The sequence below is a fragment of the Chiloscyllium punctatum genome, chromosome 18 (genome assembly GCF_047496795.1).
Source record: "Chiloscyllium punctatum isolate Juve2018m chromosome 18, sChiPun1.3, whole genome shotgun sequence".
Lineage (NCBI taxonomy): Eukaryota > Metazoa > Chordata > Chondrichthyes > Orectolobiformes > Hemiscylliidae > Chiloscyllium > Chiloscyllium punctatum.
Genome location: NC_092756.1, coordinates 37,122,189 through 37,193,774, shown reverse-complemented (window position 1 = coordinate 37,193,774; position 71,586 = coordinate 37,122,189). Strand labels below are relative to the sequence as shown.

General features: G+C 44.5%; 12 non-coding genes across 12 annotated transcripts; all 12 read left to right on the top strand.

Annotated features, from left to right (window-relative positions):
- The first annotated feature begins 1,890 nt into the window (after positions 1–1,890).
- Positions 1,891–1,972, top strand: trnas-gcu (transfer RNA serine (anticodon GCU)). The gene has a single exon. It is a non-coding gene; the product is annotated as a tRNA-Ser (tRNA).
- A 38,473-nt stretch (positions 1,973–40,445) lies between these two features.
- trnav-cac (transfer RNA valine (anticodon CAC)) lies at positions 40,446–40,518 on the top strand. The gene has a single exon. It is a non-coding gene; the product is annotated as a tRNA-Val (tRNA).
- Positions 40,519–43,379: 2,861 nt separating this feature from the next.
- trnav-cac (transfer RNA valine (anticodon CAC)) lies at positions 43,380–43,452 on the top strand. The gene has a single exon. It is a non-coding gene; the product is annotated as a tRNA-Val (tRNA).
- Positions 43,453–46,313: 2,861 nt separating this feature from the next.
- On the top strand, positions 46,314–46,386 carry trnav-cac (transfer RNA valine (anticodon CAC)). The gene has a single exon. It is a non-coding gene; the product is annotated as a tRNA-Val (tRNA).
- A 2,861-nt stretch (positions 46,387–49,247) lies between these two features.
- trnav-cac (transfer RNA valine (anticodon CAC)) lies at positions 49,248–49,320 on the top strand. Its single transcript has one exon. It is a non-coding gene; the product is annotated as a tRNA-Val (tRNA).
- A 2,861-nt stretch (positions 49,321–52,181) lies between these two features.
- Positions 52,182–52,254, top strand: trnav-cac (transfer RNA valine (anticodon CAC)). Its single transcript has one exon. It is a non-coding gene; the product is annotated as a tRNA-Val (tRNA).
- Positions 52,255–55,115: 2,861 nt separating this feature from the next.
- Positions 55,116–55,188, top strand: trnav-cac (transfer RNA valine (anticodon CAC)). Its single transcript has one exon. It is a non-coding gene; the product is annotated as a tRNA-Val (tRNA).
- Positions 55,189–58,049: 2,861 nt separating this feature from the next.
- trnav-cac (transfer RNA valine (anticodon CAC)) lies at positions 58,050–58,122 on the top strand. The gene has a single exon. It is a non-coding gene; the product is annotated as a tRNA-Val (tRNA).
- A 2,861-nt stretch (positions 58,123–60,983) lies between these two features.
- Positions 60,984–61,056, top strand: trnav-cac (transfer RNA valine (anticodon CAC)). Its single transcript has one exon. It is a non-coding gene; the product is annotated as a tRNA-Val (tRNA).
- A 2,861-nt stretch (positions 61,057–63,917) lies between these two features.
- On the top strand, positions 63,918–63,990 carry trnav-cac (transfer RNA valine (anticodon CAC)). Its single transcript has one exon. It is a non-coding gene; the product is annotated as a tRNA-Val (tRNA).
- Positions 63,991–66,851: 2,861 nt separating this feature from the next.
- trnav-cac (transfer RNA valine (anticodon CAC)) lies at positions 66,852–66,924 on the top strand. The gene has a single exon. It is a non-coding gene; the product is annotated as a tRNA-Val (tRNA).
- A 2,861-nt stretch (positions 66,925–69,785) lies between these two features.
- Positions 69,786–69,858, top strand: trnav-cac (transfer RNA valine (anticodon CAC)). The gene has a single exon. It is a non-coding gene; the product is annotated as a tRNA-Val (tRNA).
- The last annotated feature ends 1,728 nt before the right edge of the window (positions 69,859–71,586 follow it).

Here is a 71,586-nt window from a genome sequence, read left to right as displayed (position 1 = left end):
ATGGATTGGTAAGGTGTGGCGTATTATTCAAGGTGAAACTCTGTAAATGGAGCTGATGTCGTAAAATAACTGCAGACGGAAGTGATATCCTAATGAGTAGGAATTGAATCGTCACTTGGAGAGGCAACACTTACTTTAAAGATTTGACCACATTCACATGATGCTATGTATATTTCGTACATTCTTAACTCCACCCAATAAATCCACCAAGAAGACTCTGTCCTTTTGTATTGTTAACCCTCTGTACTTCTCTGCAGCACACCATTTCAGATAAAATATGCTCAGACCAAAATTCAGTTCAATACAATATTCAAACGGTCCTATGTGATTTCTTTTTTTTATTATTGCAATAACGTTTGTGAATTTGCAACAAACTCTGTAATATGAAACCAGTTCAATATCTATTTTCCCAGAATTTAACGCAGTGCACATGGGAAACGTTATTCATCTGCTGAAAAATCACCTTCGGCTCTCTCTACACACATGTCTCTTCACGTTTTAGACACTTGCAGTATGTTTGTTGATCAAGGAGTCATTATCCAGAAAAGGTTGTTTCTCAATCCAAAAACACGAGTATTTTCCCATAAACTTGGCTTTGCTCAATATCACCTTCTGTCCGGATCCCTCAACACGACGACTAATTGAAGCTGCTCCATGTGAGGCTCAAAATTAAACCTTCGGCACTGCACAGCCCACTGTACTGGAACAGAGATACCGTGCACTGGTCACCTTCAGCACAGGAGCAACACATTAATGCTTACCTCCACATTCCTTGTTTTACCTGAACGTTTGGGAAACCGACTTTCTCTGATTCCATGGCTAGTAACGGGGATTATATGATCATCTTCACCAGTGGTTCTGTCCCCGAGTGAGGAAAGTGGTGAGGTATTATTTTAAAGATGGGTAGATTGATGAAATGTACAATTTCATCTTTTGCCTTCACTAACCCATGAGCTTTTTATTTTGTTTTACAACTGTAGCAATCTTAAAATCTTCATCTTGAATAGGCTCAATGGCAGATCTCCATTGTGTCTCTGGCATCAAATTCCAAAATATAAACCCCCCTCTGAATTCTTCCACCGCAGGCCGCTGTTTGGTCGGTGTTCCTGTTGTGGGAAATCCACTTCCCCTTGCGTCACCTGCTGCTCCCAGCATGCGCACTGGCACTGCACTCATATTCCTTCTGACACTTGCTCACTGTGTTGCTGTGATCAGACAGTGACTTGGTGTCGCACGGCCCAGGAACATGATACAGATCAAGGTTTTTGCATTGTTGAGTTCAATTGTCAGTTTAGCCTTATTTTGGATTTTGAAATTGTCTGTTCTGTACACAAGTGCGTGTCAAAAACGTCTGAGCGGAAGTTAGGTGTTCCGAATAATGACATTGAGCACTATGCACTCTCCTCCAGTCTGGAAAACAATTCCTCACAGGCAATTTAATAGACAATAGATAACAGATGCAGGTGTCGGCCATTCTGTCCTTCGAGCCAGCACCACCATTGATTATGATCATGGCTGAACATCCTCAATCTGTATCCTGTTCCTGCCTTATCCCCATAACCCTTGATTCCACTATCCTTAAGAGCTCTATCCAACTCTTTATTGAAAGAACACCTCCTGCTGTCTCGGGTTCTTCATTCCGAAAGCTTCAAATCTTCACAGAATTCAACAGACCTTGTTACATATTCATTTCCTCATTTTTGTTCAGATCACTGTGTGCATAGTGTGACAGTGGGAGTGCATTTGCCCCACAACCCAGGGGTCAGACCATAGTCTTGGAACCGTACTGTGTTATTTATCATTTTACCAACACCAGGGAGAAATATCTGCTGCTCTGCATAATTTACCCAATTCAATTATTCATAAGGTCATAGCCATTACTGGCTCTGTGACGAGATGGCCGAGAGGTTAAGGCGATGGGCTGCTAATCCATTGTGCTCTGCACGCGTGGGTTCGAATCCCACTCTCGTCGCTGTCATCAACGGCATTTTCGTGGTGCTGTTTTCAGATGATCACAGCTGTCATATTGAGACTGGAACGCTAATGGTCAGTTTATACGCATTTACACTATTACAAAATTTCAAAGAATGGTCTGAGCCTGTTGACTAAACTGTATTGAAATGTAGGTTGCATTGGGATAATGAAAGGGAGCGCGGTTTCCTTTTGCAAATCAAGTTGCTGTGAACGTTTTTTCGTATGAAAGACATCCAGGAAAATCAAATAACGAGAGCTGCGAAGTGCATGTTTATGCAAAGGAATTCTTAATTAACGTTATGTCAGATGAAATCTGAAGGAGATTGAATAGAAGTAATTCATCATGGTGAGAAGAGCACAGCGAGACAGCACAAAATGATAGCGATATTTCAAAGGGGCAGGGCGTGGGTGTAGGGGCACTGAGAACTGGCTGTAAATGCACAGTTGTGAATTGCCAATGTGGGTGCCGTGCATGGGCACGGAAAGACTTACATATTGGTCTCGCCCTCGCCCCTTGCTCTCGCCATTGATGAATGCTGGACATAAGGCACAGATAAACACAAGACGTGGGAAGCAAGCTCCCTCTCGTTATGCACACACTGGATGCATCACATTGAACTATGAACAACTGGAGAAATCAGCATGTTACCTTTAGGGAGGAAAACTAAACTGTGGATCAATAACTTCAGATTCATGCAATATAAACATGAAAAATAATTTAAAATGTAGGGTGTAGGTTTGCTTGCTCAGCTGTAGCTTTGATATCCAGACATTTCATTACTTGGCTAGGTAACATCATCATCAGTGGCAACCTCCAAGTGAAGCGAATCTGTTGTCTCCTGCTTTCTATTTATATCTTTCTCCTCGATGGGGTTCCTGGGGTTTGTGGTGATGTCATTTCCTGTTCGTTTTCTGAGGGGTTGATAGATGGCATCGAGATCTATGTGTTTGTTTATGGCGTTGTGGTTGGAGTGCCAGGCCTCTATGAATTCTCGGGCGTGTCTTTGATTAGCCTGTCCCAGGATAGATGTGTTGTCCCAGTCGAAATGGTGGTATTTTTAATCCGTGTGTAGGGCTACGAGGGAGAGAAGGTCGTGTCTTTTTTTGGCTAGCATGGAATTTTGTAGATGACGTTGGTTTTGTCTGTGGATTGTTCTGGTTCTTTTAAGTTTGTTAGTTTTTGTTTGAGAGTGTTGGTGGGTTTGTGTGCTACTAGGATTCCGAGGGGTCTTAGTAGTCTGGCTGTCATGTCTGAAACTTCTTTGATGTATGGTAAGGTGCTTATGGTTTCTGGCTGTGTTTGGTCTGCTTGTCGTGGTTTGTCCTTGAGGAATGTGTGGACTGTATTTTTTTAGGTATCTGTTCTTCTCGAATACATTGTAAAGGTGGTTTTCCTCTGTTTTCCGAAGTTCGTCCGTGCTGCAGTGTGCGGTGGCTCGTTGGAATACTGTTCTGACGCAGCTTCGTTTGTGTATGATGTGATGGTTACTGGTGTAGTTAAGTATTTGGTCAGTGTTTGTCGCTTTTCTGTATGCAAAGGTTTGTAGTTCTCTGTTGTCCTTTCTTTCTACTGTGTCTTTCAGGAATGCGAGTTCGTTGTCAGTTTCTTCCTCCTTGTTGAACTTTATGCCTGTGAGAGTGTTGTTGATGATGTTAAATGTCTTTACTATCTTGTTTCGTTTTGTGATGACAAAGGTGTCATCTGCGTAGCGGACCCAGATTTTGGTTTGATTGTTGCTAGGGCTGTTTGTTCTAGTCTTTGCATTACCGCTTCTGCTATGAATCCTGATAGCGGAGATCCCATGGATGGGCCATTGGGGGTTTGTTTGTCGACTATGTTGTTGAAAGTGAAGTGGGTGGTGAGGCACAGGTCCACAAGCTTCATGATGTTTTCGTTGGTAATGTGATTGATGGTGGTTGGTGTGTGTGATGGTCTCTTGTAAAAGTGTGTTTCCTTTGCCAGGTCGATGTTGATGAAGGTGAACAGTGCCATTATGTCGAATGAGACTATTGCTTCCCCTTCCTCTACTTTGGTGTTTTTGATGATTTTTAGGAATTCCTGGGTGGAGTGGATGGAGTGCTGTGACTCTTCTATGAGGTATTTCAGTCTTGCGTGTAGTTCTTTGTCAAGTCTGTAAGTTGGTGTTCCGGGTAATGAGACTATGGGTCTGAGGGGGCTCCTGGTTTATGGATTTTTGGTAGTCCAGTTCGACTTGGCCAACACATTGATACTGGGACAGTCTAAACAAAGACATTCTCGAGAATTCCCGAGGCCTGGCACTCCAACAACAATGCCATAAACAAACACATCTATCTACCCCGCAGAAAACAAACCGGAAATGACATCACCACAAACCCAGGAACCCCATCCAGGAGAAAGGTATAATTAGAAAGCAAGAGACAACAGCTTCGCTTCACTTGGAGATCGCCACTGATGATGTTACCTAGCCAGGTAATGAAACGTCTGGATATCAAACCTACAGCTCAGCGAGCAAACCTACACCTTAAACCTCAACCTGAGCTACAAACCTTCACAAACCTTGCGATTTAAAGTGTCTTTATACGCATATCATTCATAGGCTATTCGTTATAATACCTGTCTGGTTGAAAGAAGAAGACATCACATTTCAAGATAGATGACAACGTTACCAATTTTGTTTTGAAATTGAGATTTATTTGATCATTTTACACAGTGAACAAGTTCATTTTAAAAAATGCAAACCACAATCTCTCACCTGGAATAAAAGTATGATTTCAATATAAACATTGTCCTTGCTAACTCGCAGTTACTCAACATGAAAAATAGGATGTAATGTTTATTAAGCATAGATCAATTAGCACCATTATCTTACTTCGGATTGACTGCAGTATGCACATGCTAAATAAGGTTTAAGAAAGAATAACTTTTGGAAATAATGATTCGGTGGTGACTAAAAATAATATTAGCTTCTCATGATGTGGATATTCCACCAATGGCTCCAGTGGTGGAAATGTTCAGTGGGCAGTATTTCTATGATGGTATAGACGTATGTGAGCTGCCAGGGATGGGAGCTCCCACTTCATCTGGAGCAGCGTCTTTTGACGTGGACCAGGGAGCATTGTAGCATTATTCTAGGAGTTCCAACCACACCTGGAGCAGCTTCCATTGACATGGAGCAGTAGGGAGCATTGACACATCCGAATGCAAGATCTAACCTTATTTGGAGCAGCTTCAGTTGGCCTGGAGCAGGGAGCTTTGGGAGATCATTCTGGGAGCTCCACTCTCACCTGGAGCAGCCTTTAATGACATGTAGCAGCAGGTAGCATTGGGACATCAGAGTGATAGATCCAACCTCAACTGGACCACTTCTATTGACATGGAGGAGGGAACATTGGGACATCAGACTGGGAGCTCCAACCTCACAAGGATCAGCGTTTAATGACATTTAGCAGCTGGGCGCATTGGGACATCAGAGTGGTAGGTCTAACCTGAACTGCTCCACTTCTACTGACATGGAGCAGGGAGCATTATGACATCAGACTGGGCGCTCCAACTTCAAGTAGAACCGCTTCTATTGACATGGAGCAGCAAGGAGCATTGGAACGTCAGGTTGGGAGCTCCAACATCACCTGGATCAGCTTGCATTTACATGGAAGAGGAGGGAGGATTGGGACGTTAGGCTGGGGGAAAGGATATTCAACTATTTTAATCTAAAGTAAAATATGTTTCAACACCTCAGATGTTAATTGATTTACGAAGAATCTTTCCCGGGAAAATAATTAATTCTTTAGATAGTAAAGACAAGTCCTGAAAATATACAACTCAGGAAAACGCATTGGTACAGAGAGAAATGGGAGTGATGTTTCATGTCTTTGTCCTTTCATTTCTGGCAGTCTCTGCACTGGATTACATCACCGGAAGGACGTTTTTACTCATTTCCAGCAAATACGGACAGGTCATTAACGTAATCTAATGCTGAAAATTAACGGGAATATGCGATGTTATGATTAGGCTGGAGTTTACTTCAAATTTTGGTGAAAACGTAGCAAAGTCAGTTGCAATTTCCAAGATCAGCAGTGACCTCATTGATTGGCTGATCAGATTGTGAATGGTCGTTTTTCTGAGGACAATTTGAAGTGAATCAATGATGTTGATTATCTTTGTTCTTTGTTCGCCTTGTGACTGTTACTGCTATTGCTCATGTCCTTGTTAAAACCACAGCTCTGCAGTGTGTAAAACCTCAGCTGTGCATCTGGCCAGTGGCACAACCATTCGTATAGCTGGCAACGCATTCGGCGGTTGTAAGTTCAACTTTTACTTTGCGCAAGCGCATTATGGCGATTCATCACATATCCAACCTACTCATTTTTGTTATGCTGAGGTGGGTAATATTTGAAATTTTCATCTCCACGAACGAAAATTCTTTCACTGTCTTCGATCAGTTAAACATTGCCAAGAGCTATCAGAGTAAAAATCACACAGCACCAGATTGTATTGAACAGACATATTTGGAAGCACCAGTGTTCCATGCACTGCTTCTTCATCAGGTGTTTTTCACCTCTTGGAATCTAAAATTTCTTTGTGTGATTATTAAATGTATCCACCCCAGTCCAACACCAACACCTCCAAGTCATGGGGACCGTCGACACCACGAACGGTCGGTTAAAGTCCAGATGATCTTCCAAAAGATCGCGCATATTGACGTACACACCAGGTTTCTGCAGAAAAACACCCACCTGATGAAGGAGCGACTCTCCAAAAGCTAGTGCTTCCAAATAAACCTGCTGGGCTCTGCCCTGATATTGTGTAATTTTTAACTTTGTCTACTCAACTCAAACACTGGCACTTCCATATCATAGACAACGTCAGTCACGTCCCACCGTTGTCAGAGAAGGCAATCTTGGAATAGCCCAATACATTGCTCATGGGAACATTTCGTTTTCAAAACCAACGCAATCAATCGCTGCAGCTTCTATGGATAAAAAGCACAGAAAAGAAATAGCTGAGACTCAGTTTTGACAATATTTTGAAACTCTTTGGGAAGTGGAATCAGAGGAGAATGAAGGATTAACTGTCCGACTGTGCAGAGAGAGGGAAGGCACTTTTCCCTTCTTTGAAGAGCTGGGGTATTGACTGATCAAAGGCATGAAACAGATTCCTGGTAAAGCTGCGCTCTCTGCATCAGGATCAAGAAGTCCTGATTTCCTGAACGGTAATGAAACCCAGGCCACTCAGATAAAGCGCTGAATACTAAACACTAGACCCCCAGGGATGAGGGCAGAAGCATTTGCACCGTTTCTTCATAACACCGTTTTTGGAATTATGTCACTGCAGATATGTTTCCCCTCAAAAATGATTGAATTATCGAGTGTTTACAGCACAGAAATGGGTCCCTTCATCTCATTTCCCAGCACTTGGTCTGTAACCTTGTAAACTCTGACGTTTCACCTGAATGCTAATTTCTCTGTAACGTTTTAATCTCGTAAAACACAATAAATGGGATTAAAATTTGAGATGGGAACTGAACCCCATTTTTACCCATAGACCGAAGCACGCAGGCACATTTCCCCAAGTGTGACACAGGCCTCGGGAGAAAACAAGCAGAAAGTAAGATTTCACCGACTTGTCTGATGTTGTCCCATTTCAGAGTTCAACACCAATGTCTGGTTACAGCAAAGAAAGGAAGTATTCAGCCCCTCCCGTCCCAGTGTTCTTTGCCCATTTGAGTGGAAGCAGCGGCTGAGTAAAAACGAACCCGGAAGACTACAGCTAAGGTATGACAGTTTGTTTTAAAATTACTTACCTTCACAGAAAGAGCGGGAGCAGCAGAGGAAATGATAGCTACCAGAGGGGCAGCCGGAAAGGAAAGCAGTGAGTATACAAATCAGGAAGGCGGCTAAACCTGAGATTCTACACCGGTATATCCCCCACCCACCCTCCTTTCTAACCTCCTTAACGACACTGTTCTTTTTTAAGGTAAGGATTTTCTATTTCTTTACCAGTGACTGGTTAAAAATTTACTTTGTTTGTATATATATATATTAATTCGTTATTAGGGAAAGACTATAGCAGAGAGGTATCAGAAAGTATTCTATCTCAAACTTGTACAAAGTAAATAAGCAATTAATTAACTCAGCAGAGATGGCTGGGCAGGTGATGTGCTGTAGCTGTATGATGTGGGAGCTGGCTGATCCCATTGTGAATGGCAGTGACCACATCTGCAGCAAGTGTTGGTTGCTGGAAGAACTCCGGATCAGAGTTGCTGATCTGGAATCTGAGTTTCAAACACTGTGGCACATCCGGAAGGGGGAGAGTTACCTGGACGCTTTGTTTCAGGAGGCAGTCACACCTGGGAGATTAAGTAATTCACATTCAGCTAGTGATCAGGCTCATCTGAGAGTGACTGTATGTGAGGCAGGTAGGGGGAACCTGAGTTCAGGAGTGGAGGAGCCACAGCCCTTGGCCTTTTCCAACAGGTAAGAGATTCTTGCTCCCTGTTTGGATGAGGAAAAGGGCTCTGGACAGGATGAACCAACTGACTAAGGCACCATGGTGCAGAAGGCCATTCAAGAGGGGGGAGTTAATAGGCAAGTAGTTGTTATAGGGGATTCTATAATTAGGGGGAACAGATAGTATCCTTTGCAAGCCGGATCGGGAGTCTCGCAAGGTGTGTTGCCTGCCCGGTGCCAGGGTGCAGGACATCACCAATCGGCTTAAAAGGATATTGGAGCGGGAGGGGGAGGATCCAGTTGTTGTGGTCCACGTTGGTACTAACAACATAGTCAAGACTAGGGTGGAGGACCTGTTTGGGGATTACGAAGCACTGGGCAGGAAATTGAAGCACAGGTCCTCAAGGTTCATAATCTCCGGTTTATTGCCGGAGCCACGTGCCAATTGGCATTGGGACAAGAAAATTAGGCAAGTAAACACGTGGCTAAGGGATTTGTGTGGGAAATAGGGATTCCACTTCATGGGGCATTGGGATCAGTTTTGGAACGGGGGGGGGATCTGTACCGTTGGGACGGTCTCCACCTGAACCGATCAGGTACCAATGTTCTAGCGAAGAGGATAAATAGCGTGGTCAGTAGGACTTTAAACTTCTGAGTTGGGGGGAAGGGAAAATGAAAGCGACAGGGAGTATGGCATCAAATGGAAAGATCAGCAGCAGGACAGCATGTGTCCAGGTGGATTTAAAATTGAGGCAGACTGGGAATGCAGAAAAGAGCAAGGATAACTTAGGACATCATATGACTTCCAATATCTCTAATGATAAGAAAGTTAGCATTAAGGCACTTTACCTGAATGCTCGTAGCATTCATAACAAAGCAGATGAACTAATGGCACACATCATAGTGAATGATTATGATTTGGTAGCCATCAGACAGACTTGGTTACAGTGGGGTCAGGACTGGCAGTTAAACCTCCAAGGATTTTCAACTTATCGAAAAGAGAGGGAGGTCGGCAGAGGGGGTGGGGTTTCCTTGTTAATTAAGAACAAAATTAAATCTATGGCACTGAATGACATAGCGTCAGATGATGTGGAGTCTGTGTGGGTGGGATTGAGGAACACAAAGGCAAAAAGACAGAATTGGAGTTGTGTACAGACCTCCGAACAGTGGTCAGGACCAGGGACGCAAGATGTACAGGGAAATAGAGAAGGCATGTCAGAAAGGCAAGGTCACGGTGATCATGGAAGATTTCAATATGGAGGTGGACTGAGTAAATAATGTTGCCAGTGGATCCAAAAAAAAGGGGAATTCATGGAATGCTTACAGGATGGCTTTTTGGAACACTTGTCATGGAGACCACAAGGGAACAGGCTATTCTGGACCTAGTGCTTTGCAATGAACCAGACTTTATAACAGATCTTAAAGTAAGGGAACCCTTAGGAAGCAGCAATCATAATATGTTGGAGTTCAGTCTGGAGTTTGAAAGAGAGAAGGCAAAATGGGATGTAATGGTGTTATAGTTAAATAAATGCAATTATGAGGGCATGAGAGAGGAACTGACAAAAATAGCCTGGAAGTAGAGGCTAGCGGGGAAGACAGTAGAGCACAAATGACAGGAGTTTGTGGGTATAATTGAGGACACTCTACAGACGTTCATCCCCAAGAAAAGAAAGATTATCCGGGGAGGGATTAGACAGCCATGGCTGACAAAGGAAGTCAGGAAATGTACAAACGAAAAGGAGATCCTATAAAGAGGCCAAGAGCACTGGGAAATCAAAAGATTGGGAAGGCTACAAAAACAAACAGGATAACAAAGAGAGAAATAAGGAAGGAGAGGATCAAATATGAAGGTAGGCTAGCCAGTAATATTAGAAATGATAGTAAATGTTTCTTTCAATACATAAGAAACAAACGACAGGCACAAGTAGACTTTGGGTCACTTCAAACTGATGCTGGAAGCCTAGTGATGGGAGAAAAGGAAATAGCAGGAGAACATAACAAATACTTTGCGTCAGTTTTCACAGTGAAAGACATGAGTAATATCCCAATAATTCAAGGGAGTCACGGGGCTGAGTTGAGTATGGTTGCCGTTACAAAAGAGAGAGTGCTAGAAAAGCTAAAAAGTCTTAAAATTGATAAATCTCTTGGCCCCAATGGGATACATCCGAGAGTTCTGAGATTGGTGGCTGAGGAAATAGCGGAGGCATTGGTTGAGACCTTTCAAGAGTCACTGGAGTCAGGGAAAGTCCCGGATGATTGGAAGATCGCTGTTGTCACCCCCTTGTTCAAGAATGGATCAAGACAAAAGATGGAAAATTATAGGCCAATTAGCCTAACCTTGGTTGTTGGTAAAATTCTAGAATACATCATTAAGGATGAGGTTTCTAAATTCTTAGAGCAGAGTCTGATTAGAATAAGTCAACATGGGTTTAGTAAGGGGACGTCATGCCTGACAAACCTGTTGAAATTCTTTGAAGAGGTGACAATTGGGTTAGATCCGGGAAAACCAGTGGATGTGGTCTATCTAGACTTCCAAAAGGCCTTTGATAAGGTGCCAAACGGGAACCTGCTGAGCAAGGTGAGGACTCATGGTGTTGAGGGGAGCTACTGGGATAGATTGAGGATTGGCTGTCTGACAGAAGGCAGAGAGTTGGGATAAAAGATTCTTTTTTGGAATGGCAGCTGGTGACGAGCGGTGTCCCGCAGGGTTCAGTGTTGGGGCCACAGCTGTTCGCATTATATATTAATGATCTGGATGAAGGGACTGGGGGCATTCTAGCGAAGTTTACAACGAATCGAAGTTAGGTGGACAGGCAGGTTTTACTGAGGAGAAGTGGGGAGGCTACAGAATGATCTAGGCAGTTTGGGAGAGTGGTCCAGGAAATGGCTGATGGAATTCCACGTGAACAAATGCGAGGTCTTGCACTTTGGCAAAAAGAATAAAAACATAGATTACTTTCTAAACGGTGAGAAAATTCGTAAAGCCAAAGAACAAAGGGATCCGGGAGCGCAAGTCGAGGATTCACTAAAGGTCAACATGCAGGTTGAGTCCGTGATTAAGAAAGCGAATGCAATGTTGTCACTTATCTCAAGAGGGTTGGAATATAAAAGCACCGTTGTGCTACTGAGACTTTATAAAGCTCTGGTTAGGCCTCATTTGGAGTACTGTGTCCAGTTTTGACCCCACACCTCAGGAAGGACATAATGGCACTGGAACGTGTCCAGCGGAGATTCACACGGATGATCCCTGGAATGGTTGGTCTAAAATGAGGAATGGCTGAGGATCCTGGGATTGTATTTCTTGGAGTTTAGAAGATTAAGGGGAGACTTAATAGAGACGTACAAGATAATGCAGGGTTGGAAAGGGTGGACGCTTGGAAGTGTTTCCTTAGGCGAGGAGACTAGGACCCGTGGACACAGCCTTAAAATTCGAGGGGCTAAATTCAGAACAGATATGCGGAGACATTTCTTCAGCCAGAGAGTGGTGGGCCTGTGGAATTCATTGCCGCAGAGTGCAGTGGAGGCCAGGACGCTAAATGTCTTCAAGCCAAATATTTATAGATTCTTGTTGTCTCGAGGAATTTAGGGTTACGGGGAGAATGCTAGGAAGTGGATTTGAAATGCCCATCAGCCATGATTGAATGGCAGAGTGGAATCGATGGGCCGAATGGCCTTACTTCCACTCCTATGTCTTATGGGCTTATGGTCTTATGGCCTATTGTTTCCCCATTGCTCTGTAGTTTATACTGCCTTCCCTCTTTCTTGCTGCCAAACTTGATCACTGCTCACGCCCGCTATTTCCTGTCCTGCCAAACGGTTTGTCTCAAGTTCTTGGAATGAAAAACAGGAATGGCCTATTTCAAGCCCTTTTCTAGTTTACAAGGACAGTGTTATCACCACTGAGCAAGCACAGTGCCAGCTCAGAGAGAAGGTCTCATTCTTTAGAAACTGAAATGCAAAGATGATTGGATAGCCTCAGTATTGTAAACCAACCAACAAGACCGGAATAGGGCCGAGGGGATCCGCACAGAAGGATGGGAGAATAGAATGGCGAATCTCATGATGTCCAGGGTGATGTTAACAGAAATCTTCCCTGGTAGGATAGTGATGAGGATTCAGTGATTTCACTGTCATGTCTTGTTAAAGGTTAACGTTTACAGTAATCAATATGAAATACTGTCTAATATTTCGAAGCAGAATGATGTGCAGCAGACAGAATAGTTTCCCTGCATGACCTAATAAGAGAGCTCAGAAGAGCCATTAGGAGACATTAGAAGTTGTTGGCGGATCGGATCAGGGTTAACCCCAAGACTTTCCATAGGTATGTCAGGAATAAAAGAATGACGAGAGTTAAATTAGAGCCAATCAAGAATAATAGTGGGAAGTTGTGTGTGGAGTCAGCGGAGACATGGGAAACACTAAATAAATATTTTTTGACAGTGTGCACTATAGAAAATGAAAATGTTGGCGAGGAAGATACAGAGGTACTTGCATCGAGACTCGAAGAGATTGAGGTACACAAGGAAGAAAGTATTAGAAATATTGCAGAGTGTGAAAATAGACAAGTCCTCTGGGCCGGATGGGATCTATCCGAGGATCCTCTGGGAAGCAAAGGAAGAGATAGCCGAGTCTGTGCCATTGATCTAAAAATCATCATTGTCTACAGGAATAGTGCCTGAGGACTGGAGGATAGCAAATGTGGTTCCCTTGTTCAAGAAGGGTAGTAGAGATAACCCTGGTAATTACAGACCAGTGAGTCTCACTTCAGTTGTTGGTAAAGTGTTGGAAAAGGTTTTCAGAGATAGGATTTATAATCATCTAGAAAAGAATAATCTGATCAGGGACAGTCAGCACGGTTTTGTAAAGGGTAGGTCGTGCCTCACGAATCTTATGAGGTTTTTGACAAAGTGACCAAACAGGTGATGAGAGTAATCCGGTTGATGTGCTGTATAGGGATTTCAGCAAGGTGCTCGATAATGGTCCCCCAGTAGGCTATTATACAAAATGCAGAGGAATGGGATTGTGGGAGACGCAGCAGTTTGAATCAGTAATTGGCTCGCTGAAAAAAACAGAGTGTTGTAGTTGATGCAATATGTTCATCTTGGTGTCCAGTTACGAGCAGCATTCCGTAAGGGTCGATGTTGGGTGCATTGCTATTCGTCATTTTTATAAATAACCTGGATGAGGGCTTAGAAGGGTGGGTTAGTAAATTTGCGGACAACCCTACGGTCGGTGGAGTTGTGGATCGTGACGAAGGATGTAGGAGGTTGCAGAGAGACAGAGATAAGCTGCAGTTCTGGGCTGAGAGGTGGCAAATGGAGTTTAATGTGGACAAGTGTGAGGTGATTCACTTTGGCCGGAGTAATCGGAATGCAAAGTACTGGGCTAATGGTAAGATTCTTGGGAGTGCAGATGAGCAGAGAGATCTCGGTATCCATATACACAGATCCCTGAAAGTTGCCACCCAGCTTGACAGGGTTGTTAAGAACGAAAACAGTGTTTTGGCCTTTATTAATAGAGGGATTGAGTTCTGGAATCAGAAGGTTATGCTGCAGCTGTACGGCCACATTTGGAGTATTGTGAACAGTTCTGGTCACCGCATTAAAAGAAGGATTTTGACGCTTTGGAAAGGGTGCAGAGGGGATTTTCTAGCATGTTGCCTGGTATGGAAGGAATGAATTACGAGGAAAGACTGAGGGCCTTGAGGCTGTACTCGTTGGAGAGAAGACTGAGAGGTGACTTAGTAGAGACATACAAGATAATCAGAGGTTTAGATAGGGTGGACAGGGAGAGTCTTTTTCCAAGTATGGGGACGGCAAACACGAGGGTCACAACTTTAAAGTGAGGGGAGATAGGTATAAGACAGATGTCAGAGGTAGCTTCTTTACTCAGAGAGTAGTTAGGGCATGGAATGCTTTGCCTGTAACGGTGGTAGATTCACCAAGTTTAAGTGCATTTAAGAGGCATTTGGACGTACATGGAACAGTGGATATGGGATGGGCTTCAGATTAGTATGACAGGGCGGCGCAACATTGAGGGCCGAAGGGCCTGTACTGCGCTGTAATGTTCTATGTTCTATATGCTACAGTTCCACATCAGCAATGTCATCTGCAATTGCCTGACGATCAATTTGTTTAAAACAAGAACGGAGGGGGCGTCAGGAAAACGGAAGGGGAATAGTGGTTTGTGAGAGTTAACTACATGCCTCGTGGAGCCAGGTTCAATGTAGATAATGAATATCGGTTTTCTTGTTTACCTTGGTATACTGTTCACTGCAGATCAGTTACCCAATATCGTCTGCCCTTTGTGTGTTGTTCTTTGTACATTTCACATCGGTTCAGTGCCCCGGGGGATCACGCTTTTTTAAATTTGGCACATTTTACTGAGGTCGATTTTGCAGCATCATATTGAGGCCAACAAGTTTAGGAACAGATAGACACCATTCAGACCATCAAGTCTACTCCGCTATTGAATGATTTCATATCTGATCTGATAACCTTGAACTGCACTTTCTTGCCTTTCTCCATAACGCTTGATGTCTTTGCAGTTTGAAGATCTGCCGATCTCAGCCTCATTACACATAATGACACTTCCGCAACAGCCTTCTGCTACAAGAAAGTCCACTGATACAGAACTGTCTGAGAGAATAAATGCTTCTTCGTCTCTATTTTAATTGTGAGATCCGCATTCTAATACGAAGTTAAAAATCGCACAACACCATGTCATAGTCCAACAGGTTTAATAGAAGCAAAAGCGTTTGGAGAGCTGCTCCTTCATCAGGTGGCTGTGGAGTACACAGTGGTAAGATACAAAATGTATAGCGAAACGTTACAGTGTAATGTCACTGAAATTATACATTGGAAAAATACCTTGATTGCTTGTTAAGTCTTCCATCTGTTAGAATGACTATGTTAGGATCATTTCTTTCTTATGTAAATCGGAAAACTTTATTTTAACAGTTACGTTCTCAGGTGGACTTTACCAATTAGTGTCATCACAGATAATAGGTTGAAGGTGTTCGTCCCTGTATGCTGCGTACATGCCATAATATTTAGACTGACGCTAATCTAAAAAAAAACAAAATCGCAGGCAAGAATGCCCTTAAGACATGGTACATTGGCAAAGCTGAGCACAGGCGACAACAACGGAATGGGCGATGCACATCAATCAACAGACAGGTGTGCCCCTTCCCAGTTGGAGAGCACTTCAGTGATGCAGGACATTCGATCTCGGATCTTTGGGTGACAATCCTCCAAGGCGGTCTTCGGAACAGGCAGCAGCTAAAAGTGCCCCCACAGAGACTGATAGCTAACTTCGGTACCCATGATCATTGGGTTCATGTCACAGTACAGGTGATCCCATTGCCCGATCTACAAACAGAGACCCTCCTCCACACCCACACCCACACCCACACACACACACACACACACACACACACACACACACTCACACACACACACACACACACACACACACACACACACACAAGAACGTCTGTGGGGTGAATTTGTACTTGCAGAGTTACATTGTACTTTGCTGAAAAACTGCACGAATCCATGTAAGACTCTGGCAACTCATTTTTATAAATTAGAATCATTCTAAACATTATGCAACAGACAGCAGCACGGGGGGTGGGGGGGCAGACACCAGTTGTTCAACTTCACCTGAGAATGAAACTTTAAAATAAAAAAGTTTTGCACTTTACATATGAAGGAAGTGAAGCTAACATGGACATTCTAACAGATCGGCGACTTAGCAAACAATCACGGTATTTTTCAATATACAATTTCAGTTACATCACACTGTAAACATATGCTATAAATTCTGTGACTTACAACTGTGGACTCCACAATCACCTGATGAATGAGCAGTGGTCCGAAAGCTAGTACTTCCAATTAAACCTGTTGAAATATAACCTGGGGTTCTATGATATTCAAATTTGCATACCCCAGTCCAAAACCGGCATCTCCAAGTCATTCGATACGAGGTGCTCTGGCAACAGAACCAAACTTTCTGCATCCAACTTATTAAATCCTTGAAAACAGCTATATGTTTCAATAAGGATCATTTTGTAGTACTGAGTCTGAGCAGGCAAAGGCAACTGATTTCAGCGTTTCTTCCCATTTGATTTCATCTCCGATATGAAATTCTCACTGACTCTGACAGAACTGATACCTTTGCTGTTTTGTAATGTCAGGAACTCATGTTCAATTTAAGATTTCCATAAGGAAAAACAATTTTTTTTTCCCTGACTGGAAATCAACATTGGGAAATAGCAGTGAGACAGCTGCATTTCAGCACGTTCGCACCAAGGACGACATGTGCAATGCTTGGAACTTTTCTTGATGACTTTGTTTTTTGCCTATTTTGTTCAGGTGAAAAATGACAGTTTTTGAGTTTTTAAAAGCATGGCCAATGGTACTTCAGCCTATTGCATCATGATCAGTTATCAAACATCTGGCTTGGAAACACAGTTTCCCAGACGTGACCCATCGCCTGGTGTGTTCTAACATTGCAAGTCTTAGTTAAATTGTTATTCAATCTCTTAAGGGCTTGAGTGGAACAAAAAACATCTCTGTGAACTAACAGTTCTGAGGAGCATTTTGTCAGTTTTCCTCATGATGCTGCGGAAAATGTTTCTGCGCTGACATCGAAATTGATTTACCCTGTTTCTTCCTCAGCTTCCTGGTAATGTTAAAGTTCGAAGAATAAAACCTGGAATGAACGCCTGATCTCAGGAACAGTGGACATGTCTTTAATTTCCTGCAATCCCATTCATGAATTTCGCTTATATAGGGGATGCTACCATCTTTACCCAATCCTGGCTACTTGTGTCTCCAGGACCTGAACAAAATAGCTGACCCTTCATCCGAGAATGACGACCGTGTGGGAAAGCAGACCATTCGGCCCTTCCAGTCGACACCATCCCTCTGAAGCACATCCTATCAGACACACACTCCATACCTATTCCGTTCCCCTTCATTTCCCATGGCTGATCCCAGTAACCCGCACACCTTCAGACTGTGGGAGGAAACTCACACAAGCAAAGAGAGAATGTGCAAACTGCACACAGTCATACGAGACTGGGATCGAATCCATGTCTTCTGTGCAGCGAGGCAGCAGCGAATCAGGAAGAACAACAAATGCTGTCCTGACCAGCGACATCCACACCCTGTGGGTTTATCAGGAAGAATAAAAACATATTCACAACATGGACAACGGGACTTGCGTCTGCATGGACATGATTTGAACCAATCGTTCATCCTGGGTATATACAAGGCACCGATATCACAGAGAAACCAGGGCAATACGGGATTCAATTACCTGCTGATGTGGAAAATCATCTACTCAGTCAAACTGGGGACAGACTATTCAACAATCCCGCGTGTGGGAAGGGCTCAATGAGCAGAAGAACCTCCAGAGTAACCAGCAAGATTACATATCCCAGAAGGAGATCAATTAAACTGTCAATGCTGCTGTTAATTCGAACCAACTGCCAGTTTCATAGCGTCAAAGTCATAGACTCAAACAGCATGAAAACAGGCCTTTTACTCCTACCAGCTCATACTGAACATAATGCCAAACTAAACGAGTCGCATCTGACGGCTCTTGTAACTGCTGAGGGTTAATAATGCCCTTGTGATATTATTGCTGCATTGTTAATATGAATGTCCAGATATAATTCTGCGGACACGGGTTCAAACCCTGGCATGGCAGATGCTGGGACTTTATTTAAATAAATACCTAGAGTCGAATGATGATGCTGAATCAGTAGATCTGATTCATTAATGCCTGATAGGGAAGGAAACTGCCATACCTATCTGGTCTGGCTGGTATGTGACTCCAGATCCATAATATCGTGGTTGATTCTGAACTTCGCTCTGGGCAATAAATTATGTACTAGGCATGAATGAATAGATTTTGTTAATTCCACTGATACTTCCCAATTCATTTATCGATCCAAATATCCTGTAAATATTGTAAATGTACTTTCATTCATCACTGCCTCAGGAAGTGAATTGCACACATAAACCATCCTCTGTTTAAAAAAAGACTCTCATGTCTTATTTTAAATCCCTCTTTTCACTTTAAACAATTGCCCGCTCGTCTTGAAGTGCTCCTCCTTGGAGAAATGACAGTTACAGTTAACTCGAGCCGAACTCTCAATAATGTATAAATTTCTATCAGGTCACTTTTCAAACTCCAGTGCTCGAGTGAAAATATTCTCAGCCTATCCAGCCTTTCGTTATAACACAAACCTTTCCCACTTGCCATACGCTGGTATACCTGTTCTAAACCTACTCCAGCTGAATAATTTCCTTGCTATTACTGGGCGACAAGAACTGGACACAGTATTCCAGAAGACGCATCACCCAATGTCCGATTCAACTTCAACATAACGGATCAACTCGTACACTCAAAGGACTGAACAACGAAGGCAAGATGACATTTTTTTAAACCATTCTGTCTATATATGAAGCAAACTAAAATGAATTATGTACTTGCATTCCTGGCTTCCGTGTTCCACAACACGATGCAACGCCCAATCAGTAATTGTATAAGCCCTTCTAATATTTGATGTAGCAAAATGCTATGCCTTCCATTTATCCAGATTGAACTTCATGTGACATTTTCAGCCCAAAGACGCAATGGATTAAGATCCTTCTGGAATCTTAGATCACCTTCTTTGCAGTCTCCAATTCTGCTGTCCTCTGCAAGCTTATGAACCATGGCTTCTATGAGTTCTATTGTTTACTCATATAGGTCAACGATTTTTAATTATTTGTCGTGGCCATCATTTAGCTGTTTGCAAATAAGGCAACAATTAGTCATATCGTTAACCATGAGGAAGAAAGCCGTAGACTGCAGGGAGATTGGAAACAATTGGCAAGAAAATGTGCTGAAAGGAATTCAATCCAGTGAAGTGGGTGATAATGAATTTGAGGACGCACAATGAGAAAAGTGTGAATATCGAGTGGTTTAAGGTAATAAAAGAGATATTGGAGTAGACATTCACGAATGTTTGAATGTGATTGGACAAGGGATCAAGTGGTCTCGATGGGTTGGAGATACTTTCTGGTCTTGACCGCAGGTGGGAATGAAAGAGCAGGGAAATGATGCTGGAACTTCAGCAACTGCCTATTCATGATCAATAGACAGGGGAATCGGATGGACGGAAGTGCGTACTGCAGGTGCTGGAAATCAGAATCAAGATTAGAGTGGTGCTGAGGAAGCACAGCAGGTCAGGCAGCATCCGAGTTGCAGAAAAAAAATAACGTTTCGCGCAAACGCCCTTCATCAGGAATAAAGCTGGGAGCCTCGAGGGTGGAGAGATAAACGGGAGTACTGGGTCTGGGAAGAAATTAGCTGAGAGTGCAAGAGGTGCATAGAGAATGGGTTAAAGGTGATAGGTCGGAGAAGAGGGTGGAGCGGATAGGTGGAAAGGGAGATAGACAGGTGGGGCAGGTCAGTAGGATGGTGCCAAGTTAGAAAGTTGGAACTCGGATAAGGTGGCCGTGGGGAGATGAGGAAACTGGTGAAGACCACGTTGATGCCCTGGGGTTGAGGGCCCCAAGGTGGAAGATCTGGCGTCTGGTGGTGAGGGAATGGCGGTGGAGAAAACCCAGGAACTGCATGTCCTTGGGAGAGTCGGAGGGGGAGGGTGTGGTAATTGATGTTTTTGGTCATGGGGGTTTGGATTTTAATGTTGCGGGTGCCCTGGAAATGTTCTCTGAAGCGCTTTCCGAGAATGTGTCTGTTGGCGCCAATGTAGAGGAGACCGCATTGCAAGCAACAGATGCAATAAATGACATGTGTGGAAATGCACACGGACAATTGATGGATGTGGAAGGCTCATTGGAGCCTTGGAAGGATGTGAGAGGGAAGAAGTGGGTGCAGGTTTTGCAATTCCTGTAGTGGCAGGGGAAGGTGCCGCGAGGGGAGGTTGGGTCATTGGAGGGCGAGGAATTGACGAGGTAGTCATGGAGGAAACAGTCTTTGTGAAAAGTGGATAGGGGTGGGGAGGAAAATATAAATTTCCCTGTCACTGCTGGAATTGCAAAACCTGCACCCACATCTACCTCCTCACCTCTGTCCAAGGCTCTAATGAAGGCTTCCACATCCATCAAAGTTTCTCCTGCACTTCCACACATGTAATTTCTTGTATACGTTCCTCCCGATGCGGTCTCCTCTGAGTAGGAGAGAGGAGATGTGTTCTCACACAACACTTCAGAGGATATCTGCAGGATACCCACAAGAATGGACCCCAGTGCCCCTTGGGGAAACATTTCATCTACCCCTCCCACTCTCCCGAGGACATGCAGGTCCTGGGCCTCCTGTATCGCCACTGCCTCACGACGCGATGCCTGGAGGAAGAAAACCTCATCATCCGCCTCGGGACCCTTCAACCCCAAGGCATCAATTTGGACTTCACCCGCTGCCTTATTTCCCCTCCCCCGACCTTACACCAGTTCCCACCTTCCAGCTCAACACCGTCTGCCTGACTTGTCCCATCTGTGCATCTTCATTCCCACCTATCCACTCCACCTACTTCTCTGACATTTCATGTTCACCCCCCGCCTGCATCCACTTACAGCACTCTCAGCTACCTTCTCCCCAGCCCAACACCCTTCCCATTTATCTCACCATCCCATGTGCTCCCAGTCTCATTCCTGATGAAGGGCTTTTGCCTGAAACGTCCATTTTTCCTGCTCCTCAGATGCTGCCAGACCTGCTGTGCTTCTCCAACACCACTCTAATCTGGAGGGGAGTCAGTTGATTGAGAGGGTTTTCGGGTATTTTCTATTGTTGACCACAGGCTGTGGATGATAGCAGAACTTTAGCAACCACCAGTTTAGGGAACAGCTAAAGGACTGAGCACAAGTCTGGTCACCGCATAAATCAACATTTTTCTTAAATTTCTACGATAAAAGATGGAAGGCTGAAGTATGCAACTTTGCCCATCAAGACCGTTTCACCAATGAGTTTCTCACTGATTCCTTTCCAAGTCAGGGTGCTATGGGCCTTGGAGGGTAACTTGAAAATGGTGGCGTTTCGTTGCATCTTCTAATCTTGTCCTTTTCGTCAGTACAACTGTTGAGCTTTGAAGGTTGTCAAAAATGCCCGAATGACTTACTCCAGTGCATCTTATAGTTGGTGCACTCTGCTGCAATTGCGCCTTGGTGGTGGGGGGAATGAATATTGCAGGTGTTGAAGAGGATACACTCAAATGACTGCATTGTCGTGGACGGTGTCCAGTTCCTTAAGTGTTATTGAAGTTATACCCATCTAGGCAAATGGAGAGAGTTATATTCCACGTCTCATTTGTAGGATTCACGGAACAATGAGTTGAGTTTATAATCAAAAAATGTCTCAAGAACAAGTTGTTGTTGTCAAAGTGTTTATGTAGCCAGTTTCGATAAGATTTTCCCCCGAAATTATAGCTCTATGGACGATTACACGGGTAATTCTTTTACAGTAAAGTTGTTGAATGTCAATGAGATATGATTAGATTCTCATTTGTCAGAGTGATACTTACTCTATTTCGTCCTTGTGTGGACAAATCTGATTCCAGTGGCTGTCTAATTTCAAGATACAATTCCCGTCTGTGCTTGAAATTTCAACCGTTTCTTCACATAAATGTCTCCACCTGCCTTAACAATATGTAGGGTCGCTGCAGGGGACAGCAGAGATTAATGAACATGTTGTCAACACTGGAGAAAATGGAGCTTCGTGGAATGATTGGTCAGGATGGGATTATTCTCCTTGAAACAAAGGAGACGGAGGAGAGCTCTATAATCACATAGTAACATTTATAAACGTTCAATATTCATGGGATCTTGACAGGGTAGATAATGGCAGGTGGTTCACCCTCTGATATGAGGAGAGCACCAGAGGACATGAACTCAGAATTAGATGTTGCCTATTTAATTCAGAAATGAGGAGTAATTTCTTTGGTCAGGGGCCAGTGGATCCGTTGAACTCCTTGCCGAAATTGTTGTTGAGGCTGAGTTGTTGTGTACTTTCAAACTGTGCCAGACAGATATTTAACCAGAAAGATGATGAAGCTTTGTCGAGGCAATGCTGGAGAATGGAGTTGAGGATTATCAGATCAGCCATGAGTTCGTTGAATGGTGGAGCAGACTTGATGGGATGAATGGCCGATTTCCAATCCTACATCATTTGGTCTAACGCCCTATTTTATTAATATCTTTAGAATTCTGAGGGATGGGATGAAGTGATAGAAAAGGTTTCTCAAACTGATCAGACAGATCAGGAACTAAGCTCATAAGTTCATGAACAAGAAATGTGCTGTGGCCTGGATACAACAAATGGCACTGGGCACACCGCAGATGGGTATGTGCAAATGTTGTGATTGCTGAAGAAAATTGGTGGATCTAATATTGTTGCCAACTTGGTGATCACGCTGGATGATGGATCGTGGTATGATTCACACTGCAAAAAGTTGTGAAAGAATGAAACATTCGTTTCATTGGAAAGATTTTCTGCGGTTTCAATTCAATTGACTGTTTAAAATACTGATCAGAACTTTGTGTGGAGTATTACATTAAAATTCACAATCCCACTGGATAAACTATTGCACCCGATCTCTCCTTATTTGTTCCCCTTTCATTCGATGTAAATTCATAGAAAGTCAAGATGGAATGAAACGAGAATAGAAACGTTTGCCCTCCTTTTCATTATCCCAATGTAACTTACAACAGAACCAAATCTGCTCAGTTCCATTTATAAAGCTTCATATGGAATATTAATAGAAATCGTTCTAAACTCTGAGGTTTTTTGCTGAATCTTACTCAGCTGCAGACGTTTCTGATATTTCTTTGCATCTGAAGTCGTCCAAATTAGATACTGTTTCCTCGCCCCTTCAACCCCCCACACCCCACTTTTACACTTTCACCTGGCCGCAGGCTGTCTCTCTCCTGGTGAAACTCATTGTTTGTGTGTCTCGAAATGTGCCTTTCCAAATATTTTGGAAACGGATTCTCAGAGTGACAGAAATTCTGCTCCCATCTTTTATTTGTCCTACATCGATGGTTTTGAAAGCCTGACATTCAGAAATATATGAACTTGAAAGAGTGAATTTTCCATATGTTGACTCTGTCCAAACCTCAATTACGCTGGAAAAATTCCATTCGGTTTTCCTTGGTTCAGGGTCAAATTTTCCAAAACACAAATAAATAAAACTCCATCCCCAATAAACGCCGTCAGCATCGTCTCTAATGTCTTAGCGACCCAGTAAACGCTGGCAGTGTCCTCGCTGATAGAATCACAGATTTCCTACAATGCAGAAAGTGCAGTTCAGTCACTCAGGTCGGTAGGGAAACTTTGAACAGCATCTCAATAAGACCTAGCTCCCATCTCTATCCCCGCAGGCCTCTGGCTTGTGATTTCAAATATACCTGCTGGAATAAAACCTGGCATCGTGTGACTGCTGAACTTATCACTGCGTTACCCATGGCTAACTCACTTAACTTACTGAATTCACTCCCTGGACACATCAGCGCAATTTAACAGGCCAACCCACCTAACCTACAGACTTAAGAGCAGTGCGAACCACTGAATAAATGTACCATCACATTGAACACTATCTGTATCATGTGTAATGGCTTTTCACACTGGCAGCTCTGCCGAGTGAAAGCAAGCTGCGCCCACAAACCCGAATTCAATGCATCCAAACGCGGTTCTACGCTGTACAACCTTAGTAGTTCTGCTGGAAATGTTTCTGCACTCAGATCTAAATGGGTTTATTCTGTTTTCTTCCTCAGATTCCTGCTTTAAATAAACATATCAGTTAGGAGCAACTCTATTTCATGGTTTTCATTGCAACACAAACACAATGTGCAGTTGGCTGAAGTTACATGTTTGCACTTTCACTGACACTCTCTCTCCCCAGGAGCTGCAGTCCTTCCCCACGCTGATTCAGACAGCACTGTCCTTCCTGTGACATGTCCCATCGAGAATGGAAAGCCAGGCATGAATAACCTTCACTGGGGAACAGAGCGACATGCTTTCAACATTCACGATGCCCCCAGCGGAGAATTGAGCCCTGTGACAGGAGGGGACACTAACCACGATACTGTGGAGGATATCAACATCGAAGGAGACCCTTCAGCCTGTTGTGGCCGCACTTGTCCAACACAACTGCTTGAAGACCTGAATCAATTCCATCGTTTAGCCCATAATCTTATATGTTTTGGCATCACAAATTAACATCTCAATTCTTTTAAAGGTTAGAATGATTTCCGCCTCTCTGACCCTTTCCGCAAATCTACTCAAACCTTTCTGCCTTTTCCCGAAATCTCTTGGCCCCGGTATTCGATCCCTCCATCAATAACAAAGGCTTCTTTCGGTCAATCCTATCCATATTCCTCAGTATTTATTACATCTCAGTCATGTCTTCTCCAATCTCCTCTGCTCGGCGACAAACAACCCCAGTCTGTCCAATCTCTCCTCACAACTGAAACTCTTCAGCCCAGACAATATCCCAGTGAATCTCTCCTGCAACTTTCCCAGTGCGATCACATCGATGCAGTACTCTGAATTGCAGAACTGCACACTGTAATCTCGCTCGGGCCGAATGAACTTTTTTTTCTATTCTGTTACAGTATGAGGGCGTCGCTGGCTCTGCGGTATTGATTGCTATCCCGAATTGCACAGCGGGTAGTTGAGACTCAACCATCTTGTAGTGAGCCTTGAGTTACATGGAGGCCCGAGCAGGTCAGAATGGCAGTTTCATTCCTTAAATGACGTCAGATTGTTTTGTTTTATTTTCAAAAATTGAACATGGATATATAGGAGTTATTAGATTCATAATTCCAGATATTTATTGAATCCCAATTCTACCACCTAGCATGGTCAGAGTCAAATCCAGGTCCGTGGTGTCTGAATTAACAGTTCAGTGTTCAGTGGTAATAGCGCTTGGCCATTGCAGAAAAGTAGTGAAACTGATCTTATCCAATTAAGTCGCTTTTCCCCGAAACTGTTCTGTGCCATTTTCCTGAGCTGGACTCCCCCCCCCCCCCCCCAATAAAATCTGGTCTCTATCAGTAAAAGCTGCTACATGAGTATTGATCTCACAACAATGGTAACCAAATGGATCAAATTGTCTGCAGATCGCGATGGTGGGGTTGGGAAACGTTCACCCAGCAACAGTGACCACAGCCACACAGACTAATCGGTATCAATGTGAGAGTGTGTATTAGATTCTGCAATGCCTTAATGAAATAGGAAATGACTCTGCAAACACATGATGAAAGAACAGCTCTCCGAAAGCTAGTGCTTCAATAAAACCTGTAAGACCATAACCTGGTGTTGGGTCATTTTTAACTTTGTACTCCATAGACCAACACCGGCATCTCCAAATTAATGAGGTGGGGGTCTGGGATGGAAAGTTCGGTTAGTGATCGTAGGAGGGAAGAAATCTCTGAGAACAGGTGGATTTGAATTCTGACATATGAAACACAGAGATGTGAGCGATCAGAGCTTGAAGGAAAAAAAAAATCACCTTGGAGAAAATCAAAACTTTCAAACAACTGATTCCTTTGTGTTTCACAAAAGCCTGGGACATATAGAGCAATTACGGCCGTGACTCGGATTCGAACCGAGGTTGCTGTGGCCACAACGCAGCATACTAACCACTATACGATCACGGCAAACCACAGAAGAACACGCTAAACGCTCCTAATAAGCAAAGTATCATAAGAAATATTAGGCAGAGCAACAAATACACAATATCAGTGCTGAGCGAACAAGGGCAGATGTGTGGGAACTCAGAATGGGCTGACCGTTTAACATCGGTTCCCCCAGTGGCTGTGGTGATTCCATCATTAATGTGTTGAAGGCTGAGATAAATAGATTTCTCCACAACTTCAAAGACTCCGGGGACAGTGCAGCTTTTGATACCTGCACATCCACCAATATCATTTATTGAATCAGTAGCTCCCGGTGCAGTCTCCTGTACATTGGGGAGACTGGGCGCCTCCTACCAGAGCGCTTTAGGGAACATTTCTGGGACAACCGCACCAATCAACCATACCACCCCGTGGCCCAACATTTCAACTCTCCCTCCAACTCTGCCCAAGACATGGAGGTCCTGGGCCTCCTTCACAGCCGCTCCTTCACCACCAGACACCTGGAAGAAGAACGCCTCATCTTCCGCCTCGGAACACTTCAACCCCAGGGCATCAATGTGGACTTCAACAGTTTCCTCCTTTCCCCTTCCCTCACCTCACCCCATTTCCAAACTTCCAGCTCAGCACTGTCCCCATGACTTGTCCTGACTTGTTCTACCTGCCTATCTTCTATTCCACCTATCCATTCCACCCTCCCTCCCGACCTATCACCTTCATCCCCTCCCCCACTTAACTATTGGACTCGATGCTACTTTTTCCCCACCCCCACCCTCCTCTCACTTATCTATCCACTCTTCAGGCTCTCTGCCTGTATTCTTGTTGAAGAGCTTTTGCCCGAAACGGTGATTTTACTGCTCCTCGGATGCTGCCTGAACTGCTGTGCTCTTCCAGCACCACTAATCCAGAATCTGGTTTCCAGCATCTGCAGTCATTGTTTTGACCAAGCTTTTGTTGAAATGTACACTTCAATAACAATGCAGTTTAACATCGGCTACTTCTCGAGTTTCCCGACACAAGGCAGTAACCACTGCTGCCACATAGTCCCAGTTCCTCGCCCCAGAATAAGAGGGACTGAGTGGCGCAGTCGCGAATAACCAACTTGAAATCGAGATGGGAATGAGGTCGCAGAGATACTCGATGGCTCAAGTGACGCAACCGGAGAATGTACGGTATTTCTATGATGGTTTAGAGGCGCAAGCAATTCCGAGGTTGGGAGTCCTTCTGGTCAAAGGCGGGGTAGAAGGGAACATTTGTTCCCGTTTATAATAACAGCAATCTACAGTGCATCTTGCTGAGACAGCTGAGTGCCACAGCTGGAGTGTGGGCAGCTGGTTTGACGTTTAATTTTGCCTCATTATCACCCAATTCCCTGGAATGAATTGCTTTCACCATTTTTATTTCAAATTTTTTGATATCTCCCTGCAGTCTGCGGCTTTCTTCCTCATGGTTAATGGTATGGCTAACTGTTGTATGATCTGCACACTGCTAAATCACGGCCACTACAAGTAAATATGAATCATTGATCTATATGAGAAAACAGTGGAACTCACAGCAGGCATGCAGCGTAGGTTTGCAGGCGACGCCAGAATTGTAGACGGTGAGGAAGATTATCTAAGTTTCAAAAGGATCTTAATCCAATGAGTCGTTGGACTGAAAAATGTAACATTGAGTTCAATCTGTATAAATGGAAGGTATTGCATTTTGGTACAACAAAAAGAGTATGGCTTTGCCTATGTTGGAGAACAGGAAAGCTCGGTGTGCAGGTACATAATTCCTTGTAATTTGCATTACCAACACACAAGATGGCTCAAAGGCATTTAACATACTTCCCTTCATTGCTCAGTCCTTTGTGTATAGGAGTTGGGACGTTATGTTGAAGTTTTGCAGGACATTGATGAGGCCTCTTCTGGAATATTATGTCCAGTTCTGGTCGCCCAGTTGTAGGAATGATTTTATTCAGCTGGCGTAGGTTCACAAAAGGTATACATGCTTGTTGCCTGTGGAAGGTTTGAGTTCTAATGAAAGGCTGGATAGGCTGAGACTATTTTCAGATTCGAGATCGGGGTACTGGAAAACCACATCAGGTAAGGCAGTATCCCAGGAGCAGGAGAATCAATTTTTTTTCGCGCAAGTGTCCTTCACCAGGCTCTTCCCCGAAACGTCGATTCTCCTGCTCCTCAAATGCTGCCTGATCGGCTGTGTTTTCTCAGCACAACACTCTTGACTCTGATCTCTCATCTGCAGTTCTCACTTTCTCCTAGTTGAGAGTGTTTTCACTCTAGGTTAGGGTTTTGAGCGGCGACCTGACAGAAGTTTATGAATTATTGAGAGGGAAGTTTAGCGTTAACGATAGCTGCCTTTTCCCAGGAGGGGGATTTCAAGACGAGAGGGCATATGTTTAAATTGAAAAGAGATTTTTTTAAAAAAAAGACATAAGGCATTTTTTTAGGAACGGTGGTTTACGTGTGTAATTAAGTGCTGAGGAAGTGATGGATGAGGGTATGTTTGCAACATTTAATGGACAATTAATTCCAAACATGAATGGGAAAGTGGGATTTTTAAAATAAATTTATTCATGCCTAGTGCATCAGTTATTTCCCAGAGGGCATTTAAGAGTCAACCACGGTATTATCCATCTGGAGTCTCCTGTGGGACAGAGCAGATGAATATGGCAGGATGCTTCCCGAACTGGCATGAGTGAATCAGATGGGATTTTCCACACAACTGATTCAGGTCACCACGAGACTCTTCATCTCCAGGTGCTTATTGAATTCAAACTCCATTATCTGTCATGCCAGGACCTGAACCCCTTGTCCCCAAAATATTGCCTGGGTTTTGGATTAACAACACAGTAATAAAACTACAAGGGCATTATCACCACTCAGCGGGTACAGGAGGAGGCAGACGGGAATGGGTTCGTTTGGCAATATGCTCAGCATGGACTGGTTAGACTGACAGGCCTGTTTTTATGCTGTATGACTCTGACTGACACTATGGAGCAGGCAGCTGGTTGGGATTAACAGCAGCATTGACAGCATAACCGAACACCTGATGGGATATGTAATCCTGCTGAAGTCTCCGGAGGTTGTTTTGCTCAGTCATCCCTTCCCACACGCGGGACTGGTGAACGGTCTCACCCCAGTGTTCCTGATTTAATGAGTTTCCATTTCTGCGGTTAATTGATTCCCTTCCAACAGATCCCACATTGCCCTGCTTTCTCTGTGGTATCAGTGTCCTTTGTTCCACACAGGGTGAATGATCGTTTCAAATTGTGTCCACACAGATACAAACATTTCATGTTGTGAATGTCTTTTCATTCTTCCTCATTCACCTACCGGGTGTGAGTATGACTAGACTGAACAATATTTATTCTTCGCCCCTCGTTCGTTGCTGTCTGGCTTCAACAAAAACCCGGGTTGTGATCCCAGCCTCGGGTGTCTGTCTGTGGGCACTCTACACATTCTCTGTATGTTTGCGCTTTTATTTCTCCCTCAGACCAAAGATGTACCAGTTACAGGGATCAACAATGGGAAATGCAGGCTTATGGGACAGAGAATACCCTGGGGTCTGGTGGGATGCGCTTCTGATGTACGGTGTGGACTGGAAGGGCCGATTAGACTGCTCCCCAGACTGTGGAGATTCTTGAATTAAGGGTCAGCTCATGTTTTTCTGGTCCTGGAGTCTCTCGTGGGCATGACTGGGTGAAGATGGTTGAATGCCCTGCATAAGGGTCATGAATGAATGGGATTGCAGGAAATTAAAGTCATGATCTCTGTTCCTGAGGTCAGGCTTGTATTTCATGATTTATTCGTCGAACGTAAACATCACCGTTTCCATGTCCCAACCCCCAAGGATGACTAGTTTAAAATATCACCCCAACACCACCTTCTCCAGGTTGAAGTCTTGACTGTGTGGAAGAAGCTGATACTGAGCTGATGCGAACAAATGTAGCTGCCACCGCCAGTGTCAGAAACACAGATCCAAACAGCAAAATCATCTTTTAAACCCACCACTGCAAAGTTCAGGGCTCTAAACTCTCCACTTGTGCCATTCAGCTGTCTTAGAAAGATGAACCGGAAATCGCTATGATAGTATAAACGGGGACAACCATTCCCTTGAGCAGGAGCACACTCAACCGAGGAATTTCTTGCGCCCCTATACCATCACAGAAGGACAGGACGCTCACCTATTTCATCACAGGAGTCAGAGAATAACTCCGTGCATACATTCCCATCCCCATTTCTGGTTCGGTCTGGGCGGCTGTGCCGATGTTAAGCTAAAATGCTATTGAAGCATACATTTCAACAATATCCTGTACTGTCCCCCGAGTCTTTGATGTTTTGTCGAAATCGATCAATCTCATCTTTCAACATTCTCATTCAAGGGATCTCCACAGCCTCTGAGGACATCAAACTGAAAGATTCAGCTCATTCTCAGTTCCCACATGTCTGTCACTGTTCCCTGGGTACTGATATTGAACATGTGCTGTTCTTCCGAACATTTCCTCTGCTAGTATACTTATTGCTGCTTGCAAGCATCCTGTTCTGTGGTTACTGTGATCGTGGTTGTCGGTATTTTGAATTGTGACCACAGCAACCTCGATTTGAAACCAAATCACGGCACTTAGTATTCTCTCCGTTGTCCTTTTTTTGACAAATGCTAAGAAATTAATCGTTTTACCTTCAAATTCCGCTCTCTTTCATCTCTGCGTTTCATTTATCAGGATTCAAACACACCCGTTGTCGGAGACTCCTCTCCTTCCCACGATCATTAAACCTCATTTCCATCCCTCCCCCCATTTCTCTGAGGCAATGCACAATTTATCACTCTCTTTCACATTCATACTGTTCTGTCTGTGCTGCTGCTGCGGTCACTGTTGTTGGGTGAACGTGCCCCAGTCCCACCATCGGGACCTTCAAACAAGTCGATACATTTGGATACCGCGGTTGTGAAATCAATCCCCATGTAGCAACATTTACTGACATAGGCCAGAGACAATTGGAGCGTCAGGCTCATGGAAAATACGCAGGGCAGTTTGGGTGCAAAGACATTTTATTGGAAAAGATCAGCTTTTGTGGCTTTCTGCGTTGGTCTTGTGGTAATTTCATAGGACTGATAATCCAGAGACTGAGGTAATAGTCTGGGTACTCGGGCTTGAATCCCACCATGCCATGATTGTCAAATTTGGATTCAAAAAATATCTGCAAGGAAGAATCTAATGACTACTATAGATCCATTGACAATTGTTGAAAAAAAAATCTGTTTCACTGATGTCATTTCGGGATGGAATTTGCTATCCTGACTTGGTCTGGGCTGCATGTGACTTCAGACTCATAGCAAAATGGTTGAGTCTCAACTGCCCTCTGGGCAATTCGGAATGGGTAATAAATTCTTCTTCGCCAGAATCGCCCTCACACTAATCCAAAAATTTTTAAAGCAAATTCTCATTAGGCTTAAACAAGTGTGTTGTGTGCAGTTTTGCAAGTCACATTATAGCAGGGATGTGATCACACTGAGAAAATTGCAGGAGATATTTCCCGGGATACTGTTTGGGCTGAAGACTTTCAGTTGTGAAGAAAGACAGGACCGAGTGGAGTGTTTGTCGCAGTGTAAAGGAGATGTAGTGGAGACATAATTGAGTTAGGGTATGGACAGGGTTGACTGAACGAGTTTCCCATTGATGGAGGGATCGATTAGCAGGGGCCAGAGACTTAAGGAGAAAGGCCGAATTGTTTGAGAAGATGTGCGAAAAAGCTTTATTAGCCAGTGGGTGGTTGGAATTTGAAATACACTGTCTGCATTTTTCAGAGCGGCAGACACCCTTAGAACCTGAATAAATATTCAGATTTGAACTTGTGATACCAAGACATATAAGGCTGTGGTATAAACATTGTGAAATGGGATTAAGTTCGTTAGGCAGTTGTTTTTGACAAGTGTCACCACAATTGGTTGAAGGCCCTCCTTTGACACTCTTGTTCTCGGTAGTATGGTTAGTGTCCACGCCTGTCACAGGGCTCAATTCTCCACTGGGACAGTGTAAATGTTTAAAAACTGTCACTCCATTTCCAAGTGCGGGTATTGATATTTGTCCTTCCATTCTCGATGGGACATGTCACAGGAAGGACAGTGCTGCCTGAATCAAGTGAGGAATAACAGCAGCTCTCAGGGAGGCAGATTGTCAGTGAAAGCGCAAACACGTGACTTCTGAAAACTGCACCTTGTTACGGTGTTGGAATGAAAAACATTCGGCAGACTTGTTCCGAATTGAAGTGTTTATTGAAAGCAGAAAAGTGAGGAAGAAATAGCGTAAAAGCATTCAAATATGACTGCATAAACATTTCGCGCAGCAAAAATCAGATTGTAAAGCACGGAGTAGCGTTTCGATACATTGAATTTGGGTTGATTTGCTTTGATGAGGCTGAGTTACCAGGGTATAAAGCGATTAAAAATGATTCAGGTTTTGCTCACTATGATGGAACATTGGCTCAGTAATTCGCATTGCTGTTCGTTCTGAGGGTTATGTTCATTGACCAAGTTAAATTGCCCTCTCGTGTGCAGGGATGGAATTAAGTAAATTAAGTGAATTAGCTTGGGTAATGCGGGGACAATGTCAGAAGTCACAGGACGCCAGGTTATAGCCCAACAGCTTTATTTGACATCATAATGGGGAGAGTTGCCCCTCTTCTGGTGAATTGTAAGGGAATGGGGAGGAGAGATAGGTCTTGCAGAGATGCTCTTCAGAGAGTCGACACCGGCTCGATTGACTGAAATGCTCTTTCTGAGGTGGAGGATTCTGTGATTTTCTCGGAGAGGGTAATGACGGTATTTACTGGGGTGTAAATCCATTAGAAACGATGCTGACGGGGTGTACTGAGGATGAGATTTTATTCACGTATTGTCTTCGAAAATTTAGAACAGTTCTCCCTGAACCAAGAAAGACTTAGTTGGGTTTTTTTTCAGGTTATGAAATGTTTATACAGAGTCAGTCGGTGAAAAATTCCCTCTTTGAAGTAAGTAAACATCGAGACGCTAGACATTCAAAACCTTTGATAAAACCTTTGAAGGACAAAGAAATGAGGAGAACAGAATCGCTGTCGCTCCGAGAATCTGTTTTTCAAAATATTTGGAAAGGCACATTTGGTGACATACAAGGAATAAATTTCACAAGGAGGGAGACAGCGTGTGGCTTGGTAAAGGTGTAGGGGTGCGATGTTGTCGGTCGGAAGTTTCGGGGGAACAATGTCTAAGTGGGTTGACTTTAAATGTAAAGAAATTTCGTGAACGTGTGCAGCTGAATAAAATTCGGTTTCAAAAACTCTGGATGTTTTAAGATTTGGCATAATATTCTACCTGAAGCATTGTAAATAGATCTGAGTGGATTTTTCTCGTTGTGAAGGAATGATATTACATAATAATAAGAAGTGACCAGTTGCTTGGAGATCGAATTCCAGCTTTAATCATATGCGTTAAAGATGTGAGGAGAAGCACCCTGATATTTGGTCCATTTTATACTCGGTGAAATCTTCCAAAGCAACGAGCAACAAAACTGATGGGTTTTCTTTTGCATTTTAACACTCTGATTTTCTAAGCAATATTTTCCTTAAGCTGAAATATAGTCGGAGCAAATTTGAATACAATATTAATCGTTACAATGAGATTTATCTAATTCACTTCTGATTATTACAATGAACATTGTGAGGTTGCAGCAAAATTAAAATGAAACGAACAAAACAGCGTTTCTTGCAATTTAATCCAATTCAGGCTCAGCCATGTCAGAAAGGCCATTGAGCAACAACATCGCCTTTATTTCCCTCTCCATGGCGCCTTCTTCACGTGAGGGAGAAAGTGACTGAAGAAATTATGAGTCAAATATAGGTATGAATATGACGGAAAATTCTTGTTCTCTGTTTCATTCTGACACAGTTCTGACTCAGAATGTATCAATGACAGCTATTCATTCTGTCGTGCATGGCTATTTATTGGAATTTGCTATTATTATAATTCTGGTGCATACAGAAACACAATGGCGTGGATACAATTCCGCTCAGCAAATTTCTCATCCTTTACTTTCACCACATGTATCCTGATGAGGTGACATGTCACGGCTCTACAAAATGTGCTGCGAAGACTGAACGATTATGGTGTTGGGTTATTACACCGCTGTGCTCCACATTCACGAGTTCGAGTTACACTCTGGTCCCTAACATCACAAACCACTCCCGCAGTTTTTATTGGCACCTCACACGTCTGGTATACACTGGATAGAGAATCTTGTTCTTGCCCTTCACTGCACGGGAGATTCACAATAATCGACACCACATTAAAGTCGAAATGCAGAGTGAGAGAAGTCATTCTATTCAATTGTAGATTAACTTGGTGTCATGAGAAAGAACGCATTTTTCTTTCCGCCCCATATTCCATCTTGTCTTTCTATTAATTTGCATCGAAATAATGAGGAGCACAAGTTTATCCAGTGGGGTTGCACATGAGTATCTTAACCTAACACTTCACACAATGATCTGATCAGTAAGTCAAACAGTGACTCGGAATTGGAACCGCAGAAAAATTCTCCAATGAAACGAACCTTTCATTCTTTCACAAATTTCTGCTGTGTGTGAATCATACAACGAACCATCATCCAGCGTTATCACTGACTTGCCAATTGTATAAGGTCAATCAACGTTCTTCAGCATTCACTGCTTCTGTACACAGCCACCTGTGCGGTGCCCAGTGTCATTTGTTATACCCAGGTCACAGTACATTTCGTCTTCCTGAGTTTATGAACTTTTTCCTGATCTGTCTGATCTCTTTAATAAACGTTTTCTATCACTTCATCCCATCCCCCCACAATTCTGAACTTATGAATAAAATAATGAGTTAGACAAAATGTTAAAAAAGTGGGAGTTTGCCACTCAGCCCATGGAGTCTGCCCCAACATTCAACGAACTCATGGTTGATCTGATAATCTTAAACTCCTTTCTGCTCACTTTCCAAGAAAAAATTTCATTATATTTCTGATTAACTATCTGGCACAGTTTAAAAACACCCAACAACACTGATGGCACAGAATTTTTGGCCACTGAGCAAAGAGATGACTTCACATTTCTGAATTAGATGGACACTATCTAATTCTGAGATTATGTCCTCTGGTGCTCTCCTCACAGCATGGGGCAAACCACCTGCCTGAATCTACCCTGTCAAGATTCCACGAATATTGAACGTTTATGATTGGTGTTACATAATGAGAGAGTACCCCTCTACCTCCATTGTGTCGAGGAGAATAGACCCAGCCTAACCAATCATTCCATGAAGGTCCATTTTATACAGAGTTGGCAACATCCTCGTAAATCACTGCTGTCCCCTGCAGCGTCCTTACTTATTATAAAGACAGGTGGAGAAATTTCGGTGATGAAATGGGCTGAAATTTCAGGCGCAGACGGGAATTGGAACTCGAAATCAGAAAGTGATTGGAATCGGATTGATCCACAGAAGGACCAAATACAGCGATGATAACTCTGACAAATGAGAATCTAATCATATTCGATTGACATTCAAAGGCTTCATTGTAACTGAAGTTCTCCGTGTAATCCGCCTGGGAGCGAGTATTTAGGAGAAATGGAACCTGATCACGCATATAAGAAGTTGACGACAAAAACATGTCCGTCGGTCAACTTTGTTTGATTATTAACTCAACTCTTATCTCCGTGAAGCCTACATCGTCCGCAACGCACAAATTAGATGTTGAACAGAACTCTCTCCATTTGCCTAGGTGAGTGCAGCTTCAATATCACTGAAGGAACTGGACACCCTCCACGACAATGCAGTCACTTAACTGTACATTGCTCAACGTCTGAATATTTATTCCCTTAACTGCTCAGGCACAATTTCAGCAGAGTGCACCACATAGAAGATTCACTGGAGTAAGTCAACCAGGCTTTGTTGACAGAATCTTCAAAGCTCAAAGACTGTACCGACCATAAGGACAAAGTTGAAGATGCACTGAAACGTCACCATTTATGAATTACCCTCCAAGGCACATACCAGCATGACTTGGAGAGGAAGCAGTGATAAATTCATTGAGTGGTGAAGCGGTCTTGATGGCAAAAGAGTTATACTCGAGCCCTTCACATTTTATTTTAAAATTTTGAAAAATGTTGATTATCGCATTGACCAGACTTGTGCTCATTCCTTTAGTTGTTTCCGAAACTGGCGTTTGCTAAAAATCGAATATCATTTTCAGACTGAGGTCAACAAAGAGTCTCTCGTACTACTGATCTCCCTGTTCAACAATCTTCAGAGATCTGTGAATATCTACTCCAAAATCTCTTTGTTCCTGTACACCGCTCAGAATCCTCACTGTTATTGTTTCAATTCTCCAAATTCCTTACCACGTATTGGTCTGGATTCAAATCCATTCGTCGTTTTTCCATTCCACCTGATTGATACATCACTGCAATCCCTGATATTATTCATCACAGTCACCGACACGACCAATTGTTGCATCGTCTGTAAACATCTAAAAGTGACTCCGACAACTAAGTTTGAATTATTGATCTACATCAGGAAACAGTGGTACTCCACTGGAAACAGGCATCCAAGCATGGTTCATTGCTGGATGGGATGAACACCTGCAATAACAACAGAATCGGGCCTTTGCTATCATTCGGAAACCTGAAGGCAACTCTGCAGGATGGTTTCCTGACTGATTCCTTCTCACATAGGGGAGTGGTGAATGACCTGTCCACATTCTGACTGAGGAAGTGAGTTTACATTTCAGCGGGTAATTGAATCCCTTCCTGCAGACCCAGCCCCCATGGACCTGACTTCATGGAGGCGTCGGTATCCTTGTGTCTATATAGTTTGGATAATCAGCTGAATTTGAGACCACGCTGAGACGATTCCCAATTTTCCCCATCATCCATGCATCTTTTATATCCTTCCTTATTCTCCCACGGAGTGTGGCCATCATAGTCTGAACAACAGTTGTTTTTCATCCTTAAATCTCCTTGAACTGATCCAGAAGGAATTTATGGGTAAATCGTACTATTGTTGATCTGAAGTTATATGTTGGCAAGTCTCGTTAAGGACAGCAGATTCCCCTTTTGAAGGGTCATGACTGCAAAGGCTTTCAGCAAAGTAAAACTTTTTTGTCACTCGTCCTCTGAGCGGGTTTATATTCCAGATTTTATTCATCGAATCTAATTACCAGTAGCTGCCATGCTCCAGTCTCCAAGTGTTGCTGGCCCAAATATTGCCATTACCTTTGCAGATGAAACGAAGATTGGTGGAGTAGCAGAAAGCATAGGGGACTGTCAAAGAATGAAGGAGAATATAGATAGGGCAATTGAGCGGAGAAGTGGCAGATGGAGTTGTATCCAGACAAATGTGAGTTGATGCATTTTGGGAAGTCTTATTCTAGAGCCAAGTATACAGTAAACAGAAGAGTCTTGGGTAAAATTGCTGAGAAGGTTAATGTGGGAGTTCAGGTTCTTTGTACCTGAAGGTGGCTGCACAGGTGCATCGAGTGGACAAGAAGGCATATGGCATGCTTGCTTTCATCGGTCCAGGCATTGAGTGTAAGAGCTGGAAGGTCATGCTAAAATTGTACAAGATTTTGGTTCAACCACACTTAGAATGCTGTGTACAGTTCTGGTTGCCAAATTACCAAAAACGACGTGGACGTTTAGGAGAGGGTGCAGAGAAGAATAATGAGGATGTTGCCTGGTATGGAAGATGCCAGCTCTGAAGAAAGGTTGAGTAGGTTACGTTTGTTTTCATTAGAAAAAACGAGATTGAGGGGGACCTGATTGACGTCTTCAAAATCATGAAGGGTATAGACAGTGTGGATAGAGATAAGCTTTTTCCCAAGGTGAGGGATTCAATAATGAGAGGTCACACGTTCAAGGTGAAAGTTGAAAAGTTTAAGACAGATAGTCATTGGAAGTATTTTACACCGAGGGTGATAGGTGCCTAGAACGTGTTGCCAGCAGATGTAGTAGAGGCAAGCACTGTAGATTCATTTCAGGTGCGCCTGGACAGATGCATAAGTAGGAAGTGTGCAGAGGTATACAGATGCTTTGGAATTGGGTGATAGGTTTAGACAATGGATTTGGATCAGCTCAGGCTTCGACATCCAAAGGGCGTGTTCCTGGGCTGTAAATTTTCTCTGTTATTTTTTCTTCTTTGTTCACAACTCTGTCAACTTCATGCTACATTACTGCATTTCAGAGAATGATATTCTCAATTCTAATTATTACAGAGGGAATGAGAATATGACATGTGGCTGTGTCGGAATGAAAGTGATTTACGCTGGTCTGGAGTTTTTACTGGGAGCAAGACGCTGATGCGGAGACGATGTGATCAAAAACAGCTTACTGTCAACGTAACAAAACAGCGCATTGTTCAGGAAAATTTCAGAGAATGCTTTCAATTAACCGACCTCTCGCTGAAGGCTCCAGCACGCTTCAGCTGAGCCAATCTGTCGTGCGGGTTAATGCTGGTGTTGTATCCTAATACAACAATTATGCTCTTCGTCCCCGCCTTTGACCAGGAGCACTCCCAACTTTGGCATTTCTTGCGCCTCTGTGCCGTCATAGAAGAACCATGTGCTCACCTTCAAGCCAATCAATCCATTTCGATACTATGGTTGTGAGATCAATTCTCATGTAACAGCTTTTACCACATGGACCAGAGATTATTAGAAAACCAGGCTCTGGAAAAGGACACAGGGCAGCACTGAGGAAAAGAAAATTTATTCGAAAATACTTCTGTCTGTGGAATTCTACATCATTTATTTCACTTGCTCATTCAGCTCTGTCTTGTCTATTGTGTGCAGTTCTGCAATTCGCATTATAGAACGGATATGATAGCACTGGAAATGATGCAGGAGAGATTTACCAGGATATTGTCTGGGTAGAAGAGTTTCAGTTGTGAAGAGAAATTGGACAGGCTGGAATTGTTTTTCTTAGACTCGAAGAGATTGAGAGGAAACATCATTGAAATGCATAAAATAATCAGGAATATGGATGGCATAGACTGAAATCAATGTTTCTCTTTGATGGTGAGATCGATCACGGGAGGTGGGGAAGGGTGGCATAGATTTAAGGATAGAAGAGGAAAGATGTGAGTGAATGTGCAGACAAATGTCTTGAAACAGCCGTGGGTTGAAATCTGGAACTCAGTGCATGCAAAGGTTGCAGAGGCAGAAATCCGCATAACTTTCAGAAGTTTTCAGATGTGAATTTGTGATGCCAACACGTACAAGGCAATAGGCCAAGTAATTTTAAAAAGTGTTCCGATAGTTAAGCGAATGTTAATTTCCAGTATTAGCAAATAGGCTTATTTTTGCATAGAAATCCTGGGTAGTACCACGCCTGTCACTGCGTGAGGTCGGGTTCAATTTGCTTCCAGGACAGGCGCTTTCATATTGGGAGGGCTAAGTGGGTAGAACTGCGCCATTCAGCGTCAGAACCCCGCCTTCGATTCAAGTCTTGTGTGACTGACTGTGTGGAATTTACACACTCCTGCTCTCTCTCTCTCCCGTGTGAGATTCCTCTGGCTGCTCCGATTGCTTCCCACAATGCAAATGTGTGCAATTCAGGCGAATGGCAAATGGCAAACAAAATCTGAATGGACTGTAAGTGCTGTAAATAAGAGACAAAATCAGAATTGCGGCTCGGGGAAAACAGATTGCTGAAATTCACTTTTTATGGCCCATTCTTATTATGTTCTTTCTTTGTCTCTTTGCAGCATTGTCTGGGAAGTGATGGTGCACTCAGGCTCCAGTCTGTTTGAAAGAGTAGTTTGGAATTGCCCTGTTGTTAGTTGTGTGATTACTTTATGGTTCATGCCCCCCGACACTCTCACATTTAGCATTCATGCTCGCTGTGTCTGAAAATGCATTTGGTTTTCCAGTTTTGTTTGTGTTCCGTGTTAAATGCTTTCTGTTTTGCGATTCGCTCAATACATTACGAATTAACAGGGTTTCTGAGGTAACTTCCAGCTGCAAAAATCCTCAACTGAGAATCTGGGAAACTTTCACGGAGTATGGTCAGTCGGAGCAAAAGTAAGGAAGTCGTTCGTTTCTGCAGTGTTTCACAATGCTACCTTTCCCGTGAGCCGTCGAACAGACTAAATGATTTTGCCACAGACTGCGACGGTAAGCTCCGCAAAAACGTAATTCTTTAAAGCAGGTGTAAGCAACACAACGTTACCGGGTTACACCGCGTGGAAACAGATACTTCGGTGTATCTCGTCCATGCTCACCACATAGCCAAAATTAAACAAGTCCCATGAAACAACGAGTTAACGGAAACAGAAAGGCGAAAGGTAGAATGGCTTCAACTTTCTGTGTTGGATGCCACTGAGCTGCAGCGGCTGCGACCGCGGCTTGTTTCTGTAGTGTAGTGGTCATCACGTTCGCCTCACACGCGAAAGGTCCCCAGTTCGAAACTGGGCAGAAACTGCTTTGCTCTTCAACTGCAGCCTTTGACATCGACAAGAACGGAGCTTTCTTGCTTGCTTTCCCATGTGCAAACCTGCCTTCGAATTTGCTTGAATAAATCTTCTCTCGTCGTGCAATGCAATGCGATTCCATTTAATTACTGTGCAAAGCATTGTAAAGTTTTTCTCCAACATCGTTCTGATCATATGCCATTCTGTTTGAGAGTGTAGTTACCCCCTTCTGATCCTTCCACGAAAAGCATTACCGCATTCGCATTCCTTGCGCAGGTGGCCCGGTTCAAAGACAGGGAAGAAGCTGATGTGCTGGTGTCACAGTGCACCACGGATTCTTCAACTAGTCTGTCTGTCAAATGTATCCCAAAGTCGTCTCTGAAAGACCTCATTTGGAAGGTGTCTGTCGTTATTCAACGTGCGAGAATTGGCACCAGAGGTCCTGAATCATGTTTTGGAGCAGTTCACACGTTAGTGGCTCATTCAATCAGCAACAGCAATGAAAGAAATTACACTCTCAGAGGAACATCTGGACCTGTGCTTTCATAGCGTCGCTAGTATTAAGGTGCGCCCCGAGATCTAAGCCACGTTGGAACTGAAACGGAGGAATCGACAGAGAGGCTACAGAATGACATCGCATCCATTTGGTTTTCTTTAAATCACTGACGAGCAGGAAAATGTAAACGGGGAAGGCGAGTGGGGAAGTGAGGCAGTTGCAGCTCTGGAGAAAGTCCTTCTTTGTGATTCACTCAGCAACCAGAGACGTGACGGTGACTCAGGCGTGAGAGCTCTTCACATCATGAACAAACAGCAATCAAGGGCAGTTAGCACCTCTTCCGGACTGGGGGTGGGGTGAGGTAATTACCTTTTGACTTCTGTTACTATGTTCAGAAACTGCCTTTTGGATTGAGGTGAACAGAAACTGCATTTCTAAAAAGCACCATGGAACTTGTTAAAATTTATTGAGTCGCTTTTTTCTCATCGATTCCCACACAGGTTTCCAACTCAGTTGGTATCCATGAGGCTCATGTCCAGGTGTGATAATCTCTGCAGCAAATTGCACGGTTAAGGTAAAAGGCAAGGAAAGTGGCATCTCGAACCGGCCCCGAGGTCAGACCTTCCTTACAATGTAATCTGTCGTTCTCGGATTGTAATACTACCTCCGGTTTTAGGATGGAACATTCTTTGGGAACCTTATTCTGCAAAACAGACACAGTGCCTGAAACTATGCTGCACGGTATGATTTGGGAAACGGCCTGCTCAGCTTTGTGCATTTTCCCTGTAGTCCGGTGTGTTTCATGTTCCGTGTAAACGTGTAAGTTGTCCTGTTTCGAGCAATGGGTGAAATCATTTAGCAAAGCAAGAATCGAAATTGCAGTAATGTCAAGTAGCTCATGGTAATTTGACCCAATCATAACCGATCATATATTCTCACGCACTCACAGATACATTTGTTTCTGAATCCAGTCTGAGAAGATAGACTCAGCTTACCAGTGATTTTTGTCTGGATTGATGGGCTATCGTTAACTGCTGAGAAATTGATATTGTAGACGGGCACATCCCAGCAGCTGTGCGAGTCGGAGAGGGATCATGGAACCTTTTTCACTTGAGTTTACATCTGTTGTTATGCAGGAAAACAATTGGAAGTGCAAGAAAATGAACTCGCGCGCGTGTTGCTAGTGTGGCCGAGCGGTCTAAGGCGCTGGATTAAGGCTCCCGTCTCGCCCGAGGGGTGGGTTAGAATCCCACCGCTGCCGTTTCTGCGGAGCTGCTGGTTTAAATGCTGTTTCATTCCCCTGCTGCATTTCTGTTTGAAACAGAAGCAAAATGAGTTTGCTTCCCGGGGAATTTCCTGCGGTGTGGGAAAGTGCCGAATTTTCCAAAGTGTCTGTGCTGTCATGATCGTGTTCGCCTCCCGCGCGGAAAATCGCCAGCGGCTCCACTGTTGCTTTCTGTTCCAGGCAAGTTGAGCTTTTACTGGAACCGAATGGAGACTGTTGTTGCGAAACAGAGTCCTACGGTGACTCGACTCGTCGTTATTTGGTTTTCTGGCCAATGAGAAAATCGTTCCAATGTATTTCGATGTCATATGTTATTGAATTTCTCCCACTTCCTCCTTTTCCGTCCTGGAGTCATCGGAAGGGAAAGGTAATCTAATCGAGACTGTGATTGGTGAAATTCACTTTTTATGGCCCATTCTTATTATGTTCTTTCTTTGTCTCTTTGCAGCATTGTCTGGGCAGTGGTGGTGCACTCAGGCTCCAGTATGTTTGAAAGAGTAGTTTGGAATTGCCCTGTTGTTATTTGTGTGATAACTTTATGGCTCATGCCCCCGGACTGTCTCACATTTAGCATTCATGCTCGCTGTGTCTGAAAATGCATTTGGTTTTCCAGTTTTGTTTGTGTTCCGTGTTAAATGCTTTCTGTTTTGCGATTCGCTCAATACATTACGAATTAACAGGGTTTCTGAGGTAACTTCCAGCTGCAAAAATCCTCAACTGAGAATCTGGGAAACTTTCACGGAGTATGGTCAGTCGGAGCAAAAGTAAGGAAGTCGTTCGTTTCTGCAGTGTTTCACAATGCTACCTTTCCCGTGAGCCGTCGAACAGACTAAATGATTTTGCCACAGACTGCGACGGTAAGCTCCGCAAAAACGTAATTCTTTAAAGCAGGTGTAAGCAACACAACGTTACCGGGTTACACCGCGTGGAAACAGATACTTCGGTGTATCTCGTCCATGCTCACCACATAGCCAAAATTAAACAAGTCCCATGAAACAACGAGTTAACGGAAACAGAAAGGCGAAAGGTAGAATGGTTTCAACTTTCTGTGTTGGATGCCACTGAGCTGCAGCGGCTGCGACCGCGGCTTGTTTCTGTAGTGTAGTGGTCATCACGTTCGCCTCACACGCGAAAGGTCCCCAGTTCGAAACTGGGCAGCAACTGCTTTGCTGTTCAACTGCAGCCTTTGACATCGACAAGAACGGAGCTTTCTTGCTTGCTTTCCCATGTGCAAACCTGCCTTCGAATTTGCTTGAATAAATCTTCTCTCGTCGTGCAATGCAATGCGATTCCATTTAATTACTGTGCAAAGCATTGTAAAGTTTTTCTCCAACATCGTTCTGATCATATGCCATTCTGTTTGAGAGTGTAGTTACCCCCTTCTGATCCTTCCACGAAAAGCATTACCGCATTCGCATTCCTTGCGCAGGCGGCCCGGTTCAAAGACAGGGAAGAAGCTGATGTGCTGGTGTCACAGTGCACCACGGATTCTTCAACTAGTCTGTCTGTCAAATGTATCCCAAAGTCGTCTCTGAAAGACCTCATTTGGAAGGTGTCTGTCGTTATTCAACGTGCGAGAATTGGCACCAGAGGTCCTGAATCATGTTTTGGAGCAGTTCACACGTTAGTGGCTCATTCAATCAGCAACAGCAATGAAAGAAATTACACTCTCAGAGGAACATCTGGACCTGTGCTTTCATAGCGTCGCTAGTATTAAGGTGCGCCCCGAGATCTAAGCCACGTTGGAACTGAAACGGAGGAATCGACAGAGAGGCTACAGAATGACATCGCATCCATTTGGTTTTCTTTAAATCACTGACGAGCAGGAAAATGTAAACGGGGAAGGCGAGTGGGGAAGTGAGGCAGTTGCAGCTCTGGAGAAAGTCCTTCTTTGTGATTCACTCAGCAACCAGAGACGTGACGGTGACTCAGGCGTGAGAGCTCTTCACATCATGAACAAACAGCAATCAAGGGCAGTTAGCACCTCTTCCGGACTGGGGGTGGGGTGAGGTAATTACCTTTTGACTTCTGTTACTATGTTCAGAAACTGCCTTTTGGATTGAGGTGAACAGAAACTGCATTTCTAAAAAGCACCATGGAACTTGTTAAAATTTATTGAGTCGCTTTTTTCTCATCGATTCCCACACAGGTTTCCAACTCAGTTGGTATCCATGAGGCTCATGTCCAGGTGTGATAATCTCTGCAGCAAATTGCACGGTTAAGGTAAAAGGCAAGGAAAGTGGCATCTCGAACCGGCCCCGAGGTCAGACCTTCCTTACAATGTAATCTGTCGTTCTCGGATTGTAATACTACCTCCGGTTTTAGGATGGAACATTCTTTGGGAACCTTATTCTGCAAAACAGACACAGTGCCTGAAACTATGCTGCACGGTATGATTTGGGAAACGGCCTGCTCAGCTTTGTGCATTTTCCCTGTAGTCCGGTGTGTTTCATGTTCCGTGTAAACGTGTAAGTTGTCCTGTTTCGAGCAATGGGTGAAATCATTTAGCAAAGCAAGAATCGAAATTGCAGTAATGTCAAGTAGCTCATGGTAATTTGACCCAATCATAACCGATCATATATTCTCACGCACTCACAGATACATTTGTTTCTGAATCCAGTCTGAGAAGATAGACTCAGCTTACCAGTGATTTTTGTCTGGATTGATGGGCTATCGTTAACTGCTGAGAAATTGATATTGTAGACGGGCACATCCCAGCAGCTGTGCGAGTCGGAGAGGGATCATGGAACCTTTTTCACTTGAGTTTACATCTGTTGTTATGCAGGAAAACAATTGGAAGTGCAAGAAAATGAACTCGCGCGCGTGTTGCTAGTGTGGCCGAGCGGTCTAAGGCGCTGGATTAAGGCTCCCGTCTCGCCCGAGGGGTGGGTTAGAATCCCACCGCTGCCGTTTCTGCGGAGCTGCTGGTTTAAATGCTGTTTCATTCCCCTGCTGCATTTCTGTTTGAAACAGAAGCAAAATGAGTTTGCTTCCCGGGGAATTTCCTGCGGTGTGGGAAAGTGCCGAATTTTCCAAAGTGTCTGTGCTGTCATGATCGTGTTCGCCTCCCGCGCGGAAAATCGCCAGCGGCTCCACTGTTGCTTTCTGTTCCAGGCAAGTTGAGCTTTTACTGGAACCGAATGGAGACTGTTGTTGCGAAACAGAGTCCTACGGTGACTCGACTCGTCGTTATTTGGTTTTCTGGCCAATGAGAAAATCGTTCCAATGTATTTCGATGTCATATGTTATTGAATTTCTCCCACTTCCTCCTTTTCCGTCCTGGAGTCATCGGAAGGGAAAGGTAATCTAATCGAGACTGTGATTGGTGAAATTCACTTTTTATGGCCCATTCTTATTATGTTCTTTCTTTGTCTCTTTGCAGCATTGTCTGGGCAGTGGTGGTGCACTCAGGCTCCAGTATGTTTGAAAGAGTAGTTTGGAATTGCCCTGTTGTTATTTGTGTGATAACTTTATGGCTCATGCCCCCGGACTGTCTCACATTTAGCATTCATGCTCGCTGTGTCTGAAAATGCATTTGGTTTTCCAGTTTTGTTTGTGTTCCGTGTTAAATGCTTTCTGTTTTGCGATTCGCTCAATACATTACGAATTAACAGGGTTTCTGAGGTAACTTCCAGCTGCAAAAATCCTCAACTGAGAATCTGGGAAACTTTCACGGAGTATGGTCAGTCGGAGCAAAAGTAAGGAAGTCGTTCGTTTCTGCAGTGTTTCACAATGCTACCTTTCCCGTGAGCCGTCGAACAGACTAAATGATTTTGCCACAGACTGCGACGGTAAGCTCCGCAAAAACGTAATTCTTTAAAGCAGGTGTAAGCAACACAACGTTACCGGGTTACACCGCGTGGAAACAGATACTTCGGTGTATCTCGTCCATGCTCACCACATAGCCAAAATTAAACAAGTCCCATGAAACAACGAGTTAACGGAAACAGAAAGGCGAAAGGTAGAATGGCTTCAACTTTCTGTGTTGGATGCCACTGAGCTGCAGCGGCTGCGACCGCGGCTTGTTTCTGTAGTGTAGTGGTCATCACGTTCGCCTCACACGCGAAAGGTCCCCAGTTCGAAACTGGGCAGAAACTGCTTTGCTCTTCAACTGCAGCCTTTGACATCGACAAGAACGGAGCTTTCTTGCTTGCTTTCCCATGTGCAAACCTGCCTTCGAATTTGCTTGAATAAATCTTCTCTCGTCGTGCAATGCAATGCGATTCCATTTAATTACTGTGCAAAGCATTGTAAAGTTTTTCTCCAACATCGTTCTGATCATATGCCATTCTGTTTGAGAGTGTAGTTACCCCCTTCTGATCCTTCCACGAAAAGCATTACCGCATTCGCATTCCTTGCGCAGGCGGCCCGGTTCAAAGACAGGGAAGAAGCTGATGTGCTGGTGTCACAGTGCACCACGGATTCCTCAACTAGTCTGTCTGTCAAATGTATCCCAAAGTCGTCTCTGAAAGACCTCATTTGGAAGGTGTCTGTCGTTATTCAACGTGCGAGAATTGGCACCAGAGGTCCTGAATCATGTTTTGGAGCAGTTCACACGTTAGTGGCTCATTCAATCAGCAACAGCAATGAAAGAAATTACACTCTCAGAGGAACATCTGGACCTGTGCTTTCATAGCGTCGCTAGTATTAAGGTGCGCCCCGAGATCTAAGCCACGTTGGAACTGAAACGGAGGAATCGACAGAGAGGCTACAGAATGACATCGCATCCATTTGGTTTTCTTTAAATCACTGACGAGCAGGAAAATGTAAACGGGGAAGGCGAGTGGGGAAGTGAGGCAGTTGCAGCTCTGGAGAAAGTCCTTCTTTGTGATTCACTCAGCAACCAGAGACGTGACGGTGACTCAGGCGTGAGAGCTCTTCACATCATGAACAAACAGCAATCAAGGGCAGTTAGCACCTCTTCCGGACTGGGGGTGGGGTGAGGTAATTACCTTTTGACTTCTGTTACTATGTTCAGAAACTGCCTTTTGGATTGAGGTGAACAGAAACTGCATTTCTAAAAAGCACCATGGAACTTGTTAAAATTTATTGAGTCGCTTTTTTCTCATCGATTCCCACACAGGTTTCCAACTCAGTTGGTATCCATGAGGCTCATGTCCAGGTGTGATAATCTCTGCAGCAAATTGCACGGTTAAGGTAAAAGGCAAGGAAAGTGGCATCTCGAACCGGCCCCGAGGTCAGACCTTCCTTACAATGTAATCTGTCGTTCTCGGATTGTAATACTACCTCCGGTTTTAGGATGGAACATTCTTTGGGAACCTTATTCTGCAAAACAGACACAGTGCCTGAAACTATGCTGCACGGTATGATTTGGGAAACGGCCTGCTCAGCTTTGTGCATTTTCCCTGTAGTCCGGTGTGTTTCATGTTCCGTGTAAACGTGTAAGTTGTCCTGTTTCGAGCAATGGGTGAAATCATTTAGCAAAGCAAGAATCGAAATTGCAGTAATGTCAAGTAGCTCATGGTAATTTGACCCAATCATAACCGATCATATATTCTCACGCACTCACAGATACATTTGTTTCTGAATCCAGTCTGAGAAGATAGACTCAGCTTACCAGTGATTTTTGTCTGGATTGATGGGCTATCGTTAACTGCTGAGAAATTGATATTGTAGACGGGCACATCCCAGCAGCTGTGCGAGTCGGAGAGGGATCATGGAACCTTTTTCACTTGAGTTTACATCTGTTGTTATGCAGGAAAACAATTGGAAGTGCAAGAAAATGAACTCGCGCGCGTGTTGCTAGTGTGGCCGAGCGGTCTAAGGCGCTGGATTAAGGCTCCCGTCTCGCCCGAGGGGTGGGTTAGAATCCCACCGCTGCCGTTTCTGCGGAGCTGCTGGTTTAAATGCTGTTTCATTCCCCTGCTGCATTTCTGTTTGAAACAGAAGCAAAATGAGTTTGCTTCCCGGGGAATTTCCTGCGGTGTGGGAAAGTGCCGAATTTTCCAAAGTGTCTGTGCTGTCATGATCGTGTTCGCCTCCCGCGCGGAAAATCGCCAGCGGCTCCACTGTTGCTTTCTGTTCCAGGCAAGTTGAGCTTTTACTGGAACCGAATGGAGACTGTTGTTGCGAAACAGAGTCCTACGGTGACTCGACTCGTCGTTATTTGGTTTTCTGGCCAATGAGAAAATCGTTCCAATGTATTTCGATGTCATATGTTATTGAATTTCTCCCACTTCCTCCTTTTCCGTCCTGGAGTCATCGGAAGGGAAAGGTAATCTAATCGAGACTGTGATTGGTGAAATTCACTTTTTATGGCCCATTCTTATTATGTTCTTTCTTTGTCTCTTTGCAGCATTGTCTGGGCAGTGGTGGTGCACTCAGGCTCCAGTATGTTTGAAAGAGTAGTTTGGAATTGCCCTGTTGTTATTTGTGTGATAACTTTATGGCTCATGCCCCCGGACTGTCTCACATTTAGCATTCATGCTCGCTGTGTCTGAAAATGCATTTGGTTTTCCAGTTTTGTTTGTGTTCCGTGTTAAATGCTTTCTGTTTTGCGATTCGCTCAATACATTACGAATTAACAGGGTTTCTGAGGTAACTTCCAGCTGCAAAAATCCTCAACTGAGAATCTGGGAAACTTTCACGGAGTATGGTCAGTCGGAGCAAAAGTAAGGAAGTCGTTCGTTTCTGCAGTGTTTCACAATGCTACCTTTCCCGTGAGCCGTCGAACAGACTAAATGATTTTGCCACAGACTGCGACGGTAAGCTCCGCAAAAACGTAATTCTTTAAAGCAGGTGTAAGCAACACAACGTTACCGGGTTACACCGCGTGGAAACAGATACTTCGGTGTATCTCGTCCATGCTCACCACATAGCCAAAATTAAACAAGTCCCATGAAACAACGAGTTAACGGAAACAGAAAGGCGAAAGGTAGAATGGCTTCAACTTTCTGTGTTGGATGCCACTGAGCTGCAGCGGCTGCGACCGCGGCTTGTTTCTGTAGTGTAGTGGTCATCACGTTCGCCTCACACGCGAAAGGTCCCCAGTTCGAAACTGGGCAGAAACTGCTTTGCTCTTCAACTGCAGCCTTTGACATCGACAAGAACGGAGCTTTCTTGCTTGCTTTCCCATGTGCAAACCTGCCTTCGAATTTGCTTGAATAAATCTTCTCTCGTCGTGCAATGCAATGCGATTCCATTTAATTACTGTGCAAAGCATTGTAAAGTTTTTCTCCAACATCGTTCTGATCATATGCCATTCTGTTTGAGAGTGTAGTTACCCCCTTCTGATCCTTCCACGAAAAGCATTACCGCATTCGCATTCCTTGCGCAGGCGGCCCGGTTCAAAGACAGGGAAGAAGCTGATGTGCTGGTGTCACAGTGCACCACGGATTCCTCAACTAGTCTGTCTGTCAAATGTATCCCAAAGTCGTCTCTGAAAGACCTCATTTGGAAGGTGTCTGTCGTTATTCAACGTGCGAGAATTGGCACCAGAGGTCCTGAATCATGTTTTGGAGCAGTTCACACGTTAGTGGCTCATTCAATCAGCAACAGCAATGAAAGAAATTACACTCTCAGAGGAACATCTGGACCTGTGCTTTCATAGCGTCGCTAGTATTAAGGTGCGCCCCGAGATCTAAGCCACGTTGGAACTGAAACGGAGGAATCGACAGAGAGGCTACAGAATGACATCGCATCCATTTGGTTTTCTTTAAATCACTGACGAGCAGGAAAATGTAAACGGGGAAGGCGAGTGGGGAAGTGAGGCAGTTGCAGCTCTGGAGAAAGTCCTTCTTTGTGATTCACTCAGCAACCAGAGACGTGACGGTGACTCAGGCGTGAGAGCTCTTCACATCATGAACAAACAGCAATCAAGGGCAGTTAGCACCTCTTCCGGACTGGGGGTGGGGTGAGGTAATTACCTTTTGACTTCTGTTACTATGTTCAGAAACTGCCTTTTGGATTGAGGTGAACAGAAACTGCATTTCTAAAAAGCACCATGGAACTTGTTAAAATTTATTGAGTCGCTTTTTTCTCATCGATTCCCACACAGGTTTCCAACTCAGTTGGTATCCATGAGGCTCATGTCCAGGTGTGATAATCTCTGCAGCAAATTGCACGGTTAAGGTAAAAGGCAAGGAAAGTGGCATCTCGAACCGGCCCCGAGGTCAGACCTTCCTTACAATGTAATCTGTCGTTCTCGGATTGTAATACTACCTCCGGTTTTAGGATGGAACATTCTTTGGGAACCTTATTCTGCAAAACAGACACAGTGCCTGAAACTATGCTGCACGGTATGATTTGGGAAACGGCCTGCTCAGCTTTGTGCATTTTCCCTGTAGTCCGGTGTGTTTCATGTTCCGTGTAAACGTGTAAGTTGTCCTGTTTCGAGCAATGGGTGAAATCATTTAGCAAAGCAAGAATCGAAATTGCAGTAATGTCAAGTAGCTCATGGTAATTTGACCCAATCATAACCGATCATATATTCTCACGCACTCACAGATACATTTGTTTCTGAATCCAGTCTGAGAAGATAGACTCAGCTTACCAGTGATTTTTGTCTGGATTGATGGGCTATCGTTAACTGCTGAGAAATTGATATTGTAGACGGGCACATCCCAGCAGCTGTGCGAGTCGGAGAGGGATCATGGAACCTTTTTCACTTGAGTTTACATCTGTTGTTATGCAGGAAAACAATTGGAAGTGCAAGAAAATGAACTCGCGCGCGTGTTGCTAGTGTGGCCGAGCGGTCTAAGGCGCTGGATTAAGGCTCCCGTCTCGCCCGAGGGGTGGGTTAGAATCCCACCGCTGCCGTTTCTGCGGAGCTGCTGGTTTAAATGCTGTTTCATTCCCCTGCTGCATTTCTGTTTGAAACAGAAGCAAAATGAGTTTGCTTCCCGGGGAATTTCCTGCGGTGTGGGAAAGTGCCGAATTTTCCAAAGTGTCTGTGCTGTCATGATCGTGTTCGCCTCCCGCGCGGAAAATCGCCAGCGGCTCCACTGTTGCTTTCTGTTCCAGGCAAGTTGAGCTTTTACTGGAACCGAATGGAGACTGTTGTTGCGAAACAGAGTCCTACGGTGACTCGACTCGTCGTTATTTGGTTTTCTGGCCAATGAGAAAATCGTTCCAATGTATTTCGATGTCATATGTTATTGAATTTCTCCCACTTCCTCCTTTTCCGTCCTGGAGTCATCGGAAGGGAAAGGTAATCTAATCGAGACTGTGATTGGTGAAATTCACTTTTTATGGCCCATTCTTATTATGTTCTTTCTTTGTCTCTTTGCAGCATTGTCTGGGCAGTGGTGGTGCACTCAGGCTCCAGTATGTTTGAAAGAGTAGTTTGGAATTGCCCTGTTGTTATTTGTGTGATAACTTTATGGCTCATGCCCCCGGACTGTCTCACATTTAGCATTCATGCTCGCTGTGTCTGAAAATGCATTTGGTTTTCCAGTTTTGTTTGTGTTCCGTGTTAAATGCTTTCTGTTTTGCGATTCGCTCAATACATTACGAATTAACAGGGTTTCTGAGGTAACTTCCAGCTGCAAAAATCCTCAACTGAGAATCTGGGAAACTTTCACGGAGTATGGTCAGTCGGAGCAAAAGTAAGGAAGTCGTTCGTTTCTGCAGTGTTTCACAATGCTACCTTTCCCGTGAGCCGTCGAACAGACTAAATGATTTTGCCACAGACTGCGACGGTAAGCTCCGCAAAAACGTAATTCTTTAAAGCAGGTGTAAGCAACACAACGTTACCGGGTTACACCGCGTGGAAACAGATACTTCGGTGTATCTCGTCCATGCTCACCACATAGCCAAAATTAAACAAGTCCCATGAAACAACGAGTTAACGGAAACAGAAAGGCGAAAGGTAGAATGGCTTCAACTTTCTGTGTTGGATGCCACTGAGCTGCAGCGGCTGCGACCGCGGCTTGTTTCTGTAGTGTAGTGGTCATCACTTTCGCCTCACACGCGAAAGGTCCCCAGTTCGAAACTGGGCAGAAACTGCTTTGCTCTTCAACTGCAGCCTTTGACATCGACAAGAACGGAGCTTTCTTGCTTGCTTTCCCATGTGCAAACCTGCCTTCGAATTTGCTTGAATAAATCTTCTCTCGTCGTGCAATGCAATGCGATTCCATTTAATTACTGTGCAAAGCATTGTAAAGTTTTTCTCCAACATCGTTCTGATCATATGCCATTCTGTTTGAGAGTGTAGTTACCCCCTTCTGATCCTTCCACGAAAAGCATTACCGCATTCGCATTCCTTGCGCAGGCGGCCCGGTTCAAAGACAGGGAAGAAGCTGATGTGCTGGTGTCACAGTGCACCACGGATTCCTCAACTAGTCTGTCTGTCAAATGTATCCCAAAGTCGTCTCTGAAAGACCTCATTTGGAAGGTGTCTGTCGTTATTCAACGTGCGAGAATTGGCACCAGAGGTCCTGAATCATGTTTTGGAGCAGTTCACACGTTAGTGGCTCATTCAATCAGCAACAGCAATGAAAGAAATTACACTCTCAGAGGAACATCTGGACCTGTGCTTTCATAGCGTCGCTAGTATTAAGGTGCGCCCCGAGATCTAAGCCACGTTGGAACTGAAACGGAGGAATCGACAGAGAGGCTACAGAATGACATCGCATCCATTTGGTTTTCTTTAAATCACTGACGAGCAGGAAAATGTAAACGGGGAAGGCGAGTGGGGAAGTGAGGCAGTTGCAGCTCTGGAGAAAGTCCTTCTTTGTGATTCACTCAGCAACCAGAGACGTGACGGTGACTCAGGCGTGAGAGCTCTTCACATCATGAACAAACAGCAATCAAGGGCAGTTAGCACCTCTTCCGGACTGGGGGTGGGGTGAGGTAATTACCTTTTGACTTCTGTTACTATGTTCAGAAACTGCCTTTTGGATTGAGGTGAACAGAAACTGCATTTCTAAAAAGCACCATGGAACTTGTTAAAATTTATTGAGTCGCTTTTTTCTCATCGATTCCCACACAGGTTTCCAACTCAGTTGGTATCCATGAGGCTCATGTCCAGGTGTGATAATCTCTGCAGCAAATTGCACGGTTAAGGTAAAAGGCAAGGAAAGTGGCATCTCGAACCGGCCCCGAGGTCAGACCTTCCTTACAATGTAATCTGTCGTTCTCGGATTGTAATACTACCTCCGGTTTTAGGATGGAACATTCTTTGGGAACCTTATTCTGCAAAACAGACACAGTGCCTGAAACTATGCTGCACGGTATGATTTGGGAAACGGCCTGCTCAGCTTTGTGCATTTTCCCTGTAGTCCGGTGTGTTTCATGTTCCGTGTAAACGTGTAAGTTGTCCTGTTTCGAGCAATGGGTGAAATCATTTAGCAAAGCAAGAATCGAAATTGCAGTAATGTCAAGTAGCTCATGGTAATTTGACCCAATCATAACCGATCATATATTCTCACGCACTCACAGATACATTTGTTTCTGAATCCAGTCTGAGAAGATAGACTCAGCTTACCAGTGATTTTTGTCTGGATTGATGGGCTATCGTTAACTGCTGAGAAATTGATATTGTAGACGGGCACATCCCAGCAGCTGTGCGAGTCGGAGAGGGATCATGGAACCTTTTTCACTTGAGTTTACATCTGTTGTTATGCAGGAAAACAATTGGAAGTGCAAGAAAATGAACTCGCGCGCGTGTTGCTAGTGTGGCCGAGCGGTCTAAGGCGCTGGATTAAGGCTCCCGTCTCGCCCGAGGGGTGGGTTAGAATCCCACCGCTGCCGTTTCTGCGGAGCTGCTGGTTTAAATGCTGTTTCATTCCCCTGCTGCATTTCTGTTTGAAACAGAAGCAAAATGAGTTTGCTTCCCGGGGAATTTCCTGCGGTGTGGGAAAGTGCCGAATTTTCCAAAGTGTCTGTGCTGTCATGATCGTGTTCGCCTCCCGCGCGGAAAATCGCCAGCGGCTCCACTGTTGCTTTCTGTTCCAGGCAAGTTGAGCTTTTACTGGAACCGAATGGAGACTGTTGTTGCGAAACAGAGTCCTACGGTGACTCGACTCGTCGTTATTTGGTTTTCTGGCCAATGAGAAAATCGTTCCAATGTATTTCGATGTCATATGTTATTGAATTTCTCCCACTTCCTCCTTTTCCGTCCTGGAGTCATCGGAAGGGAAAGGTAATCTAATCGAGACTGTGATTGGTGAAATTCACTTTTTATGGCCCATTCTTATTATGTTCTTTCTTTGTCTCTTTGCAGCATTGTCTGGGCAGTGGTGGTGCACTCAGGCTCCAGTATGTTTGAAAGAGTAGTTTGGAATTGCCCTGTTGTTATTTGTGTGATAACTTTATGGCTCATGCCCCCGGACTGTCTCACATTTAGCATTCATGCTCGCTGTGTCTGAAAATGCATTTGGTTTTCCAGTTTTGTTTGTGTTCCGTGTTAAATGCTTTCTGTTTTGCGATTCGCTCAATACATTACGAATTAACAGGGTTTCTGAGGTAACTTCCAGCTGCAAAAATCCTCAACTGAGAATCTGGGAAACTTTCACGGAGTATGGTCAGTCGGAGCAAAAGTAAGGAAGTCGTTCGTTTCTGCAGTGTTTCACAATGCTACCTTTCCCGTGAGCCGTCGAACAGACTAAATGATTTTGCCACAGACTGCGACGGTAAGCTCCGCAAAAACGTAATTCTTTAAAGCAGGTGTAAGCAACACAACGTTACCGGGTTACACCGCGTGGAAACAGATACTTCGGTGTATCTCGTCCATGCTCACCACATAGCCAAAATTAAACAAGTCCCATGAAACAACGAGTTAACGGAAACAGAAAGGCGAAAGGTAGAATGGTTTCAACTTTCTGTGTTGGATGCCACTGAGCTGCAGCGGCTGCGACCGCGGCTTGTTTCTGTAGTGTAGTGGTCATCACGTTCGCCTCACACGCGAAAGGTCCCCAGTTCGAAACTGGGCAGCAACTGCTTTGCTGTTCAACTGCAGCCTTTGACATCGACAAGAACGGAGCTTTCTTGCTTGCTTTCCCATGTGCAAACCTGCCTTCGAATTTGCTTGAATAAATCTTCTCTCGTCGTGCAATGCAATGCGATTCCATTTAATTACTGTGCAAAGCATTGTAAAGTTTTTCTCCAACATCGTTCTGATCATATGCCATTCTGTTTGAGAGTGTAGTTACCCCCTTCTGATCCTTCCACGAAAAGCATTACCGCATTCGCATTCCTTGCGCAGGCGGCCCGGTTCAAAGACAGGGAAGAAGCTGATGTGCTGGTGTCACAGTGCACCACGGATTCTTCAACTAGTCTGTCTGTCAAATGTATCCCAAAGTCGTCTCTGAAAGACCTCATTTGGAAGGTGTCTGTCGTTATTCAACGTGCGAGAATTGGCACCAGAGGTCCTGAATCATGTTTTGGAGCAGTTCACACGTTAGTGGCTCATTCAATCAGCAACAGCAATGAAAGAAATTACACTCTCAGAGGAACATCTGGACCTGTGCTTTCATAGCGTCGCTAGTATTAAGGTGCGCCCCGAGATCTAAGCCACGTTGGAACTGAAACGGAGGAATCGACAGAGAGGCTACAGAATGACATCGCATCCATTTGGTTTTCTTTAAATCACTGACGAGCAGGAAAATGTAAACGGGGAAGGCGAGTGGGGAAGTGAGGCAGTTGCAGCTCTGGAGAAAGTCCTTCTTTGTGATTCACTCAGCAACCAGAGACGTGACGGTGACTCAGGCGTGAGAGCTCTTCACATCATGAACAAACAGCAATCAAGGGCAGTTAGCACCTCTTCCGGACTGGGGGTGGGGTGAGGTAATTACCTTTTGACTTCTGTTACTATGTTCAGAAACTGCCTTTTGGATTGAGGTGAACAGAAACTGCATTTCTAAAAAGCACCATGGAACTTGTTAAAATTTATTGAGTCGCTTTTTTCTCATCGATTCCCACACAGGTTTCCAACTCAGTTGGTATCCATGAGGCTCATGTCCAGGTGTGATAATCTCTGCAGCAAATTGCACGGTTAAGGTAAAAGGCAAGGAAAGTGGCATCTCGAACCGGCCCCGAGGTCAGACCTTCCTTACAATGTAATCTGTCGTTCTCGGATTGTAATACTACCTCCGGTTTTAGGATGGAACATTCTTTGGGAACCTTATTCTGCAAAACAGACACAGTGCCTGAAACTATGCTGCACGGTATGATTTGGGAAACGGCCTGCTCAGCTTTGTGCATTTTCCCTGTAGTCCGGTGTGTTTCATGTTCCGTGTAAACGTGTAAGTTGTCCTGTTTCGAGCAATGGGTGAAATCATTTAGCAAAGCAAGAATCGAAATTGCAGTAATGTCAAGTAGCTCATGGTAATTTGACCCAATCATAACCGATCATATATTCTCACGCACTCACAGATACATTTGTTTCTGAATCCAGTCTGAGAAGATAGACTCAGCTTACCAGTGATTTTTGTCTGGATTGATGGGCTATCGTTAACTGCTGAGAAATTGATATTGTAGACGGGCACATCCCAGCAGCTGTGCGAGTCGGAGAGGGATCATGGAACCTTTTTCACTTGAGTTTACATCTGTTGTTATGCAGGAAAACAATTGGAAGTGCAAGAAAATGAACTCGCGCGCGTGTTGCTAGTGTGGCCGAGCGGTCTAAGGCGCTGGATTAAGGCTCCCGTCTCGCCCGAGGGGTGGGTTAGAATCCCACCGCTGCCGTTTCTGCGGAGCTGCTGGTTTAAATGCTGTTTCATTCCCCTGCTGCATTTCTGTTTGAAACAGAAGCAAAATGAGTTTGCTTCCCGGGGAATTTCCTGCGGTGTGGGAAAGTGCCGAATTTTCCAAAGTGTCTGTGCTGTCATGATCGTGTTCGCCTCCCGCGCGGAAAATCGCCAGCGGCTCCACTGTTGCTTTCTGTTCCAGGCAAGTTGAGCTTTTACTGGAACCGAATGGAGACTGTTGTTGCGAAACAGAGTCCTACGGTGACTCGACTCGTCGTTATTTGGTTTTCTGGCCAATGAGAAAATCGTTCCAATGTATTTCGATGTCATATGTTATTGAATTTCTCCCACTTCCTCCTTTTCCGTCCTGGAGTCATCGGAAGGGAAAGGTAATCTAATCGAGACTGTGATTGGTGAAATTCACTTTTTATGGCCCATTCTTATTATGTTCTTTCTTTGTCTCTTTGCAGCATTGTCTGGGCAGTGGTGGTGCACTCAGGCTCCAGTATGTTTGAAAGAGTAGTTTGGAATTGCCCTGTTGTTATTTGTGTGATAACTTTATGGCTCATGCCCCCGGACTGTCTCACATTTAGCATTCATGCTCGCTGTGTCTGAAAATGCATTTGGTTTTCCAGTTTTGTTTGTGTTCCGTGTTAAATGCTTTCTGTTTTGCGATTCGCTCAATACATTACGAATTAACAGGGTTTCTGAGGTAACTTCCAGCTGCAAAAATCCTCAACTGAGAATCTGGGAAACTTTCACGGAGTATGGTCAGTCGGAGCAAAAGTAAGGAAGTCGTTCGTTTCTGCAGTGTTTCACAATGCTACCTTTCCCGTGAGCCGTCGAACAGACTAAATGATTTTGCCACAGACTGCGACGGTAAGCTCCGCAAAAACGTAATTCTTTAAAGCAGGTGTAAGCAACACAACGTTACCGGGTTACACCGCGTGGAAACAGATACTTCGGTGTATCTCGTCCATGCTCACCACATAGCCAAAATTAAACAAGTCCCATGAAACAACGAGTTAACGGAAACAGAAAGGCGAAAGGTAGAATGGTTTCAACTTTCTGTGTTGGATGCCACTGAGCTGCAGCGGCTGCGACCGCGGCTTGTTTCTGTAGTGTAGTGGTCATCACGTTCGCCTCACACGCGAAAGGTCCCCAGTTCGAAACTGGGCAGCAACTGCTTTGCTGTTCAACTGCAGCCTTTGACATCGACAAGAACGGAGCTTTCTTGCTTGCTTTCCCATGTGCAAACCTGCCTTCGAATTTGCTTGAATAAATCTTCTCTCGTCGTGCAATGCAATGCGATTCCATTTAATTACTGTGCAAAGCATTGTAAAGTTTTTCTCCAACATCGTTCTGATCATATGCCATTCTGTTTGAGAGTGTAGTTACCCCCTTCTGATCCTTCCACGAAAAGCATTACCGCATTCGCATTCCTTGCGCAGGCGGCCCGGTTCAAAGACAGGGAAGAAGCTGATGTGCTGGTGTCACAGTGCACCACGGATTCTTCAACTAGTCTGTCTGTCAAATGTATCCCAAAGTCGTCTCTGAAAGACCTCATTTGGAAGGTGTCTGTCGTTATTCAACGTGCGAGAATTGGCACCAGAGGTCCTGAATCATGTTTTGGAGCAGTTCACACGTTAGTGGCTCATTCAATCAGCAACAGCAATGAAAGAAATTACACTCTCAGAGGAACATCTGGACCTGTGCTTTCATAGCGTCGCTAGTATTAAGGTGCGCCCCGAGATCTAAGCCACGTTGGAACTGAAACGGAGGAATCGACAGAGAGGCTACAGAATGACATCGCATCCATTTGGTTTTCTTTAAATCACTGACGAGCAGGAAAATGTAAACGGGGAAGGCGAGTGGGGAAGTGAGGCAGTTGCAGCTCTGGAGAAAGTCCTTCTTTGTGATTCACTCAGCAACCAGAGACGTGACGGTGACTCAGGCGTGAGAGCTCTTCACATCATGAACAAACAGCAATCAAGGGCAGTTAGCACCTCTTCCGGACTGGGGGTGGGGTGAGGTAATTACCTTTTGACTTCTGTTACTATGTTCAGAAACTGCCTTTTGGATTGAGGTGAACAGAAACTGCATTTCTAAAAAGCACCATGGAACTTGTTAAAATTTATTGAGTCGCTTTTTTCTCATCGATTCCCACACAGGTTTCCAACTCAGTTGGTATCCATGAGGCTCATGTCCAGGTGTGATAATCTCTGCAGCAAATTGCACGGTTAAGGTAAAAGGCAAGGAAAGTGGCATCTCGAACCGGCCCCGAGGTCAGACCTTCCTTACAATGTAATCTGTCGTTCTCGGATTGTAATACTACCTCCGGTTTTAGGATGGAACATTCTTTGGGAACCTTATTCTGCAAAACAGACACAGTGCCTGAAACTATGCTGCACGGTATGATTTGGGAAACGGCCTGCTCAGCTTTGTGCATTTTCCCTGTAGTCCGGTGTGTTTCATGTTCCGTGTAAACGTGTAAGTTGTCCTGTTTCGAGCAATGGGTGAAATCATTTAGCAAAGCAAGAATCGAAATTGCAGTAATGTCAAGTAGCTCATGGTAATTTGACCCAATCATAACCGATCATATATTCTCACGCACTCACAGATACATTTGTTTCTGAATCCAGTCTGAGAAGATAGACTCAGCTTACCAGTGATTTTTGTCTGGATTGATGGGCTATCGTTAACTGCTGAGAAATTGATATTGTAGACGGGCACATCCCAGCAGCTGTGCGAGTCGGAGAGGGATCATGGAACCTTTTTCACTTGAGTTTACATCTGTTGTTATGCAGGAAAACAATTGGAAGTGCAAGAAAATGAACTCGCGCGCGTGTTGCTAGTGTGGCCGAGCGGTCTAAGGCGCTGGATTAAGGCTCCCGTCTCGCCCGAGGGGTGGGTTCGAATCCCACCGCTGCCGTTTCTGCGGAGCTGCTGGTTTAAATGCTGTTTCATTCCCCTGCTGCATTTCTGTTTGAAACAGAAGCAAAATGAGTTTGCTTCCCGGGGAATTTCCTGCGGTGTGGGAAAGTGCCGAATTTTCCAAAGTGTCTGTGCTGTCATGATCGTGTTCGCCTCCCGCGCGGAAAATCGCCAGCGGCTCCACTGTTGCTTTCTGTTCCAGGCAAGTTGAGCTTTTACTGGAACCGAATGGAGACTGTTGTTGCGAAACAGAGTCCTACGGTGACTCGACTCGTCGTTATTTGGTTTTCTGGCCAATGAGAAAATCGTTCCAATGTATTTCGATGTCATATGTTATTGAATTTCTCCCACTTCCTCCTTTTCCGTCCTGGAGTCATCGGAAGGGAAAGGTAATCTAATCGAGACTGTGATTGGTGAAATTCACTTTTTATGGCCCATTCTTATTATGTTCTTTCTTTGTCTCTTTGCAGCATTGTCTGGGCAGTGGTGGTGCACTCAGGCTCCAGTATGTTTGAAAGAGTAGTTTGGAATTGCCCTGTTGTTATTTGTGTGATAACTTTATGGCTCATGCCCCCGGACTGTCTCACATTTAGCATTCATGCTCGCTGTGTCTGAAAATGCATTTGGTTTTCCAGTTTTGTTTGTGTTCCGTGTTAAATGCTTTCTGTTTTGCGATTCGCTCAATACATTACGAATTAACAGGGTTTCTGAGGTAACTTCCAGCTGCAAAAATCCTCAACTGAGAATCTGGGAAACTTTCACGGAGTATGGTCAGTCGGAGCAAAAGTAAGGAAGTCGTTCGTTTCTGCAGTGTTTCACAATGCTACCTTTCCCGTGAGCCGTCGAACAGACTAAATGATTTTGCCACAGACTGCGACGGTAAGCTCCGCAAAAACGTAATTCTTTAAAGCAGGTGTAAGCAACACAACGTTACCGGGTTACACCGCGTGGAAACAGATACTTCGGTGTATCTCGTCCATGCTCACCACATAGCCAAAATTAAACAAGTCCCATGAAACAACGAGTTAACGGAAACAGAAAGGCGAAAGGTAGAATGGTTTCAACTTTCTGTGTTGGATGCCACTGAGCTGCAGCGGCTGCGACCGCGGCTTGTTTCTGTAGTGTAGTGGTCATCACGTTCGCCTCACACGCGAAAGGTCCCCAGTTCGAAACTGGGCAGCAACTGCTTTGCTGTTCAACTGCAGCCTTTGACATCGACAAGAACGGAGCTTTCTTGCTTGCTTTCCCATGTGCAAACCTGCCTTCGAATTTGCTTGAATAAATCTTCTCTCGTCGTGCAATGCAATGCGATTCCATTTAATTACTGTGCAAAGCATTGTAAAGTTTTTCTCCAACATCGTTCTGATCATATGCCATTCTGTTTGAGAGTGTAGTTACCCCCTTCTGATCCTTCCACGAAAAGCATTACCGCATTCGCATTCCTTGCGCAGGCGGCCCGGTTCAAAGACAGGGAAGAAGCTGATGTGCTGGTGTCACAGTGCACCACGGATTCTTCAACTAGTCTGTCTGTCAAATGTATCCCAAAGTCGTCTCTGAAAGACCTCATTTGGAAGGTGTCTGTCGTTATTCAACGTGCGAGAATTGGCACCAGAGGTCCTGAATCATGTTTTGGAGCAGTTCACACGTTAGTGGCTCATTCAATCAGCAACAGCAATGAAAGAAATTACACTCTCAGAGGAACATCTGGACCTGTGCTTTCATAGCGTCGCTAGTATTAAGGTGCGCCCCGAGATCTAAGCCACGTTGGAACTGAAACGGAGGAATCGACAGAGAGGCTACAGAATGACATCGCATCCATTTGGTTTTCTTTAAATCACTGACGAGCAGGAAAATGTAAACGGGGAAGGCGAGTGGGGAAGTGAGGCAGTTGCAGCTCTGGAGAAAGTCCTTCTTTGTGATTCACTCAGCAACCAGAGACGTGACGGTGACTCAGGCGTGAGAGCTCTTCACATCATGAACAAACAGCAATCAAGGGCAGTTAGCACCTCTTCCGGACTGGGGGTGGGGTGAGGTAATTACCTTTTGACTTCTGTTACTATGTTCAGAAACTGCCTTTTGGATTGAGGTGAACAGAAACTGCATTTCTAAAAAGCACCATGGAACTTGTTAAAATTTATTGAGTCGCTTTTTTCTCATCGATTCCCACACAGGTTTCCAACTCAGTTGGTATCCATGAGGCTCATGTCCAGGTGTGATAATCTCTGCAGCAAATTGCACGGTTAAGGTAAAAGGCAAGGAAAGTGGCATCTCGAACCGGCCCCGAGGTCAGACCTTCCTTACAATGTAATCTGTCGTTCTCGGATTGTAATACTACCTCCGGTTTTAGGATGGAACATTCTTTGGGAACCTTATTCTGCAAAACAGACACAGTGCCTGAAACTATGCTGCACGGTATGATTTGGGAAACGGCCTGCTCAGCTTTGTGCATTTTCCCTGTAGTCCGGTGTGTTTCATGTTCCGTGTAAACGTGTAAGTTGTCCTGTTTCGAGCAATGGGTGAAATCATTTAGCAAAGCAAGAATCGAAATTGCAGTAATGTCAAGTAGCTCATGGTAATTTGACCCAATCATAACCGATCATATATTCTCACGCACTCACAGATACATTTGTTTCTGAATCCAGTCTGAGAAGATAGACTCAGCTTACCAGTGATTTTTGTCTGGATTGATGGGCTATCGTTAACTGCTGAGAAATTGATATTGTAGACGGGCACATCCCAGCAGCTGTGCGAGTCGGAGAGGGATCATGGAACCTTTTTCACTTGAGTTTACATCTGTTGTTATGCAGGAAAACAATTGGAAGTGCAAGAAAATGAACTCGCGCGCGTGTTGCTAGTGTGGCCGAGCGGTCTAAGGCGCTGGATTAAGGCTCCCGTCTCGCCCGAGGGGTGGGTTCGAATCCCACCGCTGCCGTTTCTGCGGAGCTGCTGGTTTAAATGCTGTTTCATTCCCCTGCTGCATTTCTGTTTGAAACAGAAGCAAAATGAGTTTGCTTCCCGGGGAATTTCCTGCGGTGTGGGAAAGTGCCGAATTTTCCAAAGTGTCTGTGCTGTCATGATCGTGTTCGCCTCCCGCGCGGAAAATCGCCAGCGGCTCCACTGTTGCTTTCTGTTCCAGGCAAGTTGAGCTTTTACTGGAACCGAATGGAGACTGTTGTTGCGAAACAGAGTCCTACGGTGACTCGACTCGTCGTTATTTGGTTTTCTGGCCAATGAGAAAATCGTTCCAATGTATTTCGATGTCATATGTTATTGAATTTCTCCCACTTCCTCCTTTTCCGTCCTGGAGTCATCGGAAGGGAAAGGTAATCTAATCGAGACTGTGATTGGTGAAATTCACTTTTTATGGCCCATTCTTATTATGTTCTTTCTTTGTCTCTTTGCAGCATTGTCTGGGCAGTGGTGGTGCACTCAGGCTCCAGTATGTTTGAAAGAGTAGTTTGGAATTGCCCTGTTGTTATTTGTGTGATAACTTTATGGCTCATGCCCCCGGACTGTCTCACATTTAGCATTCATGCTCGCTGTGTCTGAAAATGCATTTGGTTTTCCAGTTTTGTTTGTGTTCCGTGTTAAATGCTTTCTGTTTTGCGATTCGCTCAATACATTACGAATTAACAGGGTTTCTGAGGTAACTTCCAGCTGCAAAAATCCTCAACTGAGAATCTGGGAAACTTTCACGGAGTATGGTCAGTCGGAGCAAAAGTAAGGAAGTCGTTCGTTTCTGCAGTGTTTCACAATGCTACCTTTCCCGTGAGCCGTCGAACAGACTAAATGATTTTGCCACAGACTGCGACGGTAAGCTCCGCAAAAACGTAATTCTTTAAAGCAGGTGTAAGCAACACAACGTTACCGGGTTACACCGCGTGGAAACAGATACTTCGGTGTATCTCGTCCATGCTCACCACATAGCCAAAATTAAACAAGTCCCATGAAACAACGAGTTAACGGAAACAGAAAGGCGAAAGGTAGAATGGCTTCAACTTTCTGTGTTGGATGCCACTGAGCTGCAGCGGCTGCGACCGCGGCTTGTTTCTGTAGTGTAGTGGTCATCACGTTCGCCTCACACGCGAAAGGTCCCCAGTTCGAAACTGGGCAGCAACTGCTTTGCTGTTCAACTGCAGCCTTTGACATCGACAAGAACGGAGCTTTCTTGCTTGCTTTCCCATGTGCAAACCTGCCTTCGAATTTGCTTGAATAAATCTTCTCTCGTCGTGCAATGCAATGCGATTCCATTTAATTACTGTGCAAAGCATTGTAAAGTTTTTCTCCAACATCGTTCTGATCATATGCCATTCTGTTTGAGAGTGTAGTTACCCCCTTCTGATCCTTCCACGAAAAGCATTACCGCATTCGCATTCCTTGCGCAGGCGGCCCGGTTCAAAGACAGGGAAGAAGCTGATGTGCTGGTGTCACAGTGCACCACGGATTCTTCAACTAGTCTGTCTGTCAAATGTATCCCAAAGTCGTCTCTGAAAGACCTCATTTGGAAGGTGTCTGTCGTTATTCAACGTGCGAGAATTGGCACCAGAGGTCCTGAATCATGTTTTGGAGCAGTTCACACGTTAGTGGCTCATTCAATCAGCAACAGCAATGAAAGAAATTACACTCTCAGAGGAACATCTGGACCTGTGCTTTCATAGCGTCGCTAGTATTAAGGTGCGCCCCGAGATCTAAGCCACGTTGGAACTGAAACGGAGGAATCGACAGAGAGGCTACAGAATGACATCGCATCCATTTGGTTTTCTTTAAATCACTGACGAGCAGGAAAATGTAAACGGGGAAGGCGAGTGGGGAAGTGAGGCAGTTGCAGCTCTGGAGAAAGTCCTTCTTTGTGATTCACTCAGCAACCAGAGACGTGACGGTGACTCAGGCGTGAGAGCTCTTCACATCATGAACAAACAGCAATCAAGGGCAGTTAGCACCTCTTCCGGACTGGGGGTGGGGTGAGGTAATTACCTTTTGACTTCTGTTACTATGTTCAGAAACTGCCTTTTGGATTGAGGTGAACAGAAACTGCATTTCTAAAAAGCACCATGGAACTTGTTAAAATTTATTGAGTCGCTTTTTTCTCATCGATTCCCACACAGGTTTCCAACTCAGTTGGTATCCATGAGGCTCATGTCCAGGTGTGATAATCTCTGCAGCAAATTGCACGGTTAAGGTAAAAGGCAAGGAAAGTGGCATCTCGAACCGGCCCCGAGGTCAGACCTTCCTTACAATGTAATCTGTCGTTCTCGGATTGTAATACTACCTCCGGTTTTAGGATGGAACATTCTTTGGGAACCTTATTCTGCAAAACAGACACAGTGCCTGAAACTATGCTGCACGGTATGATTTGGGAAACGGCCTGCTCAGCTTTGTGCATTTTCCCTGTAGTCCGGTGTGTTTCATGTTCCGTGTAAACGTGTAAGTTGTCCTGTTTCGAGCAATGGGTGAAATCATTTAGCAAAGCAAGAATCGAAATTGCAGTAATGTCAAGTAGCTCATGGTAATTTGACCCAATCATAACCGATCATATATTCTCACGCACTCACAGATACATTTGTTTCTGAATCCAGTCTGAGAAGATAGACTCAGCTTACCAGTGATTTTTGTCTGGATTGATGGGCTATCGTTAACTGCTGAGAAATTGATATTGTAGACGGGCACATCCCAGCAGCTGTGCGAGTCGGAGAGGGATCATGGAACCTTTTTCACTTGAGTTTACATCTGTTGTTATGCAGGAAAACAATTGGAAGTGCAAGAAAATGAACTCGCGCGCGTGTTGCTAGTGTGGCCGAGCGGTCTAAGGCGCTGGATTAAGGCTCCCGTCTCGCCCGAGGGGTGGGTTCGAATCCCACCGCTGCCGTTTCTGCGGAGCTGCTGGTTTAAATGCTGTTTCATTCCCCTGCTGCATTTCTGTTTGAAACAGAAGCAAAATGAGTTTGCTTCCCGGGGAATTTCCTGCGGTGTGGGAAAGTGCCGAATTTTCCAAAGTGTCTGTGCTGTCATGATCGTGTTCGCCTCCCGCGCGGAAAATCGCCAGCGGCTCCACTGTTGCTTTCTGTTCCAGGCAAGTTGAGCTTTTACTGGAACCGAATGGAGACTGTTGTTGCGAAACAGAGTCCTACGGTGACTCGACTCGTCGTTATTTGGTTTTCTGGCCAATGAGAAAATCGTTCCAATGTATTTCGATGTCATATGTTATTGAATTTCTCCCACTTCCTCCTTTTCCGTCCTGGAGTCATCGGAAGGGAAAGGTAATCTAATCGAGACTGTGATTGGTGAAATTCACTTTTTATGGCCCATTCTTATTATGTTCTTTCTTTGTCTCTTTGCAGCATTGTCTGGGCAGTGGTGGTGCACTCAGGCTCCAGTATGTTTGAAAGAGTAGTTTGGAATTGCCCTGTTGTTATTTGTGTGATAACTTTATGGCTCATGCCCCCGGACTGTCTCACATTTAGCATTCATGCTCGCTGTGTCTGAAAATGCATTTGGTTTTCCAGTTTTGTTTGTGTTCCGTGTTAAATGCTTTCTGTTTTGCGATTCGCTCAATACATTACGAATTAACAGGGTTTCTGAGGTAACTTCCAGCTGCAAAAATCCTCAACTGAGAATCTGGGAAACTTTCACGGAGTATGGTCAGTCGGAGCAAAAGTAAGGAAGTCGTTCGTTTCTGCAGTGTTTCACAATGCTACCTTTCCCGTGAGCCGTCGAACAGACTAAATGATTTTGCCACAGACTGCGACGGTAAGCTCCGCAAAAACGTAATTCTTTAAAGCAGGTGTAAGCAACACAACGTTACCGGGTTACACCGCGTGGAAACAGATACTTCGGTGTATCTCGTCCATGCTCACCACATAGCCAAAATTAAACAAGTCCCATGAAACAACGAGTTAACGGAAACAGAAAGGCGAAAGGTAGAATGGCTTCAACTTTCTGTGTTGGATGCCACTGAGCTGCAGCGGCTGCGACCGCGGCTTGTTTCTGTAGTGTAGTGGTCATCACGTTCGCCTCACACGCGAAAGGTCCCCAGTTCGAAACTGGGCAGCAACTGCTTTGCTGTTCAACTGCAGCCTTTGACATCGACAAGAACGGAGCTTTCTTGCTTGCTTTCCCATGTGCAAACCTGCCTTCGAATTTGCTTGAATAAATCTTCTCTCGTCGTGCAATGCAATGCGATTCCATTTAATTACTGTGCAAAGCATTGTAAAGTTTTTCTCCAACATCGTTCTGATCATATGCCATTCTGTTTGAGAGTGTAGTTACCCCCTTCTGATCCTTCCACGAAAAGCATTACCGCATTCGCATTCCTTGCGCAGGCGGCCCGGTTCAAAGACAGGGAAGAAGCTGATGTGCTGGTGTCACAGTGCACCACGGATTCTTCAACTAGTCTGTCTGTCAAATGTATCCCAAAGTCGTCTCTGAAAGACCTCATTTGGAAGGTGTCTGTCGTTATTCAACGTGCGAGAATTGGCACCAGAGGTCCTGAATCATGTTTTGGAGTAGTTCACACGTTAGTGGCTCATTCAATCAGCAACAGCAATGAAAGAAATTACACTCTCAGAGGAACATCTGGACCTGTGCTTTCATAGCGTCGCTAGTATTAAGGTGCGCCCCGAGATCTAAGCCACGTTGGAACTGAAACGGAGGAATCGACAGAGAGGCTACAGAATGACATCGCATCCATTTGCTTTTCTTTAAATCACTGACGAGCAGGAAAATGTAAACGGGGAAGGCGAGTGGGGAAGTGAGGCAGTTGCAGCTCTGGAGAAAGTCCTTCTTTGTGATTCACTCAGCAACCAGAGACGTGACGGTGACTCAGGCGTGAGAGCTCTTCACATCATGAACAAACAGCAATCAAGGGCAGTTAGCACCTCTTCCGGACTGGGGGTGGGGTGAGGTAATTACCTTTTGACTTCTGTTACTATGTTCAGAAACTGCCTTTTGGATTGAGGTGAACAGAAACTGCATTTCTAAAAAGCACCATGGAACTTGTTAAAATTTATTGAGTCGCTTTTTTCTCATCGATTCCCACACAGGTTTCCAACTCAGTTGGTATCCATGAGGCTCATGTCCAGGTGTGATAATCTCTGCAGCAAATTGCACGGTTAAGGTAAAAGGCAAGGAAAGTGGCATCTCGAACCGGCCCCGAGGTCAGACCTTCCTTACAATGTAATCTGTCGTTCTCGGATTGTAATACTACCTCCGGTTTTAGGATGGAACATTCTTTGGGAACCTTATTCTGCAAAACAGACACAGTGCCTGAAACTATGCTGCACGGTATGATTTGGGAAACGGCCTGCTCAGCTTTGTGCATTTTCCCTGTAGTCCGGTGTGTTTCATGTTCCGTGTAAACGTGTAAGTTGTCCTGTTTCGAGCAATGGGTGAAATCATTTAGCAAAGCAAGAATCGAAATTGCAGTAATGTCAAGTAGCTCATGGTAATTTGACCCAATCATAACCGATCATATATTCTCACGCACTCACAGATACATTTGTTTCTGAATCCAGTCTGAGAAGATAGACTCAGCTTACCAGTGATTTTTGTCTGGATTGATGGGCTATCGTTAACTGCTGAGAAATTGATATTGTAGACGGACACATCCCAGCAGCTGTGCGAGTCGGAGAGGGATCATGGAACCTTTTTCACTTGAGTTTACATCTGTTGTTATGCAGGAAAACAATTGGAAGTGCAAGAAAATGGACTCGCGCGCGTGTTGCTAGTGTGGCCGAGCGGTCTAAGGCGCTGGATTAAGGCTCCCGTCTCGCCCGAGGGGTGGGTTCGAACCCCACCGCTGCCGTTTCTGCGGAGCTGCTGGTTTAAATGCTGTTTCATTCCCCTGCTGCATTTCTGTTTGAAACAGAAGCAAAATGAGTTTGCTTCCCGGGGAATTTCCTGCGGTGTGGGAAAGTGCCGAATTTTCCAAAGTGTCTGTGCTGTCGTGATCGTGTTCGCCTCCCGCGCGGAAAATCGCCAGCGGCTCCACTGTTGCTTTCTGTTCCAGGCAAGTTGAGCTTTTACTGGAACCGAATGGAGACTGTTGTTGCGAAACAGAGTCCTACGGTGACTCGACTCGTCGTTATTTGGTTTTCTGGCCAATGAGAAAATCGTTCCAATGTATTTCGATGTCATATGTTATTGAATTTCTCCCACTTCCTCCTTTTCCGTCCTGGAGTCATCGGAAGGGAAAGGTAATCTAATCGAGACTGTGATTGGTGAAATTCACTTTTTATGGCCCATTCTTATTATGTTCTTTCTTTGTCTCTTTGCAGCATTGTCTGGGCAGTGGTGGTGCACTCAGGCTCCAGTATGTTTGAAAGAGTAGTTTGGAATTGCCCTGTTGTTATTTGTGTGATAACTTTATGGCTCATGCCCCCGGACTGTCTCACATTTAGCATTCATGCTCGCTGTGTCTGAAAATGCATTTGGTTTTCCAGTTTTGTTTGTGTTCCGTGTTAAATGCTTTCTGTTTTGCGATTCGCTCAATACATTACGAATTAACAGGGTTTCTGAGGTAACTTCCAGCTGCAAAAATCCTCAACTGAGAATCTGGGAAACTTTCACGGAGTATGGTCAGTCGGAGCAAAAGTAAGGAAGTCGTTCGTTTCTGCAGTGTTTCACAATGCTACCTTTCCCGTGAGCCGTCGAACAGACTAAATGATTTTGCCACAGACTGCGACGGTAAGCTCCGCAAAAACGTAATTCTTTAAAGCAGGTGTAAGCAACACAACGTTACCGGGTTACACCGCGTGGAAACAGATACTTCGGTGTATCTCGTCCATGCTCACCACATAGCCAAAATTAAACAAGTCCCATGAAACAACGAGTTAACGGAAACAGAAAGGCGAAAGGTAGAATGGCTTCAACTTTCTGTGTTGGATGCCACTGAGCTGCAGCGGCTGCGACCGCGGCTTGTTTCTGTAGTGTAGTGGTCATCACGTTCGCCTCACACGCGAAAGGTCCCCAGTTCGAAACTGGGCAGCAACTGCTTTGCTGTTCAACTGCAGCCTTTGACATCGACAAGAACGGAGCTTTCTTGCTTGCTTTCCCATGTGCAAACCTGCCTTCGAATTTGCTTGAATAAATCTTCTCTCGTCGTGCAATGCAATGCGATTCCATTTAATTACTGTGCAAAGCATTGTAAAGTTTTTCTCCAACATCGTTCTGATCATATGCCATTCTGTTTGAGAGTGTAGTTACCCCCTTCTGATCCTTCCACGAAAAGCATTACCGCATTCGCATTCCTTGCGCAGGCGGCCCGGTTCAAAGACAGGGAAGAAGCTGATGTGCTGGTGTCACAGTGCACCACGGATTCTTCAACTAGTCTGTCTGTCAAATGTATCCCAAAGTCGTCTCTGAAAGACCTCATTTGGAAGGTGTCTGTCGTTATTCAACGTGCGAGAATTGGCACCAGAGGTCCTGAATCATGTTTTGGAGCAGTTCACACGTTAGTGGCTCATTCAATCAGCAACAGCAATGAAAGAAATTACACTCTCAGAGGAACATCTGGACCTGTGCTTTCATAGCGTCGCTAGTATTAAGGTGCGCCCCGAGATCTAAGCCACGTTGGAACTGAAACGGAGGAATCGACAGAGAGGCTACAGAATGACATCGCATCCATTTGGTTTTCTTTAAATCACTGACGAGCAGGAAAATGTAAACGGGGAAGGCGAGTGGGGAAGTGAGGCAGTTGCAGCTCTGGAGAAAGTCCTTCTTTGTGATTCACTCAGCAACCAGAGACGTGACGGTGACTCAGGCGTGAGAGCTCTTCACATCATGAACAAACAGCAATCAAGGGCAGTTAGCACCTCTTCCGGACTGGGGGTGGGGTGAGGTAATTACCTTTTGACTTCTGTTACTATGTTCAGAAACTGCCTTTTGGATTGAGGTGAACAGAAACTGCATTTCTAAAAAGCACCATGGAACTTGTTAAAATTTATTGAGTCGCTTTTTTCTCATCGATTCCCACACAGGTTTCCAACTCAGTTGGTATCCATGAGGCTCATGTCCAGGTGTGATAATCTCTGCAGCAAATTGCACGGTTAAGGTAAAAGGCAAGGAAAGTGGCATCTCGAACCGGCCCCGAGGTCAGACCTTCCTTACAATGTAATCTGTCGTTCTCGGATTGTAATACTACCTCCGGTTTTAGGATGGAACATTCTTTGGGAACCTTATTCTGCAAAACAGACACAGTGCCTGAAACTATGCTGCACGGTATGATTTGGGAAACGGCCTGCTCAGCTTTGTGCATTTTCCCTGTAGTCCGGTGTGTTTCATGTTCCGTGTAAACGTGTAAGTTGTCCTGTTTCGAGCAATGGGTGAAATCATTTAGCAAAGCAAGAATCGAAATTGCAGTAATGTCAAGTAGCTCATGGTAATTTGACCCAATCATAACCGATCATATATTCTCACGCACTCACAGATACATTTGTTTCTGAATCCAGTCTGAGAAGATAGACTCAGCTTACCAGTGATTTTTGTCTGGATTGATGGGCTATCGTTAACTGCTGAGAAATTGATATTGTAGACGGGCACATCCCAGCAGCTGTGCGAGTCGGAGAGGGATCATGGAACCTTTTTCACTTGAGTTTACATCTGTTGTTATGCAGGAAAACAATTGGAAGTGCAAGAAAATGAACTCGCGCGCGTGTTGCTAGTGTGGCCGAGCGGTCTAAGGCGCTGGATTAAGGCTCCCGTCTCGCCCGAGGGGTGGGT